The sequence below is a fragment of the Enhydra lutris genome, unplaced genomic scaffold, assembly GCF_002288905.1.
Source record: "Enhydra lutris kenyoni isolate GAN:26980312 unplaced genomic scaffold, ASM228890v2 scaffoldscaffold68, whole genome shotgun sequence".
In the NCBI taxonomy this organism is placed as follows: domain Eukaryota; kingdom Metazoa; phylum Chordata; class Mammalia; order Carnivora; family Mustelidae; genus Enhydra; species Enhydra lutris.
This window is the reverse complement of record NW_019154152.1, coordinates 7,379,984-7,452,072: the sequence shown is the minus strand read 5'-3', so window position 1 is coordinate 7,452,072 and position 72,089 is coordinate 7,379,984. Positions and strand designations below refer to the sequence as shown.

General features: G+C 40.3%; 1 protein-coding gene across 1 annotated transcript; it reads right to left on the bottom strand.

Annotated features, from left to right (window-relative positions):
• Window positions 1-32,874: 32,874 nt before the first annotated feature.
• LOC111159393 (interferon-induced very large GTPase 1-like) lies at window positions 32,875-70,269 on the bottom strand. Its single transcript, XM_022521815.1, is given in 5 exon segments — window positions 32,875-33,829; window positions 33,832-40,544; window positions 40,546-40,633; window positions 46,481-46,564; window positions 69,645-70,269. Coding segments are annotated over 3 exon segments (7,272 nt in total). The 5' UTR covers window positions 40,632-40,633; window positions 46,481-46,564; window positions 69,645-70,269; the 3' UTR covers window positions 32,875-33,356.
• Window positions 70,270-72,089: the final 1,820 nt, after the last annotated feature.

Here is a 72,089-nt window from a genome sequence, read left to right as displayed (position 1 = left end):
TAAAAAGTTAGTTGAAAAAGAAAAAAAAAGGAAAGAATGTGATCAGGCTGGAGACTAGAACAAAGCCATGTGCTAGATTTAGGGTATATTTAGTCTATTGGAAGAAATTGTATCCCAGAATTTTAAAGAAAAAAAAAACTATTATGTGTACAAAAAATAAGGTTAAATACAATGATGGGATAAAATATGCCTATAACAATGAACATTTAAAAAAATTTTTAAAAAGATATTGATGTGATAAAATAGTTAAAAATGTTAAAACTGGAAAGAGGAAAAATTAAAAACATAGAATAAGAAAAAAAATTAAAAAATTTTAACTTTGAAAGACTAAAGTGTCATGGGAAAAAAGCCATGAATTTTATGCATTGCTTTCCCCTGGCTCTAGAGTTCTGCAGTTCTCATTGATCAGTGAACATGGTCTTGGCTGGATGTTTTTGGTGATCTTCTGGGGGAGGGGCCCGTTGCAGTGATTCTCAAATGTCTTTGTCTGAGGTGGAAATTGCCGCCCTTGCCAGGGGCCTGGCTAAGTATTCTGCTTGGTTTGCTCTCGGAGCCTTTGGTCCCTGAACACTTTGCTTAGAGCTTTGGAGGAGGAGAATGAAGATGGTGGCCTCCCAATCTCCAGCCCCTAGGAGCAGAGAGCTTGGGGCCCCACTCCTCAGTGCGCCTTCAGAGAAAAGCCATCAATCCCTCTCATCTCCCTGGTCTCCTGCTGCACACCATGTCCACCCGGCCTGTGACCGAGCGTTTCTATCTCTGGCACATAGCCCTGTTTGGAGTCTCCAAACCCAGAAGATTCCTGCAGCGTGTTCCCATGCCACTCCTTCCAAAGGTAGGAGGGGGTCTCTCAGGATCTGCCACTTGGGCTCGAAGAGCAGTGACCTGACTGTGCCTCGGATCACTGTTTAAGGTAACCCTGAGCTGAGCGTCAACCTCAGCTCTGTCTCTGTAGCTGGCTTCCCCATTCCGATACCTGGAAGCTCTGCCACACTCAGACACCCCTGGTGTTTTTGTGTCCCTGCAGGTCATGAGACCACACTGTCCCCACGAGGGCTGCACCCCCACTTAGGCACTGGAGTGATGTCTCTCAGTGGAGCAGACTTCTAAAAGTTCTGATTTGTGCTCCACTGCTCTATCACTTGCTGGGAGCCCCCCCCCCCCCCCCACCCGCCGCCAACGCCGCCGTGGTCTGTCTGCGCATTGCTTCAGATTCACTTCTCTGCACATCCTGCCTTTAGCTGAACTCCTGGTACCTGATGATATTTCAGCCTTCTACTCTGCCCTGTTCTAACATCTAATTGCTGTCATTTTTCAACTAATTCCCTGATCATACCTTCTTACACCCTGCACTTACGAGGGGCCCATACCTAATAACTTCTTTGTCTTCATCTTTCTTTCTTTCTTTCTTTCTTTCTTTCTTTCTTCTTCTTCTTCTATTTTTTTTTCTCCGTTAATCTCCACCAAACCCAATCTCACTTTAGTACTGGGTATTATTTGTCTAAGGATACATGAACTAATTAAAAAAACCCTGCCCATTCATTTCTTTGGGTGATGTATTTTCAGTAACAATTTACTCTTTATGTTTAGGACTTACTTATCACAGATTTGTGAAATATTTTGTTGTGCACTAAGAAATAAGGAAATGATACTCAATCCATAAGAAATCAATTAATATTTAAATTTCAATTTTATATACATATACTTGTGGCAGAGAAGTGAAGGGAAAGAACAATTCTTCTCTATCCTTTCAAAGCCTTCCAGGTTGACTAAAAATTAAACTTACATGCAATAGGGGTGCCTGGGTGGCTCAGTCAGTTAAGTGTCTGTCTTTGCCTCAGGTCATAATCATAGAGTCCTGGGATTGAGTCCCACATCTGGCTGCCTGCTCAGTGGGGAGTCTGCTTCTCCCTCTCCCTCTGCCCCCTCCCTGCTCCTTCTCTCTCTGTCTCAAATACATAAAGTCTTTTTAAAAAAATTGACATGCAATAGATCAACATGACAAAAAAAATCCAAAATTTTGTTACATGTGCATAGAGGCCTGAGAATGCAGTTGATACATAAAGAAGTTGACCAAGGCAGGCAGTTTGTATAATTTTTAAGACAAGGAGACAATAATCTGTGATACCCACTGATTAAAATATATGTATATATGTAAGCTTTTATTATTTGCCAAGAGCTGTGCTAGGCATAAATATATAATGCTGACCAAGTTAAAAACAACAACAATGACAAAAAAAAAAAAAAAAAAAACAACCCAAAGAGACAATAAATCTTTGAGAATTGACAGGATAAAGAAAACTTAACTTTAAGAACTTTAGTTAAAGGCATTCTAAATAATTTGGGCTGGGATAGTAAATTCATAAAAAGTAATGAGGGTTGTTTATATAGCCTTCTCAGCTCCAAAATCTCTAGTGATAAGGTTATCTCTTTATCTCCTGGTACAGGGAGGCACCTTTCATATGGGAGATGTATTTTCTGCTTTGAAGAGAACAGAGGAGAGTCTGAGTGTTTTTCTTGCACAGGCTGTCAAGTAACTTTTTAAAATAGTCAATATACTAAAGTGCCCATCTTGGGGCAGCCTGCCCTTGGCCCTATAGAAGCCATGTAGGCAACATATATAACTGACAATGGGCTTGTGTATAGAATATGTAAAACAAACAAAAAAACTCCTATAAAATTCTCACAAAATAAAAATGGACAAAAGACTTGAGTAAGCACTTTATAAAAGTGCATATCCAAATAGTCAATAAAGTATGAGAAGATGCACAACCTCATAGTAATCAGGGAAATGCATATCAAAATTAGATTGAGATGGTATTACATACCCAGAATGGCTAAAATTAAAAAGACTGATAAACGTTCATCATCACTAGCCATCAGGGAGATTCAAATTAAAACCACATTGAGGTATCACCTTACACCAGTTAGAATGGCCAAAATTAGCAAGACAGGAAACAACATGTGTTGGAGGGGATGTGGAGAAAGGGGAACCCTCTTACAATGTTGGTGGGAATGCAAGTTGGTGCAGCCTCTTTGGAGAACAGTGTGGAGATTCCTCAAGAAATTAAAAATAGAACTTCCCTATGACCCTGCAATTGCACTACTGGGCATTTACCCCAAAGATACAGATGTAGTGAAAAGAAGGGCCATCTGTACCCCAATGTTTATAGCAGCAATGGCCACGGTTGCCAAACTGTGGAAAGAACCAAGATGCCCTTCAACGGACGAATGGATAAGGAAGATGTGGTCCATATACACTATGGAGTATTATGCCTCCATCAGAAAGGATGAATACCCAACTTTTGTAGCAACATGGACAGGACTGGAAGAGATTATGCTGAGTGAAATAAGTCAAGCAGAGAGAGTCAATTATCATATGGTTTCACTTATTTGTGGAGCATAACAAATAGCATGGAGGACATGGGGAGTTAGGAGAAGGGAGTTGAGGGAAATTGGAAGGGGAGGTGAACAATGAGAGACTATGGACTCTGAAAAACAATCTGAAGCGTTTGAAGAAGTTGGGGGGGCGGGAGGTTGGGGGAACCAGGTGGTGGGTATTAGAGAGGGCACGGATTGCATGGAGCACTGGGTGTGGTACAAAAACAATGAATACTGTTATGCTGAAAATAAATTAAAAAAATGATTAAAAAAAAAGACTGATAAAATTTCATTTTCCCTGAGCACTCCCCTGTAAGTGTTGTAAATATAAAAAGCATCTGGAACTCTCTTATACATGGCTAGTAGGGATATAATAATTGGCACAGTGACTTAGAAAATTGGTTGGTGTCCTCTACTGAAGTTGAAGCTATATATAGGCTATAGATAGGTAGATTTCTGCTATACCCTAGCAATTCTGCTCCTAGTATATATCTAATGTAAAGGTGTATAGATAGACAACAAAAGACATATACAAGAATGCTTACAGCAGTACTTTGAAAAATATATCCAGGCTGGAAACAACCCAAATGTTCACCAATAGTATAATGAATAAATAAATTGCTTTATTGTCATGTAATGAGATATTATACAATGATGAAAACGAACTAACTACAGTTCCATTTAGCAACATAGCTAAATCTCACAATGTTGAGTGAAGGAAGTTAGGCACAAAACATAAACAAAACCAGAACTATTCAAAACCAGAACTAATCTATGGTTCAACCTCTGGAGTAGAAAGGGTATAATGCTTGGAAGAGGGCATTATTGAGGGTGATTGGGTGGGTGGGGATGGATTCTGGGATGTTGGTAATGTTACATAACTTGACCTGGATGGACCTAGATGGCAGTTACCTGAGTGGTTTTTGATAATTCATTGAGTTGTACACATGTAACCTGTGTGGGTTTTTTTTTTTTTAGTATAACTTATGTTTCAGATTAAAAAAAAAAAAGCAAAAAAGCTATGTTCTTTTTTTAAATCATTTTTTAAATTATTTTCAGCATAACAGTATTCATTGTTTTTGTACCACACCCAGTGCTCCATGCAATCCGTGCCCTCTCTAATACCCACCACCTGGTTCCCCCAACCTCCCACCCCCCACCTCTTCAAACCCTTCAGATTGTTTTTCAGAGTCCATAGTCTCTCATTGTTCACCTCCCCTTCCAATTTCCCCCAGCTCCCTTCTTCTAACTCCCCATGTCCTCCATGCTATTTGTTATGCTCCACAAATAAGTTCTTTTATAGCTTTCTGAATCACTAAAGTTATTTCTCCCTGATAGATATGTATTGATGAATACATAACATTCCATACCTTAATCCCCAGAACCTGCAAACATGTTAACTTACACGACAGAAAGAATTTTATATATATGATTAAAAATTTTGAGGTGGGAGAGTAGCTTGGATTATCCAGGTGGGTCCAGTGTAATCACAGGGTCCTTACAAGTGGGAGGCAGGAGGGTCAAAGATAGAGTGATGCACCATGAGAAAAACTTGCCTGGCCTTTGCTGGCTTTGATGATGGAAGTAGGTAATAAGCCTAGGAATGTGGGCAGCCTCTAGAAGCTGGACAATGAAAGAAAATGGACTTTCCCCTGGAATGTTCAAAAGAATGTGACCCTGCCACTAACTCATCCCCAGTAAATTAACCCCATAAGACTCTCTTTGTACCTTATACCTCCAGAAATATAAGAGAATTGATCTGTTGTTTTAAGCCACCAAGTCTGTGGTAATATGTCACAGCAGCAAAAGGAAAGTTACAGTGGGTTATACATTGTCAGAGTATGTTGCACATAGTAGGTGTTCTGTGAATGTGTATTGAATGAATGGTCAAGCTTCTAAAATGTCTGATTCTTAATTATAATAAGGGATCTTAACAATTAATATGAATGTTTCTGTGAGAATTCAAGACCAGTATGATGATGTGATGTGACCAGGCAGTTTTCTTCCAGTCTGTCTCCTCCTAATTTTCAAACCTCCTTAAACTTTCGAATCTAAGGGTCTGGAGGTGAAGTTAAAAGAGCACAGGCTTTGTAGTTATCAGACGCAACAAAATTGGGGATGAGGATGTGGATGAAGGTGGCGTGATTAGGGCTTTTCTTTAGTCCATCAGGGTCATTCATTTGTCAGGAGGGAGATTAGAATTTTTTACAAAAGAAATACAGAAAGAACTAAGCCTGAAGTAATATTAATCTTTGATGTCCAAAATGGATTTTGCCATTTATTAACTTCAGGACTCAGTCACAGAAATGTAGTATGCAGTCACATGGTCAGGTAGAGGGAGGCCCTAGGGTTTAACTTTATAAAGATGCCCTGAGTTTTTTTTTTTTTAAAGATATTATTTATTTATTTGACAGGGAGAGACAGTGAAAGAGGGAACACAGGTGGGGCGGTGAAACGGAGAGGAGAAAGCAGGCTTCCCACTGAGCAGGAAGCCCAACATGCTAGACATGCTAACCCTAACCCTAACCCTAACCCTAACCCTAACCCAGGACGCTGGGATCATGACCCGAATGGAAGGTAGATTCCCAGCAACTGAGCCGCCCAGGTACCCCTAGATGCCCTGAGTTTTTAATGTGTTGTGGATGTTTAGTTGAAGTCCAGTGGGCTGTCATATGCCTACCATAATAGAGTGAATTGACTCAACCCTGAACTGGGCTGCTGGGCCAACTTTTGAGGTGGAAGATGTGACAGTAAACTCCATGTTCTGCAGCCAGAAGAATCCTTGGTTCAGCATCAGTAGCTTAGGAAACTTGTCCTTGCCAAAAGGCTAGACTCTGCGTTAACTAGCCAATTCAGCAGCAGCAACCTACAAAATGTTCTGCAGTTAGGTGCACAAAGGACAGTGCTCCAGATACCGGCAGGTGGCAGCCACCAAAAGAGAAACCAGCATGAGGCTAGTGTCTTCTCAATGCCAGGAGATTATAGAAGCATACATTTTTTTGCACCAAATTTTTTTGGGGAGAGATGCAGGGAAAGGAGAGGCTCTCTAAGTGATCAAGCATTATTTTATCCAATAAACATAAAATATTTCCAAAGAATATATTTATATACTTTTTTTTTTAAAAAAAGATCTTATTTATTTATTTGACAGAGAGAAAGAGTGAGCGACCACAAATTGGGGGGGGGGGGGGGAGCAGAGGGAGAGGGACAAGCTTAGCAGGGAGCCCAGTGTGGAGCTCAATCCTAAGACCCTGAGATCATGACCTGAGCTGAATGCAGATGCTTAACGGACTGATCTACCCAGGCGTCCTGGGAAATAGACATTTAAACAAATAATTGTTCTAAATAAGCACTTGAAGAAAAACAAGCTGAGACTATTTTTTTTATTAAGTCTTAAATTTTAATTCCAGTATAGTTAACATACAATGTTATTTTGGTTTCAGGTGTACAACATAGTGATTTGGCTTTTCACGATTAGTATATTCTTTCATCCTCATCACCTTCACTCTGGTAACACCCCCCTTCCCTCTGGTAACCATCAATTTGTTCTCTATGGTTAAGAGTCTTTCTTGGTTTCTCTCTCTCTTTCCCCCTTCACTTATTTGTTTTGTTTCTTTCTTTTTTTTTTTTTAAAGATTTATTTATTTGACAGGGATCACAAGTAGGCAGAGAGGCAGGCAGAGAGAGAGGGGGGAAGCAGGCTCCCTGCTGAGCAGAGAGCCCAATGCGGGCTTTGATCCCAGGACCCCGAGATCATGACCTGAGCCTAAGGCAGAGGCCTAACCCACTGAGCCACGCAGGCGCCCCTCATTTGTTTTGTTTCTTAATGCTACATATGAGTGAAATCATATGGTATTTGTCTTTTTGACTGGCTTATTTCTCTTAACATTATTCTCTCTAGCTCCGTCCATGTTGTTGTGAATGGCAAGATTTCATTCTTCTTTATGGCTGAGTAATATTCCAGTGTGTGTGTGTGTGTGTACATATATACACACACACAACCCCCATATCTTTATCCATCCATCTGCTGATGGACAGTTGAACTGCTTCTGTAATGCAGCTATTGTAAATAAAGCTGCTATAAACATCAGGATGCTTGTATCCTTTTAAATTAGTGTTTAAAAAGTTAAAAAGTGTTTTTGTATTTTTTGGGTAAATGCTTAGTAGTGTGGTTGCTCAATAATAGGGTAGTTCTATTTTAACTTTTGAGGAACCTGCATACTGTTTTCCATAGTGGCTGCAACAGACTGCATTCCCACCAGCACAAGTTTCCTTTTTCTCCACATCCTCGCCAATACTTGTTTCTCGTATTGTTGATTTTAGCCATTCTCACAGGTGTGAGGTGCTATCTCCTTGTAGTTTTGATTTGCATGTCCCTGATGATGAGTGATGTTGAGCATCTTTTCATGTGTCTGTTGGCATCTGTATATTTTCTTTGGAGAAATGTCTACTCATGTCTTCTGCCCATTTTTAATTAGATTATTTATTTTGGGGGTATTAAGTTTAATAAGTTCTTTATATATTTGGAACTAACCCTTTATTGGACAGGTCACTTGCAGATATCTTCTCCCATTTGTAGGTTTTTTTTTTTTTAATTTTGTTCATTATTTCCTTTGCTGTGCAGAAACTATTTATTTTGATGTAGTTTATTTCTGTGTATTGTGAAGAAAGTGGTCCAGTTTCATTCTTTTGCATGTTGCTGTCCAATTTTCCCAACACCATGTGTCACTCTTGTGTGTGTCTGTCTTTTTCCCATTGTATGTTCATTCTACTTTTGTTGAAAATTAATTGACCATATACTTGTGTGTTTATTTCTGGGTTTTCTATTCTGTCCCATTGATCTATGTGTCTGTTTCTGTGCCAGCACCATACTGTCTTGTTGACTACAGATTTGTAATATAGCTTAAAGTTCAGAATTATGATGGCTCTGGCTTCATTTCGCAAGGCTGCTTTGGCTATTTAGAGTCTTTCATGGTTCCGTACAAATTTTAGGATTGTTTGTTTTAGATCTGTGAAAAATGCCATTGGTATTTTGATAGGGATTGCATTAAATATGTAGATTGTTTTGGGTAGTGTAGACATTTTAACAATAACTGTTTTTTCCAGACTATGAGCATGGAATGTCTTTCCATTTCTTTGTGTCATCTTGAATTTCTTTCATCAGCATTTTATAGTTTTCAGAGTTTAGGTCTTTCATCTCTTTGGTTCAGTTTATTCCTAAATATTTTACTGTTTTTGGTACAATTATAAATGGGATTGCTCTCTCGATTTCACTTTCTGTTGCTTCATTATTCATGAATAGGAATGCAACAGATTTCTGTACATTGGTTTTGTATCCCGTGACTTTACTGAATTCATTTATTAGCTGACTTCATTTTTTGCCAAAAATTTTTGGTGGAGTATTTAGGGTTTTCTATATATAGTATTGAGAGACTAACTTTTATACTGACTCTCTAGGCTCCTATCTGTGAATCCATCCTAGATGCACAATTAGTTATAGTATCTTCATTGTTGTCAACATTTCCACCTTGCATTTCCATCCCATTTACCACATTTTTCTTGTCCTGTGTTCATTTTTCCCAGCCAGTCTGTGTACATCCTTGGAATAAGATCTATGTGTAATTCACTTTGTAAAGCTCTGGTTCCTGGCAAAATTCTAGATACACAGAAATGTTGAGTGTGAAAACTGTCAATCTCAGGCTGTGCATAGATGTACATATTAATTACAATGGTGTTTATAATAATGAATATTTAGGAACATTGTTGCCTACCAGTAGAGACATGGTTAATTACATACAAAGGGTTATTAATTATACAGGCATTAAAATATGCCATATTGTTGATCTTGAAATATATCCACTGTAGAATTTGAGTGGCAAAGGAGATTATAGGGGAGTATGTGTACTATACATTATCATGCATGACAAATTGTATGTATTTAAATATATGTCCATATGCTTTGAAGGGTGGTCTTGTAAATGTTCACAGAAGTTAATCTGAGTGGTGGGATTTTGTGTGTTTTAAATTTCCTTTTTAAATACTTTCCACATTTTTGTAATTTTTTCTTTTTCTTTTTTTAAAAAAAGATTTTATTTATTTATTTTTTAAAGATTTTTGTTTATTTATTTGACAGAGAAAGAGATCACAAGTAGGCAGAGAGGCAGGCAGAGAGAGAGGAGGAAGCAGGCTCCCCGCTGAGCAGAGAGCCCGATGTGGGGCTCGATCCCAGAACCCTGGGATCATGACCTGAGCTGAAGGCAGAGGCCTTAACCCACTGAGCCACCCAGGCGCCCCTATTTATTTATTTGACAGAGATCACAAGTAGGCAGAGAGGCAGGCAGAGAGAGGTGGGGGGAAGCAGGCTTCCGCTGAGCAGAGAGCCCCATGTGGGGCTTGATGCCAGGACCCTGAGATCATGACCTGAGCAGAAGGCAGAGGCTTAACTCACTGAGCCACCCTGGTGCCCCTCATTTTTGTAATTATTTTCAATGAATAAATATTATTTTAAAAAAATCAACAAGGATAACTGATAATAATAATAATAAAGTAACAAAAAATTCATCAAAATCTGATTCTCTTTCTCTCTTTTATTCTTTTATTCAAAACCCTTCAGGGTCCTATTGTATAGTGGTTCTCAACCAAACCATGAGAGACTATGGACTCTGAAGAACAATCTGAGGGTTTTGAAGGGGCGGAGGGTGGGAGGTTGGGGGATCCAGGTGGTGGGTATTGGAGAGGGCACGGATTGCATGGAGCACTGGGTGTGGTGCAAAAAATAATGAATACTGTTATGCTGAAAAAATAAAAAATTAAAAAAAAAATCTAAATATTCCAGGGATATTTGGCAATGGCTGAACAAATATTTGGTTGTCATGATTGCAGGGAGTGCTACTAGCATCTAATGGGTAAAGGCCAGGGATGCTGCTAAACATCCTATAGCGCATAGGACAGACCCCACTCCGCAACAAAGAATTAACTGGTCCCGAATGTCAACAGTGTAGAAGTTGAAAAATCCATCGGAATTTTCCTGATAAGGCTCTTTACCACCATCTGGTGGTAAGCAGGGCCTACAACTTCTATATAGCTCCAGCAGGAATTCACGTGATTGAACTCTAGGGCCTCAAATAAGCTGGGAGGCTGTAAGAAGAATATTTATAGTTAGAATGAGAAGCAAGGGAAGAGCAAGGAAAATTCATGGTTTAGAGTGTCTGTGATGTTTTTACTAAGATCAGTAATTGCTTGTGAGGTGGGTATTGTGTATTTGTGAACCCCACATTAAGATTCCCAGTTTCATTGTGACTCCAGAGATCCCAGATTAGGTGCTGAGGCAAGAAAGGCATTGGGTAATGTTTATAGATTTATTTAACTTGGCAGATAGAAGGGAGCTGGGGAGATGGTGGCAATGTGAAGTTGGAGCAGTAGGTGCCTCTCCAGTACACAGGATGATAACTCTGTTCTTCCAGGAATATCTGCCCCCTGCCCCCCCGCCCCGAGCGCATGAAGCCAAGGTAGGGCTCCTTGTTTTGCCTTGATTTAGCTATCACCTCTATCTGCTTCCTCCTATTTGACCCTACCCTTCTCACCCTCACCTCTGACACCATCTAGGAAAAATATCTATACTTGCCCTGCTCAATTTTAACGCCCCTACCCCATCCTCTAATTTTTTGTTTTCTAATTCATTTACTAATGAACTGTTCATCTAGCAGCTCTGTCTCATGCCTGCTCTCAACAGTGCAGAGGACCACTGTTTATTTTCCTGCCTGCTGGTCACACCTGGAAAGCCTGCATTCTCTCACCCTGTGAAATGACACTGCTCTCTTCTGACCAGTATAGGAATATTATGCAGCCCTTATTTCTTTTCTGCACTATTGCTTATTTTCTACAACCTCATTATTCAGATCTGTTTAGAGGTAGCAATCTTGACCATGGCCTTAAAGGATGTTGTGGGGGGTGCCTATGTGGCTCAGTTGGTTAAGCCTCCGGCTCTTGATTTTGGCTCAGGTCATGACCTCAGGGTCATAAGATTGAGTCCCTCTGCTAGTACGCACGCTTGCTCTCTCTCTCTCTCTCTCTCTCTCTCAAAAAAAGGATGTTACAGATTGGTTTCTCCAGAAGCAGATGCTGAAGCAGTGTGTTTATTAGGGATGATCACCCAGAAAGGGAGCAGCAGAAGAAGTTAAACTGTGATACAAGTCCCACAAACCTTCATCAGCCAGGTGGGGAGTTCTGGAGCTAGTGTAGCCCATGAGAGCAACTACTGTCAGGCTACACTGGACAGATCTTTTATATATTCTGTCTCACTTAGTCACTGGATGTAGGCTGCCCCAGGAAGGTTATATCCTCAGGTGAAGGGTCTCTGTGGCTAAGGCTAATTTGGAGGATCGGGCAGCTGAATAATAGCTGCTTAGTCCCCTCCATTCCCTTTAGCTACAAGTGTTTTCTTGAAGGAAGATCTGGGGGGCACATTTCTGTGTTTACCACAGTGGAATTGATGGGACTCACAATGTAAACTACAAGATAAACACTATTGTTCTCCTGGGTCAAAGGAAAAGCACTAAAGATAATTAAACTACTAGGAAGGTTGTTCCCAGGAGAACGTGCCGTGGTTCACAAACTTTCCTACCTTGAATAAATGCAAATCCCTCAGATTGCATTAGAAATAATAATGGCTTTGGATGCTGTTGCCAAGGAACCTGACAATGTTCGGATTCTGACCTGGCTTAGCCACCTTCACCCCACACCTCCAACACTCATCCCCCTTTTATATCTTTAATCTTTATACGTTTATATCTTTAATTCTATTTTATTTTAAAAACCTTATTTAGAGGAACTAAAATACAAAACACAGGAGCCAATAGGCAAACACATTTGTGACCACTACTAGGTCAAACTGTAGAACTAACTAGCTACTTCTCTATGCTTCTCTTAAGTGCCCCTTCCCAATTTTAATCCTTAATCTTCTTTCCCTCAATAGTAATTGCTTTCTTGACTTTTCTATTAATTGCTTTAATTAATTTTATATTAATTGCTTGCTTGTTTTTCTTTATTGTTTTATCTCCCAAGTGTTCGTCTCTAGTCCCTGTAGTTTAATCCTGCTTATTAAAAGGGGAGGTGAACCATGAGAGACTATGGACTCTGAAAAACAATCTGAGGTTTTTGAAGGGGCCGGGGGTGGGAGGTTGGGGGATCCAGGTGGTGGGTATTGGAGAGGGCACGGATTGCATGGAGCACTGGGTGTGGTACAAAAAATAATGAATACTGTTATGCTGAAAAAAAAAAAAACACCAAAAAAAAACAATGTGAGGGGCACCTGGGTGGCTGAGTGGGTTAAAGCCTCTGCTTTCGGCTCAGGTCATGATCTCAGGGTCCTGGCATCAAGCCCCGCATTGGGCTCACTGCTCAGCAGGGAGCCTGCTTTCTCCTAGCTCTGTCTGCCTGCCTCTCTGCCTACTTGTGATCTCTGTCTTTCAAATAAATAAAATCTTAACCCCCCCCAAAAACCCAATGTGATATGTCTTCTAATTTTTTATTACTCTGTAAGATTTCCCCTCTTCCTTTCTTTTCTTTAAAAAATTTTTTTTAAGATTTTATTTATATTTTTGAGAGAGAGAGAGAGAGAGAACACAAGTAGGCAGAGAGGCAGGCAGAGAGAGAGGAGGAAGCGGGCTCCCCACTGAGCAGAGAGCCTGATGTGGGGCTGGATCCCAGGACTCTGAGATCATGCCCTGAGCCAAAGGCAGAGGCTTAACCCACTGAGCCACCCAGGTGCCCTTTCCCTTTCTTTTCTTTACAGTTTTTCTTATGAACTTCCTTATGAATACTTGACCTATTCCTACAACCTGCATTGTGCTGCATGCATACTGTTGGTGCAGTTCAACATGTTCTTATCTTCTGTATTTTCTATAAATTGGCAGTTTGATTAAGAGACTGGATTAGATTTACGTATGCTCCTTTTGGTGTTTTATGTTCTTTCAGTTAAGAGGCACATAGTCCGATTGTCTCTCTTTTTGTTTTGTTTTGTTTTAAAGATTTTACTTATTTATTTGTCAGAGGGAGAGAGAGAGAGAGCGAGAGAAAGTGAGTACAAGCAGGAGGAACATCAGGCAGAGAGAAAAGCAGGCTGCTACCTCTGAGCAAGGAACCCGGTGTGAGACTAGATCACAGGACCCTGGGATCATGACCTGAGCCTAAGGCAGATGCTCAGCTGCCTGAGGCACCCAGGTGACCCGTCTCTCTTTTTGTGATAATGACTGTTGACACTCTATGCTTGGATACAGTAATTCAGTGGAGGATGCAAAATGCGAAAATTCTAATTTTCATTTATTTATGAATGAGAATCCTTTCATAGAAATGCTTTCCCTCATCTACTACTTTGTAGCCCAGTGGTAGAGATCAAATGGGAAAGGAAAGATAAATGGTTGATTCTTTTTCTTCATTTACATAATTAATTAATAATAATTTAATTATTAAATAGTTTATTGTGATGTTTTCAAGACAGTGAATTGATTCCCTGATATTTTCTGAAAGTGATCAATTTTTTACATATTTAGTGGATTTCAATAAAGTTCAGATTGTCCAATCTTTCATTAGTGAGAGCCCTTTCTAGCTGGCTCCTGAGTCCTTTTGAAATGACCCTAATCATCTTGGATAGCTTCTTTGCTCTCTGGTATGCAAATAATTTCTAGACCCTTTTGCATATTTTCTTGGAATCAGTTATTTCTTGAAAAAACCCTGGTATTTTTATTATTATTATTAACATATAATGTATTATTTGTTTCAGGGGTACAGGCTCATCAGTCTTACACAGTTCACAGTGCTCATCATAGCACATACCCTCCCCAATATCCATCACCGAGCCATCCCATCCATCCCACCCCCCTCCACTCCAGCAACCCTCAGTTTGTTTCCTGAGATTAAGAGTCTCTTATGGTTTGTCTCCCTCTCTGGTTTTGTCTTGTTTCATATTTCTTCTCTTCCCCTATGGTCCTCTACCTTGTTTCTTAAATTTCACATATCAGTGAGATCATATGATAATTGTCTTTCTGTGATTGACTTATTTCACTTAGCATAATACTCTTTAGTTCCTTCCATGTAATACTGTTTAGTTCCATCCATGTCATTGCAAATGAAAAAGCCCTAGTATCTTTTAGTGGAAGTTTATATTACAAGACCACAATCCAAGTATTATGCAATATGAAGCTGTCCTATGGTGCTGGCACTAGAAAATTGCATTAGTGAAAGAGAAACAAGATTTGAAATATATGGAGCCAGAAGATGATCTCTGGAGAATTCTTCCAGTGTATAAGATTTATAAGCAAATGATTTGGTTTTTATTGATACTTAAGTCAAAATGGAAGTTCTCTCCTGTCACAAATATACTTGATGACATAGCATATACCATTTTAAATATGTCAAACTTTTCCCCTCCCTTTTTTGGTAGGAATCATGTGGAAGAAAATTCTTTAGAATTTTTGTGTTTATAGGGCACACACATCTAAGCACTACCAATAGTATCCTTACTATAGAAAGCAGTACAAAGTCATTGACATATGAAAAGTATACTACCAAAAACAAAGGAAAAAAGTTTTGGAGGCATATCAATTACCTAATTAATACACATATGTTGTTTTTTGGATTTTGTGGTTTATAGTTGTCAAGTTTTAACATTTTTAATTTGTTACATTTCTTTTAAAAGTTTTCAGTTTTTTAAAATTCCTTTTGCATCTACTTTTGGATTTATAATCATGCTTTCTTTTAATTTTTAAAATTTTTAAAGTTTTATTTATTTATTTGAGAGAAAGAAAGGCAGAGCATGAGTAGGGGGAGGGGCAGAGGGCGAGGAAGACTGCCTGCTGAGCAGGGAGCCTGATGTGGGGCTCCATCCCCATTCAGGATCCTGGGACCAAGAGCTGAGCTGAAGGCAGAGGCTTACCCGACTGAGCCACCCAGGCACCCATGTCTCTTCTTTCTTGAGGAAAGCCTTCCAAGCTGTATAAACTTCGGGCACCTGCATCTGCTCCCACTCAGAACCCTAAATCTTGGCACCTCAACCTTTTCTTCCAGTTTCTTTGCCCATATCTGCAACCCTATTTCTTTTCCCGTTTTTCCTCCTGTTTGTCATGTTCCTGTGACACTGAATTCCTGCGAATGAATTCTGTCATTCCTGGCCTGTAACTATCTGGCTGCTTCATGACCTTCCTTAACTGCCCCTCTTAGCCTGGAAATCATTTCACACCTGTTATCTTTCTCGACTCCTTTATCTTTCAGATCCTATCGGTCACTTCTCCCTTGGGTCCCCAATGTCCCTTCTCGTTCTTCAGTCACAACACTTGTTAATACTACAGCAAACTTATGTATGGGTATAAAACCCTTGAATGTGATGGCAGCAGCTGCTGCTGCTTCTATTCTTCTTCCTCCTTCCAAATTATCTAATATTGACCTCTACTTCAGAGCCAGGAACTATTCTACTTAATTTTACAGGTTTTATCTAATTTAATTTTCCTAACAGCTTGCTATTATAATCCTCAATTGATAGTTGAGGAAATAAGAGAGTTAAAGATACAACTTTGCCCATATCATAAGACTGGTAAGCAGAAGATACAGAATTCAATCCCAGACAGTCTGACACCAGATTTTCTGCTTTTAACCACTACCATGCCACTTCCTCTTGTTAAAAAATGTTGACTGAATAAATGCCAGGCACTAGAATATGTGTTTCACCTTTATTTCATTTTCTTGAAATCCCTTTTAATGCACATTACCTATATCATACAATCTATGAGTACTAACATCATGAGGACAATTACCCATAATTTTATTTCAATTAGAAGGGACCCATAATGATCATTTTTAACCCATTTTTTAAAAGATTTCATTTACTTATTTGAGAAAGAGAATGAGAGAGAGAGAGAGGAAGAGCGAGCGAGTATGAGAAGAGGGAGGATCAGAGGGAGAAGCAGAGTGCCTGCCAACCAGGGAGCCTGATGTGGGACTCGGTCCTGGGACTCCAGGATCATGACTGAGCTGAAGGCAGTCGCTTAACCAAATGAGCCACCCAGGCACCCTAATGATCATTATTATTATTATTAAGATCTGCTTCTACCCACAAAACACTTCTGACCCCAAATGTATGGATTTTTCCATACCAAGCAATTCTGTAATTCTTTGCAGAAACCAACTAGGTGTCCTTTAATTTAACTTTATTCTAACACTAAGTACTTGAGTTACTGCAGACCCTACAGTTTAAGAGCTCAGTCCCCATCTGAAATACCTCCCATTTCCGATGCCAATCACAAGTGGTAGGTCCCTGATTACCCACATATCTGTCCAACTTGGCTTTAAATTGGCTATTCCTATGATCCCATCCTCAGGTTTGATAATTTGCTATAATGGCTCACAGAATTCAGGATTTTACTTACTTACTTACTTTACTTACTTACTCACAGGATTTTACTTACTTACCAGTTCATTATAAAGGATATTAGAAAGGATACAAATGAACAGCCAGATGAAGAGGCATATAGGGCAAGGTTTGGAAGAATTCTGTACTTCGGGATGTACTACCCTCCTAGCCTGTGACTATGTTCGCCAAGCCAGAGGCTCTCAGAACCCCTTCATTTAGAGTTTTTTATGGAGGTTCTGTGACATAGGCATGATTGGCTAAATCATTGACCACTGGTAATTAACTCTATGTCCAGCCCTTCTAATCTTCCTGGAGGTAGGGAGGGGCCAGTGGGGCTGAAAGTTCCAAACCTCTAATCATATGGATAATTTCTCTGGTCCCTATCCTGGAGGTATCTAGAGGTCCATCCAGAGTTACCTCATTAGCATACATTTAGCTGTGTTTGAAACGGATTTATTATGAACAACAAAGGATACTGCTCTTATCTCTGTAGCTAGTGAAATTGCAAGACTTTTAGGAGCACTCTTCCAGGAACCTGGTCAAAGACCAAATAAATATTTCTTATGTCACAGTATTTCACTAGTTAATAATCAGAAGTAATTGGAAACTTCTCCTGAGGGGAGCCTAGGAGGCACCTCAAATGCCCCCTCCTATTTCTGAAGGGGATTCATTTGTGCTGTCAGTCTTGTCCCTCTTCCTCCTTTTATTTCTTCATCTATGTAGAAGCTACTTTTAGGCAAATAGGGTTGAGCAATGGAATGTAGAAAGGGCCACAGAGACCACCTGGCTGAATACAGACAGGTCTATCAGGCAACCAACCTCAAAATATCCATAGACCCTAAGTGACCAATGTGCTACTTATAACTAGGCATAGTTACCAAAAAGAGAATTCACCATACCTCCTCACCTTCCCTCTTTAAAAACAGCCTCTACCCACTGCCTCCCGGCAGACAGCTTTTGCTCTCCTGTCTTGCCTGCCTGCCGCTCCCTACAGTGTACTAAATAAACTTCTATCGCCTTTGTTCTGCCTCAGGTGACTTCTGTCACCCCTTTTCACTGGCCTCCATCCTATCATCACCCAACATTTGGGGGCCTGCATCTGATCAGAGGGACCCCCCACTTAGACACCACAATCTGTGTATAATTTGTTCGTTGAATGAGCTGGACTCAGTGGTGTACAATCAGGCTATTCCTTTATTTTTCTCCAGCCTCTGCCTGCTACAATTTTATTCAGATCTCCCTTCTCCATTCCTGAAACTGTTCTTAGGAAGTGGCAATAACTTTTCTAGTCCTTTTGGGTATTAGAATATCTGATGTCTCAGGCATTGAAGAGTACAGTCCAATCTAAAATCAAAACCTTCCTCTCTCATCAGTCCCAAGTTGCTCCTCTTGGCTACCCCTCAATCATCAAATTCAGGCCTGATTCATAATTTCATAGGGCAGAGAGGGGAAAGACGTCATGGCCTGTTTTCTTTTCTTCATTGCTTTATTTCCTTTCCTCTTCCCAGTCTCCTTACTTGGTTAGAGGGGTGACAGGTAAAGGGTAGCTGGTGCTATTTATGACATTCTCTTAGCCGTCAAATACTCTGTGCCATGGATATTTAAAATCTGCTTCTTACGCTGTGCTTTCCTGGAGTCTTCAGAGAGTCCTCACTTAATGACCTGACAGTTCACTGTTGCATATGACTTTTCCTTAGCTCCCACTTCTGGCAGGACATTGCCATCCTCTTTCTGCTGGAGTGATTTCACCTTACACCAGGTAATGGTGAAAAGAGGCTGTCATAGATGACTTTATGGAAGCATCCTGTTTTTGGATAGTTTCTCAAATTTGGGGGGGGGAATGGTACATTAATTTTACTTATATAAAGTTTGTTGTTCTGTTCCAACATTAATTGTTTCCTTGGGGTTAGTTCTATGTTCAGTTTAGTTTCTCTCCTTATTTTTTTTTCAATTTTTTGGGTAATTTTTTGTTTGACTGACCTGTGTTGGTGATGCAGGAGTCGAAGAATGAATCTTGAGGACAAAGGACAGTGAGTAAAGTGATAGACACAGCTATACCTTGAAGTGGAAGAGCTATGATCTTGTCTCATGGAGTGGAAGAATTAATTTCACAGACAAAGGAGGGTGAATAAAGTGATAGACGTTTATTAAGCAAGTATACAGAAAAAGCTCTCAGAAGTGAGAGGGGTCCCAACAGTGTTGCCACTGAGGGCTTTTAGGGATGGTCTTTTATAGAAAACTAACCAGGGAACTTAAATCTGTTGAGTATCTCTATTGATAGCACCATTGAGTAAGGAGTAGTGATAACACCTTCATAGGCTTACTTCCTTTTTTTTTTTTTTAAAGATTTTATTTATTTATTTGAGAGAAAGTGAGAGAGCATGAGAGGGGAGAAGGTCAGAGGGAGAAGCAGACCCCACATGAAGCTGGGAGCCTGATGCGGGACTCAGTCCCAGGACTCTGGGATCATGACCTGAGCTGAAGACAGTTGCTTAACCAACTGAGCCACCCAGGCACCCTGCTTACTTCTGTTTTAGGGTGGGGTAATTCTTGGTTGGTCACAAGAAGCTGATATAACAAGAACTCACCTCTGGCACCTAGGACAGGATGGTCTGGTTTGTTCCCTTATCTCTGGTATCCTTTCATCTCCCACATTTTGAATTTTGTGAGCCAGATCTCATGGTGGCCTACCTATTCCTCCCTGCCTAGCTCTGCCTGTCCCTTACTCATCGCTAAATGGAATAGATTTCCCCAGGGTATATGAAAATTATCCTCCTGATAGCAAACACAGGGGCTAATTATGAGAAGGCAAGTATATTCAGGTTGGCAGGTTTATTGGCCACTCACTTAGATTCTCTGTGTGGGAACTCCTTGGCCATCATGAAGGCTGGAGGTCGAGAGCATTATCTGTTTCTGTTTCTGTCCATGATGCTGCCTCTAGAGGTTTTCATATAACTCTTCCTCTCCCTCTCCCTCCCTCTGTCTCTCTTTCTAATGAGAGAAATTTTCTTAGAATCAAATATCTAGAATCAAATATCACAGCTCTGATCCCTGGGACTGGTTCAGCTTTTCTGTGGCTCTTTAGTTAATTTCCACTCTGAGTCCACCATGAGCATTCCAACTGCTAGATCTAGCTGTCTCTGATATTAGGGATTTTGAACTTTTCCCACTTCCTTTAGCTGTTTGTGACTTCCATAAAGCCATAGATGTGAGGTGAGGGTGGGGTCCTTTTGCAACCATGGTGGTGACATGGAGTTCTGGGATACTTGATCATACTTATTCATACCTTCTGTCCTGCTTAAACTTGAACTTGGATATACTATTTCCACCTTACAATGGATTGCTGCTGGGCATTTCTGACTGTATGTTTTGGAGCCAACATAACCCAGCTCATAATGGGCAATTTCAGTCACATGATCACTTTGTGCCTTGAGGTCAGACATTCCATAACTACCAGAGACCAGTAGCAGACTAGGAGCTACTTCTCAGAAGGCATACAGTTCTCTGCTGCTGATGGCATGGCTTTACTACAGAACTCCTGCATTGTGATTGTCTCACTGGGGCTTACCATAAACCAATCATCAGCAACCTTTTTATATAATGGGCCAGTTAGTAAATATTTTAGGCTTTGTTGATCATATGTTCTTTGGTTCAGCTATGCGACTCTGCTTTTGTAGCATCTGTAGACAATATGCAAGTGAATGTACATGGCTGTATTTACATAAAACATTTTTTACAAAGAAGGTGGCATACCAATTTAGCCCATGGGCCATGATTTGTTGAGCTCTGCCACAAATTCCACAGTGACTCTTCTACCAACACTGACACCTCCAATACCATACAGTCTGCTGGATCACCTGGCACAGCAGCTGGTCAGCTTGTGCCACAATCTGAACTTGCTGCAGAGTCCTTTCCTCTTCTCGACTCTATGCCATGCTGGCAGATTTCCTTGTCACCTAGTGTATGAGCCGGAGAAGTATTCCTACGTATGGAATAAGTTGCTTGTAGAAATCAGAGGCCTACCAGGTTTTGTGCCTTGTTCTTTATGTTAGGGGATGCACAATGCAGTTATTTGTCTTTTAATTTGGATGGGATAGTTTGACCATTGGACCCCTAAAATGTTTTGTTGCCAGGCAGGTCCCTGATTCTTTGTAGGGTATTATCTCCTACCCTCTGGAACACTTGTTCTAACAAGGCCACCAATTCACTAGTCACCTCTTGCTTTTCTTGTTTCATCCACAAGATGTCACCCCTACAACAGATCAGTTTGATGTTCTGTGGGATACTCCCCTGTCTTTCTGGATTATGTTTTGAGAGAAAGTGGGAAAATTAATAGAGTTAGGCCAAAACTTTAAATGAATATTTTTGTCCATTCTACATGAATGTCAACTGTTTCTGGTAGTCTTCTATCACTGAGATAGAAAAGAGTTCATCTGCCAAATTAATGGCACATACTATGTACGTGAGACTTTATTAACCTGCCCTAGCAATGCGACCATGTCCGGTACATTAGGTTTTGGGCAATAGGGGCTACCACTTGGTTGAGCTTGCAGCAGGTTACAGTAATTTTTCAGGATCCATCTGTTACTGCAGGGGCCAGACTGGCAAATTAAATGGAGATATGATAGGGACCATCACCCCTTTGGGTCTTCAGTGAGGGTGTTAATCTTTGCCATCCCCTGGGTTACATGTTTTTAAAGATGTATTATCTTGGCCAGTCAAGGGCAGTTTTGAAGCCTTCCTCGTAGCCTTTCTCATGATAATAGCTCTTATTTCATAGGACAAGGACCCACTGTGGGGGTTTGTCCAACTGCAAGTTTGTCATTCCTGATTATACAGTTGGGGACTGGGACCCTATTTATTACCTGGCCTCCATTTATTAGTAATGATACTTTGTTTCTCTAGGGGTCAGTGTGAGCTCAGACCTTGTGTCCAGTAGTCCTCAAAATATCTGGGTACTCTATCGTCATGCACCGAAATAAAGGTCTCAGACCCCAATCTGAACACTTGTGCCAGGCTGCCTCTGCAAGGGAGAGTAGCAGCAGCTTAATTCTGCACATACCTTGTATTTGTATTTTTTTATTTTATTTTTTTATCAGAAAAGTGAGGACAGATGTATCAAAGCATGGGGAAGGAATACAAAGAGATGGCGATTATCTTGAAGCTGGAAAGCAGGCCTTGACCCTCCCCTCCGTGTGGGCTGTGGGTGGGCAGTCCTATGATCAGGGAGGAATGGGATGTGTGTGCTAGCAATCACCCCCAGGCAGGAAGGAAAGTGGAGGGTTCTTTTCTTTCCTAGCCCCTAATGTAGGCCCTGACCCAGGAGATGCTGGGATCCTGTTCTTATTGGGCCTTTGTGTTCAATAGCCCAAGAACAGGAACACTGCTGTCACTTTAGCTGCTTTTACAGTCACCCCTTGGAGCATACAATACACTTTCTAGGAATAACCTGGGAGTTCATGGTCCTGCTGGTACTGGGATATCGCATTCAATAGCCTGAGAACAGGAACTGTGCTGATGTTTCTGTTGCTTCCACAATCACTCCTTAGGGTTTGCAGTACATTTGCTAAGAATAACTTGACATACTCCCCTTTTCCCAGTGTATGTTTTTCTGACTAAATAGCTGTAGGTTATTTAGGAGCTATTAACAGTACTTATTTGTCACAGTTCTGCAGGGTCCTTAACTCCGGGGACTCAGTCGTCTTTTCAGTCATTAGGTTTTGAGCAAGGGTGTGACTATTTGGGTGACCACCCCTAGCCTTCCGCTCCTTTCTTCTTGCATTGTTCTGCCTGTGGATGTTAAGCAGCATCTTCACTGACTGTCTTTATTGCCCTTATTTTATTAATGTTTTTTACAATACCCTGTGGGTAATGGGCTCTTTGCTGCCCCTGTTAGGTGTTAGGGTAATTGCAGCCTTCTGGCTTCTGGTGGTGAAGTGCTTGAATATGACCTGGATGACTTTAGAGCTCCAGCATCCCTTATAGGTTAATGAGCCTAGCACTAGATCATGCCGCTACCATCACCACAGGCCTTTAGCACTGAGCTTAGTGATGTTGGTGCCCTTACTGGCAGATTCCTAATGTCTTGGTGAATGTTATATCCTTTGGGCTTTCCCAAGAAATGTAACCCTCTGGTGGATCTTTTGACCTTTCGAGCATGCCTGTCTCCCTGTCACCTTTTAATTTTTTCCTTCGTTATCTTCTAAGGAACTGAAGGATTCCTGCTTTGCTTTGTATGGGATTTGATTTCCCTAAACTTCTAAGAGCCTCCCTACCCATGATGCTGTTCTATCCTGAAGTCCTTGGCTAAGCATTTCATTCATATTCTGAGAAGATGTCACCAAGTGAATGGATTCTTTCATATCTGGTCTTATGTTCTAGCCCCCTTGACCAAGCAATCCCAAAATCGAATCCTAGGAGTACTCCCTTCACCCCTGCTGATACATACTAATTTTTGTGGGTGTTTTGGGGTGTAATCTCTCTCTACATTTATCAGGTGCCACAGGTCACCAACCCAGTTCTGGGATTTAACTCTACTTATAGGTCTGTAACCAGGAGACATAGAGCCTTTTGTAGAGGAGATGTTTCTGCCTTTAATTGTGTTATTACTCTTAGTTTTTCATTATTCCTCTGCAGGAGCCCAATGTTGTAGTCAATCCCAGGACCCTGAAATCATGACCCAGCTGAAGGCTGATGCTTATTCAAATGAGCCACCCAAGTGCCCCCAACCTCACTTTTTTAAAGAGTGAGTTCCCCCCATATTTTACGAATGTGTGAATCATCACTTTAGTAAGGATGTTATGAAATGGCCAATGATAAATTCTTTTGAATTTGGTTGCCATCTCGGGTAAGGAGCTGTGCCTTACATTCTAGTCAGGACGGCTTCTCCTTGATAAGTGGTGAGTGAGCCAGTTTGCAAACTCTGTTATATCTCCCATTTCTGGAACCACTTCAGTAACATTTCTATAACTTTGAGCTATTCAAGCAATATACACAATGATAAGATTAGATGTACAAGAGATTTAATGAGAGATATGCATGTGAAGAGTAAAGTGGTGGGAGCAAATATAGGCAGATGATAATGCTAGTCTAACATCAGTAAAGGAGAGGGGGAAGAAGGATTAAATAGGAAGAGTTTCAGATTACAGCACATTTCTGGAAATGGTCCTGGTAAGATCCTTGTGGGAGCAGCTCTGTAGCGGGTAGGGAAGGTCCAGCTCTAATAAACCCATCCCCCCCCCCATCATTGGCTGGGGTCAGCCCAAGTCCGCAAACCATGTGTGCCTCAGTATGAACACCCTGTAGAACCCAAGGGCGTGGCAGCTTGAAGCTGTCCTTCAGCAGGTTCTTTTGAAGGACAGTGAAGTGCTGCACCTCTATGACAACAGTAAAATGCAACACTGCATAGGAAGCAGGTGTGTAGGTGTTCTCTATTGTTTTTGTTTTCACTTTTGCAGTCAGGCATTGGGTGAGAGGAAATACAAGTGGAAGTCAGTGGGAGCAGAATTGAAAGAAAAATGAATTACTAGAGAGCTTATGAGAATAAAGAAGGAAGCTCAGAGAAGTGGTCAGGGAGGTTAACCAATAGGAGACCTATGAAAGTCTTTATTTATTTATTTTTTTTTAAGATTTTATTTATTTATTTGACAGAGAGATATCACAAGTAGACGGAGAGTCAGGCAGAGAGAGAGAGAGAGAGAGGGAAGCAGGCTCCCCGCTGAGCAGAGAGCCCGACGCGGGACTCGATCCCAGGACCCTGAGATCATGACCTGAGCCAAAGGCTGCGGCCCAACCCACTGAGCCACCCAGGCGCCCCTATGAAAGTCTTTAAATGGGAATATCAGAAGTGGCCAGGTGGCTCAGAGAGTTCAGCGCTGGACTCTTGATCTCAGTTCAGGTCTTCATCTCAGGGTCTTGAGTGCAAGCCCCACATTGGACTTCATGCTGGACATGGAGCTTAGAAAAAATTAAAAGGGAGGATCAAATTCAGCATGTTCTAAGTGGCATTCCTTACATTTTACCTTAAGTATTCTACAAATCTGTTCCATTTTAGAGGATTTCTACCTCTTTCCTTTTTCTTAAAATTTTTTAATTTAATTTTTTTTCAGCATAAGAGTATTCCTTGTTTTTGCACCACACCCAGTGCTCCATGCAATCCGTGCCCTCTCCAATACCCACCACCTGGTTCCCCCTACCTCCCACCTCCCGCCGCTTCAAACCCCTCAGATTGTTTTTCAGAGTCCATAGTCTCTCATGGTTCACCTCCCCTTCCAATTTCCCCCAACTGCCTTCTCCTCTCTAACTCCCCTTGTCCTCCATGTTATTTGTTATGCTCCACAAGTAAGTGAAACCATATGATGATTGACTCTTTCTGCTTGACTTATTTCACTCAGCATAATCTCTTCCAGTCCCGTCCATGTTGCTACAAAAGTTGGGTATTCATCCTTTCTGATGGAGGCATAATACTCCATAGTGTATATGGACCACATCTTCCTTATCCATTTGTCCGTTGAAGGGCATCTTGGTTCTTTCCATAGTTTGGCGACCGTGGCCATTGCTGCTGTGAACATTGGGGTACAGATGGCCCTTCTTTTCACTACATCTGTATCTTTGGGGTAAATACCCAGTAGTGCAATCACAGGGTCATAGGGAAGCTCTCTTTTTAATCTTGAGGAATCTCCACACTGTTCTCCAAAGTGGCTGCACCAACTTGCATTCCCACCAACAGTGTAAGAGGGTTCCCCTTTCTCCACATCCCCTCCAACACATGTTGTTTCCTGTCTTGCTAATTTTGACCATTCTAACTGGTGAAAGATGATATCTCAATGTGGTTTTAATTTGAATCTCCCTGATGGCTAGTGATGATGAACATTTTTTCATGTGTCTGATAGCCATTTGTATGTCTTCATTGGAGAAGTGTCTGTTCAGATCTTCTGTCCATTTTTTGATATGATTGTCTGTTTTGTGTGTGTTGAGTTTGAGGAGTTCTTTATAGATCCTGGATATCAACCTTTTTCTTAAATTTTTATTTAAATTCTAGTTAACATAAATAATATTGGTTTCAGGAGGAGGATTTAGTGATTCTTTACTTATATATAAAGGCCAGTGCTCATCACAAGTACCCTCCTTCATTTCCATCAGCCATTTAGCCCATCCCTTCCCCACCTCCTTCCATCAACAACCTTCAGTTTATTCTCTATTGTTAAGTGTACCTTATGGGTCATTTCTCTTTGTTTTCTCCCCTCTTCCCATATGCTCATCTGTTTTGTTTCCTAAATCCCACATATCCATGACATCATACAATATTTGTCTTTCTCTGACTCATGTTGCTTAGCATAAAACACTGCAGCTCCATCCACATCATTGCAAATGGCAAGATTTCATTCTTTTTGGTGACTGAGTAATATTCCACTGTATATTTATACACCACATTTTTCTTTTCTAAGTCATTCCACGGCCAATGTGAAGCCTAGTGCAGGGCTTGAACTCACTCATGACTCTGAAATCAAGACCTGAGCTAAGATCAAGAGTCAGACACTTAACTAGCTACCCAGGGCGCCCTATACCACGTGTTTATTCAGTCATTAGTCTGTGAACACTTGAGCGTTTTCCATAGTTTGGCTATTTTTGATAATGCTGCTATAAACATCAGGGTGCATGTATACCTTGAAGGTGTATTTTTGTATCATTTGAGTAAAAGATGTTCAAAAAGGCAGGAAAGTATGACTCATACATCAGGAAAAAAGCAGGCAATAGAAATTGCCTGTGAGAGTGATGAGATATTAGAGCAGAAAACTTCCAAGGGGCCATTACAAAATGTTCAAAGAACTAAAGAAAGTCAGGATTAAAGAAATAAAGTATGAGGACAGTGTCACATCAAATAAAGAATAACAGTAAAATGAAGTTATTAAAATACATGGAAATTCTAGAGTTAACAAGTATGATAGAGTAATCTTCCCCTTATCTGTGATTTGCTTTCTGTGGTTTCAGTTACGGTAATCAACCATGGTCTGCAAGTAGAGGATACTCTTTCTGACATATCAAAAGAAGGTCAGTAGTAGCGTAATGGTATGTCACAGTGCCTGCATCATTCACCTTGCTTCATCTCACCACCGGCATTTTGTCATCTCATATCATCATAAGAAGAAGGGGCTGCGTACAGTAAAATAAGATATTTTCAGAGAGAGAATGAGAGAGCACATTCACATAACTTTTACTATAGTATATTGTTTTAATTGTTCCATTTTATTATTAATTATTATTGGTAATTTCCTACTGTGCCTAATTTATAAATTGGACTTTATTGTAGGCATGTATGTATAGGAGAAAACACAGTCTATATGATATTTGGTACTATCTGTGGCATCAGGCATCCACTGTGGGGCTTGGAATGTATCCCCTGTGGATAAGGGATAACATAGCTGAAATGAAAAATTCACTAAAGGAGATCAAGAGTAGATTTGAATGGCAAAAGAAGGAATGAGCAAACTTGAAGGTAAACTGTTAGAGATAATCCAATTATGCATAATCTGAGAACAGATGAAGGATGAAGAAATGTGACCAGAACCTCAGGAAAATGTGGGACACGTTAAAGATGCCAACATTTAAATAACTGAATTACCAGGAGGAAAGAAGAGGAGCAGAAAAAATATTTGAAGAAATATGCTTATAAATAAATTTGAAAACTTTTCAAATTTATTTCTAAACATTTATCTATACAACCAAGAAGCTAAGTGAATTCTATGTAGAATAAATGGAAAGAGATCCACAAATAGATTTACAAATAGTAAAAATGCTGAAAACTAAAAGGGACAAGGAAATTTGGAAGGCCAACAAGAGAAAAATGACTTATACAAGGGAACCTGAATAAGATTCGCAGCCAACTTCTTAGCCAGAACCAGTGGAGGCCAGAAGGCAGTGGGATGGTATGTTCAAAGTGCTAGAAGAAAAAATGGTATTGATCAAGAATCTTACATCTGGAAAATCTGTCTTTAAATAAATGAAAGCAAAGTACATTTCCAGGTAAGCAAACACTGAGAGACTCTGTTGCTAGCAGACACACTTTATAATAAATGATAAAGGAAGTTCTTTAGGTTGAAAGCAGGGAGCCCCAAAGAGTAATCTAATTTCACACACACACACACACACACACACACACACCAAAACCTGCTCATTTATAAATAGATGTTCACTCATTTATTGATTCAGCAATATTTACTGTGTACCTATACTAATCTAGGTATATGGTGTGTGAGATGTCAGGGATAGCACAGTGAGCAAAAGAGATGTCTTGCTCTTATGGAATTTATATTCTAGACAACAAACAATAAAATAGTAAATGAGTATATGATAGAATCCAGAAAAGGGTAAGTTTAGAAGCAAACAAGAAGTCACCTCTGGACAGCAGAGGTGAGTAGGGGTGTAGACTGCGTTATAAAGTAGGTGGTCTGGGAAAGGTCTCATTCATAAAGTGAAGTATCAAGAAAGACTTAGAAGTATTTGGGAGTATAAGGGATATCTGGGGGAAGAATATTCCCCCAGGTAGTGGTAAGAGCTACAGCCAAGGTCCTGAGGTAGGGACAACAATGAATGTTTGAGGAACAGTAAATGGTACTGTTGAAATGAGTGACCAAGGGGGATAGAAGTAGGAGAGTAGATCAGAATGGTAACTAGGGGACACATCACATAGGCTTGTGACTTTGTGACTTTGATGACTCTTGATGACTTTGCAACTTTCACACTGAATGAGGAATGGAGCTATTTCAGGGTTTTGAGCAAAAGATTGAAACAATCTAGTGTAAATTTTTAAGAAAGCTTTCTGATTGCCTTTGCGAGAATAGGCTACATATGTGGCCGTCAGTTAGGAGGCTTTTGAGCCTCAGTGCCTTCCTGCGGTGTGGTGGTAACTGATTAGTCTGAGTATATTTTAAAAGTAGATTCCACAGGATTTACCAATGAATGAGAGAGGTGAGAGGAATTATGCATGATTTAGAGTATTTTCTGGCCTAGGGGATTGACACTATAGATTTGTCTTTAAATGAGATGAGAAAGGCTGTGGGCAGAGCAGGTTTTGAGTGAGGGGGTAGTGAGAACCCGGTTTTGAGCATGTTAAGCTTGAGATGTCTTTAAGACCTCCAAGGGCAACTGTTGAGTATGCAGCAGTTTGACATTTGGAGAGAGGTGTAGGTTAGACATAGATATTAGGAGTTTTCAATGTATATATGGTATTTAATGCCTTGGGGACAGGTGACACATTAAGAGGGAGAGAGAGTCTAGATATAGAAGGAAGACCAAAGATTGAGCCCTTGGGGTGTGCTGGCATTGCGCATTTTAATGGTAGTGAAGGAACCAGTAAAATCGAGTGAGCAGAGTAGGAAAAGCAAGAGTGCAGTATTCTCAAATCCAAGTGCACAGAGTGTTTCAGGTTGAGAGAGTGATACGATTTTGTTGGTAAGCTAAAGAAGAAGTTTGAGAGTAAAAAAAAAATGGATTTAGCCAAATTGAGGCCATTGGTGACCTTTATTTAGTTAATTTAACTGCATTATCACTGTTTGAAATAATGGAACCATCTTTCTTTCTTTTCCTTCCACCTGTCATCACCTTCACCTGCCATATCTGGTAAACTTCTCCATTGCATTTAAGAGGCATTATCATCACCTCTACTGGGGTAAATACCATTCTAGATACTGGATATATGGAAATGAGCAAGACATGGACTGTCTTCTTCAGGAACTTACAGTTGAGAACAGGGTGCAGGTGTAACTACATTTCAATGTAATAGCAATGATAATCATGTTCATAATTACTGCAATTCTATTAACATGACTTTTGTTGCTGCTGCTGCTGCTACCACTACCATCTTCCATTATTGGAGCATGTACTCTGTGCAAGGCATATGTGTTATCTGAGGTAATCCTCGTTGCTCTGTGAGCTGGCACCATGTTACAGATGAAGAAAATAAAGCAGGGACAGGTTGAGGAACTCATTCACAGTCATATAGCTAGGCAATGGTGTGAGACAAGAAATCTGACCTCTGAGATGGTGTTCTTAAGTACACGTACAAGCTGGCACTCCTTAACTCTCAAAACTTCACTTAAGCCTACTAATTTATTCCCTCACCTTAAGTTACCTTTCCCTTAGGGTGTCTGGGTGGCTCAGTCAGTGGAGCATCCAACTCCCGATTTCAGCTCAGGTCATGATCCCAGAGTCCAGAGATCGAGCCCCACATTGGGCTCCCTGCTCCGTGGGAAGCCTGCTTCTCCCTCTCCCACCCCCCATACTTGTGTTACCTCTCTGGCTATCTCTCTCTCTGTTAAAAAATAAATAAAATTCTTTAAAAAAATATAGCTCACATCTTATTCATGTGTTTCGATCTTGTCTTAGAATCCATCACTCTCAGGATGCCTAGGTGGCTCAGTTGATTAAGCGTCTGCCTTTGACTTGGGTCGTGGTCCCAGGGTCCTGGGATCTAGTCCTATGTCAGGCCCCTTGCTCAGCGGGAAACCTGCTTCTCTCTCTCCCTGCTGCTTCCCCTGCTTGTGCTCTCTCTCTGGCAAATAAAATCTTAAAAAAAAAAAAGAGAGAATCTGTCACTCTCCCAGGCCCATTACTATAGGCCTTGTGACTCCTTTTTTCCCATTACACTTGGGCTGTCTTGCTTAACATACTCTGGAAGTCCCTTAAATCAAGTGATGTGATGACCTCGAATTCCTGTGTTTCCATGTTCCCACTTTCAGTGACTCTGAGAGACTTAATGCACTGACCATGTGAATTTTACCTCTACTGACCTTAGAACTCCGGCCACTTCTAATCCAGGGACCTACACCTGGGTCCAGGGTCTTCTACTCTTGATGATCCTGTGTTTGTCATCCCTACTGACTCTTCCTCCCTATTCCATAGTTTCTGATATCTCCCCCCTCTGTGACCCCAACTTGCTGACACTGTAATTTCTTTTTTTTGTCAATTGATTTACCATATTTAATTCTAGTGCAGTTAACATACAGTGTTACATTAATTTCAGGTGTACAATATAGTGATTCAACAACCCCAAATATTACTCAGTACTCATCAAAATAAGTGTACTTTCAATCCCCTTCACCTATGTCACCCATCCCCTCACAAACCTCCCTTCTGGTAATCATCTGTTATGTTCTCTATGGTTAAGAGTCTGGTTTTTTGGTTTATCTCTTTTTTTCCCCTTTGTTCTCTTTGTTTTCTTTTTTTTTTTAAATTTTTTATTTTTTCAGCGTAACAGTATTCATTGTTTTTGCACCACACCCAGTGCTCCATGCAATCCGTGCCCTCTCCAATACCCACCACCTGGATCCCCCAACCTTCCACCCCCTGCCCCTTCAAAACCCTCAGATTGTTTTTCAGAGTCCATAGTCTCTCATGGTAATCCCTTTAATCCTGACTCCACCTTTACTGTCTCTACTACTATCACAGAAAACCTCATTCCTACACGGTCATCTTTTCTCTACCCCGATTTACTTCTTGCCAGTTTATTTGGCGTCTCTTGAGCACAGTCTCTGAATCTCATTGAATAATCACACTGCTTTAGTGCCTGCGGAATTTGTCTTTTTTATTTATACACAACAATTTTGGCTTGAAAATCAAAGTTAATAGAGGAAATATATTATTTAGAAAAAGGCCATTTTGGATTCATTAAACAAATACAAAAGCATTCAATAAGTGTTAGTTGCACATTGCAGTTTTTGAGAGAGACAGGTACCATGCAGGGGTTCTGTTTCCATCACTATTTCAACTTTATATTAGCAGGTCCTTCCAACTCTTTTTTTTTTTTTTTTGAGATTAAGATTTTATTTATTTGAGAGATAGTGAGTAAAAGCATGAGCATGGGGAGGGGAGAGGGAGAGGGAGAAGAAGACACCCCGCTGAGCAGGGAGCACACAGGGCTCCTTGTCAGGACCCTGGGATCTGAACCAAAGCCAAAGGATGACGCCCAACCAAATGAGCCACTGAGGTACCCCGAGGTCTTTCCAACTCTTACAGAGAATAAAAGGAAAACTGTACTGTTCAAGAATATCTGTTTCCTTTAAATTTTCCTGTTCCTGGATTTCTTCTGGAGACTTAGGTCATTTTACCTGAAACTGAGAGTATTCTTGAAACCCTTTGGAGAAACAAAGACAATAGAGTCATTACTCCTCTCTCCTAACTCTGAAGATTCTAATCCTTACTGTAGTTCCGTGTACTGTTTGATTTCACTGGCTATGGAAGGATAGACTGTGTCTGTAAATGCAAGCCAACGGACACCCGTATGTCAGACATAAATTTTCTTCTTTATATCAGGATTCCTTCAGATCATCACCTTTGAGAACATCGTGTAAACCATTTTTTAGAAGGTGTAGGTTTGCAGAATGGCACTTTCTTTCCCCGCTCTGGTCCTTGGTTGGCTTCAGAGTGCTCTTCATTTTCATTTTTATTCTGTTCATGACTCTATGCCTTAAATAATGTGAGAAGTTACAAAGATGTCTGATCTGGAGATAAGTATTTCCTTACATTTGAATATATTAAGATTTTTCCTTATTAAAATATCAGAACCTAAAAGCTGTATACTTTTTTATATTTTATTCTTGAAGGAATAGTTTTTTGTTTTTTTTTTTAATCATCAAAGGGTTAATCAGATTTGACCTTGTCCACAGCTTTGATTAAAATGGCTCCTTTTACTGGTCATAAGTCATGTTCCAAAAGCCAGTCTTTCTCAGACTTGTATATAGCACTGAGCTGTGAATATCTAAGGTCTTGTGAACCTTTACTTTTCTGTTCTCCTCTTTTCTCTTTTCTTTCTTTTTAAACACATGCATTGGCAAGATGCCAGAGAAGAGGAGGCTAATGATTAAATGAGAAAAACAGTTATTTAATTTCTCTTTTCCCTATTTGCTTGATAACATTTCTTGAATTGATGCAGACTTTATTACGGTGAAGTCCCTATTTTATTCCTATCCAGAAGAGAATATGCCTAAGTATTGCTATGCTCAGGGATCATAAACTTTCCACTAACATTTTTCCATTTGAGGATTAGTAACTTTTTATTCACAATTCTTTTTTTAATTTTTTTGTGAGGATTTCAGAGGATTAAAAAAAAAAAAAGGTTATTGGTAGCTTACAGTCAAGAACTGTATATTGGTTGAAATACCCAGATATTTATTCTATAGTAATTTGTAGCAGTCTGCAATGGTTCTGATTTCCTTCTATGAAAATGACTTTATCTGAGACTTTACATAACAGTCTATATTTCAAAATATAAACATTCTGAATAATAGTTTAAAATTTGCTGTGGATACTTTAAATGGATTTTATTTGATTTTATCATGTGTTCATATATTTTAGTAAGTGGTTTTTAAACCAGAATGAATTGAGGCAAAGAAGAATGAAGTCTTTTCACAGGGAATCTTCAACTCTTGAAATGTTAGTTGACTTATTTTTAGATTTTTCATTCGTAAAAAGGAAATAATGAGGGTTCCTTTTGTGAGGAGAAGGTATTTTAGGATTGTCCAGGTTCCCAAATAGGGACTCTTTTGTTCAGATACTGGGGCTCTTTTGTGGTCATTGGATTTTACTGTTTTTTCAAGTAATCAAGTACATCCTGCTTTTTGATTTGGGCCCATGCATCAGGGATTTTACATTTGTTTTTAAATTTTCTCTGATATTTTGCTTCTAGGTTTGATCTGAAGTGAGAGACAAACCATTTCCAGTATGGCTGGGAGGATGAGTCTGGGGTGATGCTCCACGTGGCATAGTCTCCTCCTGCCTCTCGATAGTTCTTATATGGGATTTCTCGGTCATCGCTCAAAACTAAGAAAACATTGCTTGCTACCAAATTAGTACAGTGATCAATAACAAAGTCGTCTGTTTTATAAAAATGCCATCCACCGACAGCGAGAGGACGGTGGAAGGGAACACGGTGGTCTCCTTCATGTGTAGGGATTGTGTTTGTACAAATTGCTCTACAAAAGGGACACTGTTTCCAGCAGCCACAGAGATGTTCAGAGAGCATTTTCTCAATTCGCGGAACCATTTCTTGTACCAAAACAAACAGTTCTGTTCTACTCTCTTCATTGTGGGATCCAAAGCTTCACTCATAGCTTCTTTGAGAAACTCAATATCTTTTATCTCCTGGTGTTCAATGCTTATCAGATCTTTTCGTGGGAAGATCAGATTACTCCCCAGTTGATCACAGAACACATCCAACCACTCAGACACAGTGCTGCTTCTATCTTCAGCTCTTATTATGGGTTCATGAATAGCTGAGAGGATGGCATTCTTGATATCATCTAAACTTATTTTTAAGAAAGTCCTTATTTTTTCACTTCCCTGGTCTGAACAATATGTTTCAATATGCTTTTTAATGTAATTCCTAAAAAATGATTCTGAATCGTGAAGGTAACTCCAGTAGTTATCAAAAATTTCTTCTTCAGCCAGAGAGATGAGAATATGTTTCTCCAGGTTAGCCCTGTTTCCGTTGAAAGCGGGGCAAGTAGATCGTATGTCCCCAGCAATTCTGGGGGCCGTTTTTTCCCATATGGTGTTGGAGACAGCAGGAGTGAGTTTCTGCCACAGAAAATCAACAAATGTTTTGACTGAGGTTGCTCCTTGACACGAGATTTTAAAACTCATGAAGAAATCCTCTTTCTTGCTTTCCAGGTAGTTTACCGGATCATGTGCATTCTTGAATGCCCTGTGCATCTCCCTAAAATTTTCTGATGCTTTTTGGAATAAACACAAAGATAAGTCAATTTCATATTTACTTGTAAATGTATATTTTCCCTCAGTAGGTGCAGATTTCACTTCCCCATCTATTATTCTCAGGATTTCGTGGAAATAACTTGGATCGTAATCACGCCCTTGCTTCTGAATGTTTTCTATAATTTCAGTAAATCTTGAAACAATGCGGTTGGTAGTCCTTTCTATAGACGTTTGATCATAGTCCTCTAATTGCTTTTTAATTATGCGAAATTTCTTGTTCATTTGGACATGTTCATCATATTTGACTTGAAACTCTTCTCTGGGTTTTCTCTTTACTTTGTCCACAAAAATATTTGTCTGCTTTTTGAAATACTCCAAAAGGATGTTTTCAGAATCCACATCAATGTCAGGCTCTGTGACTGGAGGGAGAGTTGAGGACACCTCATAGACCCATGTTTCCCAAAGCTGATTGAACTTCTCATGTAGTTGTTCCTCACTCAGTTCTGTGCCTTTTATAGTTAAAGCCAAGTTTCGGCTTTTTTCTAATAATTCCTTTTCATAGCATGACTTTTTCTTATCTAATTTTTCTTGACTTTTCTTAAAACTAATAAGTTCATTAGCTTTCTTTTGGGTGTCTGAAATAAGTGCCTCTTTAAGCTGTAGTAGCTTATTCTCAAAATTTGCTTTCCACTGAATCAGTATTTCACTATCTGGATCTTCATTAAAATATTTTTCAAGTTCTTGCTTGATGCCTTCATATTTTTCTGTCACTGGAGCCTCAAGTGTGCTTTTTCTGAATGTCTGGATTAGTCCATTCTGAATCTGGTTGATCTGCTGGTTCTGCAAGCCCAGCACATGACTCCTCAGCTCCCAGGTCCAGGAGTTATACATGGTTTCCAGTTTGCTCATGGCCATGACTTCTTGTGTGTTCCTGAAACTGAAAATGAAGTTCTCACACACCAGGGCTCTCCACAAATCTTGAACTCGGAATTTTATATCTGATATCTTCATGATGCCTCCCCTACATTCTTGTTTGGCTGTCAGAAGAATTCTGCTTTTCAGTTCCTGAACATTGCGGCTATAGCGAGGATTGGGAGGGGCCGTTGGAGGATTGCCATCCCAGAGGTGAGCAAAGTAGTAGACGTGAGTATTGACATCAAACTTAATGACATCACTAAAGCAGGTTACCTCTGAGCACTGTTCCTGTTCAGCTGCTGTTGCTGCCATTTCATCTAGTCTCTGTTCCAGCTGCCTTCGTCCTTCCATATTTTGTTCTTTAGCCATAACTTCTTCCACATTCTGATGGATAAAAAGGCAACTTGGGAAGATTTTTACTTGTTTCATCCTCAGAAAGGCTTGGACAACTATTTGTAGAATATCTTGCATTTCTGATGGATTTTCCCCAAAAATATTGATCAGAGTCAAGTTTCCAAGGCCAATAACAAAGGTTGCCAACTCATTGTCATGCTTCTGGGATTTGTTGCTGAGTTCTGGGGCCCGAAGTCCTTCTGTGTCCACAACAAGCACAAAGTCAAAGCCGAGTTCCTCTGCGAATGTCTCCTCCACCTTCACGAGCTGCATGTAGGCTCCCCGGGTACACCTCCCAGCACTGACAGCGAACTGTAGCCCGAAAAGGGCATTCAGCAGGGTGGACTTCCCTGAGCTCTGCAGGCCAAGGACAGAGAGAACAAACAGCCGTTTGTCTCCAAGTTTCTCAGAGACCTTGTCGAAAATAGCTGCTACCCACTTTAGGGGCACATATGAAGCATCCCCATCCATCAGCTCAATAGGAACACCAGATATCATTAGATCTGCAACAATCTGGGGAAGGGAGAGAAAAAGTGTATCTTTGGTGGAAAAAATTTCTTCCAGAGCTTCATACATCTGGCCTATTTCTCTGAGAATCTGCTCAATTCCCAAGGTGCAGTCACTAATCTCTGCAGAAATAGCTTCTATATTATTTTGCCACTGTTTTAGGGAGGCATTCTCTGGTACCTTTTGTTTTCCTCTTTGTACCTGGGAGCACAAAGCCTTTTTCTTTTAATTCAGTTTTTCCAAGTGATCTGCAGTCAGGTTTTCCAAAAACACACTCAGCCACTGTAAGAAGTAGAGGTTGTTATGAATTCCTGAACGTTTTTGGATAATTTCAAGGACAGAATGCATGAACTCATTGGGAGGAAAGGCTTTGTTCAATTGTTGACTTCGTATTCTTTGTTTCTCTGCCTCGATTTCACTCTTGTGTTGTTCAATACTCTGATTTCCCTTTTCCCTCAGATGATAGAGTTCTTTGTCCTTCTTACACCAATGATGCCACAGTCGTCCCTGAAGGGGTAGTAATTTTTTCTTCATCTGAGATATTGGCATGTCTCCTAGTAGGGCCATGAGAATCTCTGCCTCCTCTTTGGCTTCCTTGCAGTCACTCTGGTCTTCATCAATAAGAAATCCTTGCCTGCGTGCAATCTGGGCACAATCCTCTAAGCTAAAAGCAGTGCGAGAGAGCTCTAACAAATCTCTGATTGTAGTTTTGAGCTCCTCTGTTAATTCTGCCTCATTTCGATTCCTGATGCCAATTCTCACTCTTTGGCCAGAAGTACTGGCCATGGTTTTTTCTTTGTTATCAAGCAAAAAGATCAAAGGTTTTGGTAGCTGACACAGGCCACGGACAAGTTTTCGGTTTTCTGTATTGTCATCAGAAGTTGCCATGAGCACCACAATGACGGAAGAGATCTCCTGCAGGAAGGCAAGCTGCTTCTCATGGTCCTTGGCATCTCCATGAAGATTGGTGAAGGTCAAACATTTGTCAAAGCTGTCCTCATCTTCCCCCCCAGGACAATACCAGCAGATTTCTACTACACCCTCCATCAAGAGACAGTCTTTGCTGCTCCCCCTGCAATGCCGATGAAAAAATATATCATATTTACGTTTACTGAGTAGACAGTTCATGATCTGAGATTTGGAGGCAGAGAAGCCCTTTCCAACTCTAATAAAGGACACAATGGGAGTAGGGACACGACACATCTGCTGATTGTTGTAATTGTTCTTCTCTTTTGATGATTTCCTTGCTTGCCGCCAGCTTCTCCTAATTTGGCTGAGAGACCAGAGAGAGAATTCAATCTGAGAATTGCAGGGATTAGGTACAAGCAGTGGGAGGGCAAACTGACAAATGGCAAGTTTGGACAGAATATACTGTCTGGCATAATCATCTGTACAGTGAAGAACTGCCATCTGAATATCCATAGGGTGAACGTGGGACCTGGGATGAGTGGCTGAAGGGTTAGCGGGACTATCACTCTCTTCAAATATGTCCTCATATGGATCAAAAGCCTCATTTTTTTGATTTGAGGCACTTGGATGGACTTGCTTCTCTGTGTTTCCATCGTCTTTGAAGACCAGGTATCTCAGCCCATAATCCAGCATTAATAGCTTCTGCAGGAAGTAGAAGGGAAGCTCCTGCTCAGACCTGGGCTGGGTGTTATACACAGAAGTCTTGTGGATCAGGTGGAAGGTAGCTCTGCTCATCCTTTTTGGGTAGTAGTGTTCCAAACCTAGACTCTGGAGTAATTCTAAGAAGGCTTCATTTTCTATGGCCTCCAATTTGTTGCTTTCACTATCATGTGGTTCATGAGGTGGTTCCTTTTCAGGGAAGATACTTTGCAAATATTTTCTCACATCATCTATTTGCAATGAAGACAGGGTGACTTCATAATTCCCATCAATGAGCAATCTCAAGTCTTTCTCTAGGTTTTCCCAATCATGATGTGCTCCAGGTTTGGTGAGGACATGTTCAACTTCTTTAGACAAGAATTGTCCCATGTGCTGTCTTAGAAGTGTCAAGCGTTGCGTTTTCTCCTTTGGAGAAAGAGCTGTAACTCCAACAGTGGCTGTCAGACCTGTGAGCAGCAGGAATGCCTGAGCCCTGTAGCTGCAAATATTTTTGAGATTCTGGTATTTATCATAGGCAGTTTGCATTTCCTGCAGCAGGAAGTTCAGCTCCTCACATCCCAGAAGATACTGAAAAGTATTTTTTACCATGTGATAACCTGCACCCACTGCAACAGAAAGTAGCAAGAGCTGTACGTCTGCCCGCTCTGTTTCTCGCAGGTAATTCAAGAAGCATCGTAGAGACTGGCTGACCTCATAAGTGGCCTTTCTTTGTGCTTCTTCCACTGTTTCTGGGGTCTCAGATTTGGCCTTTGCTTCCATGAAGTCATTTTTGGCTTCTGTCAAGATTTTAATTAATTCAGAAAATTCAGAGATGTAGACGTGCTTCTTCTTCAGCTCTGATGAGAAGATCCACTGCATGACGGATTGAGCCTGAGGAAAGCTTGTCACACTATAAATGTGAGGATCCAAAAGGCTGTGCAATTGAGATTTAATAAATTCTGTTTTATAACTGGAAGATCTTTTGCAAAAGTTGACAGTGTTTACCAGAAAATTCTGTAGGTCCCCATCTGTGAGGCATATGTTAATCCAAGTGTCATAACCTTTTGTTTTTTGACTCAACATTTGCATGAAATTTATCAGTTTTTTAAGCTGCTCTTCAGGATTAGATACCTCCCAGGATTTCACATCCTCTAGGAAAACCCTAGCCTCCTTCACAATACTGAGTAATTCCTCTCCACTCTGGATCTGGGTAGTCAGGCCAGTCAGAGCAGTATAGCATTCTTTCAGGAAGTCAGCTACCTGAAATGGATTCTTAAAATCACTTCTGTGGCTGGAGCTGATGATGTCCCAAATGGGCACCAGTTGAATTCCCCGGTCAATGACACACCAGGTTTGATTACTGGCAACTAGGCCAGCTTTCCACTGGAAAAGGCCATTTGCTTCTGGTGGGCCACCTGTCTGGGCCACAGATAACTGGATTTGTGTTTGGAGATTTTGGAAGCTTGTGCTCTGAGAGTTCATTTTTGAATGAGAGTCTGTCATGTCCACACCTGCAGCAACTTGCATTCCAAAGCCACTGTAGCTGCCCCTGATATAAATATCCAGGGCTTCTGCTGACTGCTGTTTCACTTCTGCCAGTTGCTCACTTTGGAAACCCTCTGAAATGGCTTTCCACCAGTAGATTCCTCCCAGGTGCAGAGGGCCCTGATTAGCATGAGAACCAAACCTATTGAAGAAGGCCTCTGTCCTGGACTTCAGTAAGAGGAATCTGTCTGGGCCTGTACACTGACCCAGAAGGTCTTCAATGCATTTCAATTCTTGCAGAGCAGCCTTGGATAACTGGAGCTGATCAATGGGAAAGCGGCAGGAAGCCAGTGGCATATAGCTGAACTTGGCTGAGCAAAAATAAGAGTGCTCAGAATGTGATTGTTGGGTTTTCTTAGATTCTGAATGTTTGCTGTGATCTACACTAGCTTCCAGGCTAAATCCCCAGCCTTCACCCTTGGCTGCAGTAGTTGCACTGAAGCCTAGCTTCTCTATAGTCTGGGTGAACATGGCTTCTGCTTGAGAAGATGTAAACTCCTTTGTTTCAATCCGTGAGCCCTGCTCAGGGCCATAGAGTGAGAACTCATTTGGGACACTGAGTAGTTCCTCTCTCGTCTCTATCAGACCCCTTTGGTCTCTGGTTTTGTAAATTCCCTGCAGGGCCAACCCTCCAGATGCCCATCTCACCAGATCTCTATCTGGGAGATTTTGCCTGTGAGACAGTATCCCCTCCACGAGGTTGAGTTGTTTCTCATTGTTTTCCATGACCTCTTTTAGGGACTTTTGGGGAGATGGCCAGTATTCTTCAGGGCTCTCCATTGCCTTCCTCAGCTCTGCCTCTCTTTTCCTCACTGCTTCATCCTGTTGCTGCCTCCCTTCTGACAGCAAGTCTCTTTGCTCCTGCAGTGCCTGCTTTGCCTGCTTCTGCATTTTCTTTCTCTTTTCCAACTGAGACTCCTGTGACTCTGAAAGACTATTTGAGTGTGACAGTTTAAGAAGTTTCTCTAGGGCTCTTTCCTCCCAGGAATGTTGTGCTTGGGATTTGAGGTTCTGGAGGTCTTTTTCTTCAAGGTGTTGTAAGGCCTGAGCACAGGTCACATCTAGTTGTTCCTGCAGCTTGGGTAACCAGTCCTACTTCAGTCAGCAACTCTTGGAGATCATGCCTTCTTTTGCCTCTCATCAGGGGCTCATCAGGGGTGGACTTTGCTGTGGCCATGGCTGTGGAAGAAAATTTACTCAGTTAGCCTGTGTCATGACCTTAGGAAGTATCAGCCATATGGCCAGAAGTGTGAGTGTACTAAAGAAGCAACTCTTGGAAGCTTTTTCATGTCTTCTTTGCATTGTTCCAACAAATATATTCTGTTAACAATCCTTCTTAATATATTTTTTTTGAAAGACTACTTTGTATTTTCAAACCAAGAAAGACAATACATAAATTGTATTTTAGTTACCATAGTGAGTTACCACTTAATACTCTGGCTTTTGGCATTTCCTGTTACACAGAATTTGTTGCATGGAGAGCACTAAAGTGAGGGTTGGAGTTTGTAAATATGTATGAGTTTGATAGCTTAATGTTTGTTTTAACAACAAGAGCAACCATAAAAATGAATGAAATCTTGCCATTTGCAAGGATATAGATGGAGCTAGAGAGTATGAAGCTAAGCAAAATAAGTCAGTTGAGAAAGACAAATACCATATATGAGTTCACTGATAGGTGGAATTTAAGAAACGAAGAACATAGAGGGGAAAAAGAGAGGCAGAAAACAGACTGTTAATTATACAGAATGAAGTAAAGTTTACTGGAGGGGAGGTAGATGGGTTAAATTGGTGATGGAGATTAAGGAGGGAGCTTGTGGTAAGCACTGAGCATTGAATGGAAGGGATGAATCGCTAAACTCTATACCTGAAACTAATTTTACACCATATATTAACTAATTGGAATTTAAATAAAAATTGGAAACAAAAAATATTTGCTGGGAAATAGAAACGAAAAGACAAAAAACAAGCGTGGTACCACCCATTATATTTCCTGTGTTAGTTTCTGTCAAGGCTGTGTTGAGTGCTTTCTTTCTGTCTTTCTGTCGCTTATTCTTAAGCTGTTGTTGATATTCATTTACTCTACTGTGCCTTGAAATGTATTTCTGTGGTGTTAGATGTAACTTTCTTTTATTTCTGATTTTATTTATTCAAGTTCTCTCTCTTTTTTTCTTGATTAGTCAGGCTAAAGGTTATGCATTTTGTTTCTCTTTTCAAAGAATCATCTCTTAGTCTCATTGATAGTTTCTAATTTTTTTAACCTCTCATTTATGTCCCTTATATCCTCTCTAATCTTTGTTATTTCCTTCCTTTTACTAAATTTGGACTTTGTTTGTTACTCCTTTTTAGTTCCTGTATGTGTAAGTTTAGATTGAGTTTATCCTCATTTCTTGAAGTGGGCCTTTATTGCTATAAACTTTTCTCCTAGAACTGCTTTTGCTACATCCCAAAGATTTTAAATGATAGTGTTTTATTTTTTTTAATTTGTCTCCAGCTGATTTTAAAATTTCCTCTTTGATTTCTTCATTGACCCATTGATTGTTTAGTAGCATGTTATGTCGCCTCCACTTGTTTATGTTTCTTTCAGGTTTTTTTCCTTGTAATTGATTTTTAGTTTCATACTGTCATGGTCAGAATAAACATTTGATATGATTTTAATTTTTAATTTATTGAGACTTCTTTATTGAGGTCTGTGTTGTGATCTCTTTTGGAGAACATTCCATGTGCACTTGAAAAGAATGAGCATTCTGCTGTTTTTGGATGAAATGTTCTGTGTATATCTGTTAAATCCATCTGGCCTAAGGTGATGTTCAAGGCCACTTTTTTATTGATTTTCTATCTGGATGATCCCCTTTAATGTAAGTGGGGTGTTAAAGCCCCTACTATTATTTTTATAATTTCTCCCTTTATGTTCATTAATATTTGATTTATATATTCATATGCTCCCATGTTGGGTATATAGATATCTATAGTTGTTGTATCTGTTTGTTGGATTGATCTTTTCATATGTAATTACCTTTATCTCTCTTGTTACAGTTGTTTTAAAGTGTATTTTTTTCTGAGATAGCATTGCTATCCCAGTTTTTAAAATTTTTATTATTTTATTTTATTTGAGAGACAGAAAGGGGGGGAGGACAAGCAGGGGGAGCAACAGAGAAGAGGGAGAAGCAGGCTCCCCGCCGAGGAGGGAACCAGACGTGGGGCTTGATCCCAGGACCCTGATATGACCTGAGCCAAAGGCAGATGCTTAACTCACTGAGCCACCCTGGTTCCCCTACTTTTAACTCCTTTTCAGACATATCACTTATCTCTGTTTCATTTAGCTCTCTTACTATGGTTTTGTATTATTCCTTTATTTAGGAATAGTCCTCTGTCTCTTTGTTTCATCTAACTCCCTAACAGAAACAGTTTGTTTCTGTCTATTAAGTAGGCCAGTTACATCTCCTGGTCTTAAAAATATTAGTGTGGGGCACCTGAGTGGCTCAGTGGGTTAAGCCTCTGCCTTCAGGTCAGGTCATGATCTCAGGGTCCTGGGATTGAGTCCTTCATTGGGCTCTCTGCTCAGCAGGGAACCTGCTTTCCCCCTCTCTCTGCCTGCCTGCCTGTGCGTGATCTCTCTCTCTCTCTCTCTGTCAAATAAATAAATAAAATCTTAAAAAAAACCCTCATTCCCTCTTAAAAAAAATTAGCCTTATGTAGAAGGCATTCTGTAGCATCCAGTAGTTGAACCCTCTTTGGTCACCAGTACCAAGTGCACCAGGGGTATCCCCTGTATGGACTGCATGTACCTTCTTGTGTGGCTGAGCTGCAACTGCTGGGAGTGCACTGGCAGGCAGGGATTGTTCCCTGTTGGAAAGCTGTGAAGGCTGGTTGAAGCCAGTGAATGTGCACTGGTTGGTAGGGTCTTGCCCTCTGGTGAGTATGGCTCACCCTCAGCCTGGCTTCTTGCAATGAGCTGCTGTGACTACTGCTGGGTAGCATCTGGAGGAGAGCTGGTCCCAGCTCGGGCTCTCCGCCAGGTGTGAGCTGTTTTGAAGGGGTGTCTGCTGGAGCAGGTGGGTTGGAGAGGGTGGATCTGCAGGGGAACTTTAGTGTCAGGTGCTAGCAAGGTAGATGGAAGGTATCAGAACTGGCTGCTGAAAGCTTCCAACTATCTAGGCTTGGCAAGAGCAAAAAATGTCATCTACCAGCACTTTTGTTTCCAGAGAAATCTCTTGCAGATCCTTGTTCTTTTAGCACAGACCCTAAAATTAGTCAAATCTCCTTTATGTATACCCCAGGTGTTTCCCACATTATTGCTTCTGTTCTTTGTCTCGGGTTGAATTATTCAGTTGCTGGGTCTTTAAAGGCAGAGACTTGGTTTCCCCTCTCGATCTCCTGGAGATAAGTCCTGATGATTTTTAAAGCTCTTGGAGCTGAGCCCCACTAACTTTCAAAATCAGTTATGGGGATGCACCTTCCCAGTGACAGTCCCCAGGGCTAGGGTTGCCCAGTGTGATATTTGATCACCTTCTCCTCCATTCTTATGACATTCTTCCTGTTTTCAGGTAGTCCCTCTTGGAGTTTGGTTCCTGATTGCATCTCTATCCCTCTCTTTGTTTTTGATGTGGTCTTCTCTCTGTGCCTAGCTGTGTAATATCTGTTCTGCCAGTCTTTGGGTCATTTTCAGAGTGAGTTGCAATACTATAGTTGTTGCCTTGGTGTGTCTGTAGGAGGAGATGAACTCAGAATTCCATTTGTCCAGCTTTTCTATCTTCTTTCCCTAGTTATCATCTTAAGGTGTGTGTCATCTTTAACCATAGGCATTCTTAAGTCTTTTGTCCTTTATAGATATTTATTGTTTAATTCTAATGCTTTGCAGAATTGCTCCTGTAAAAGTGCTTCATCTTCAAAGAGACTAATGGAAAGGACTCTAACAACTACAGGTCTTTGAAACCTTTCAGATCATACCACTGAACTCGGTGAGAATTTGTAGAACTCTAGTAGAGAAACTAAGGGCTTATGAAACTACTAACAAAAAAGATGAAGATCAGTAAGAATTAATTACTTGGAACTGAATGAACTGATGAAGATTGTTATAATTTTCATGGTTTTTTAAAAATTAGAAATTTTGGTTCTTTGTGTTTTGTTTTTCCAGATTTAAGGAAACCTTTTCTCTTTTCTAAGCTATCAGCAATTTAGTAAAATGCACCTTTGTGAACAAAAGTAAAACACTTATCTTTTTCTCCTTTCCTGATACCTTCAGAATTCAGAATTTCTCACATAGTCTTAAGTATACTCTTAAATATTCTCATTTCATGGCAATACAGTTATGCATAAGTTCAGTACGAATCTGTTCTCAAACTGCTGGTTATCAGAGGGGAGGTGATGGGGGATGGTGAAGTTAGAGATGGGGATTAAAGAATACCCTTACCATGATGAGCACTGAGTAATGTATACAACTGTTGAATCACTATATTGCACACTTGAAACTAATATACCACTGTGTATAAACTACACTGGACTTAAAATTTAAAACTTAATTTAAAAAAAGAATCTATTCTCCTTGTAACGGGAAACAATTGGAAACATTGGTTATATTACCAAGGCTTTGCTTGGAGTGTCATTTGTGAGAGTGATGTAATCCTCAGATATGTAATAGACTCCATTATGTCCACACAGATCTAAGGAACTAAGGCTGACTTTATGGAACCCATAAAAATTGGCCTAGTACCTTGTTTACAGGCTTCCTAGCAGTATAATGAGGTGAAATGGAGCAATCTACCAACTCAACTTCTGGACTGTGAAACTTCTTGGAGAAGTTTCAAAGGCAGGACTGAAGCGGAACAGAATATACCACCCCAAAATGTGCCACTTTGGCTTGGGGACTGTCTTGAGTTGAAGGCAATTAAGACCCAGTAGGCTTAAGGAAAAGCTTTTTACCTGTTTCTAAACTGCTTTAAAAAATTAAATCAGGGACTTTTATCAGGAAGAGAGCTATTATCAGAAATAACTTTTTTTTTAAAAAAAATGCTTTATTTATTTGACAGAGAAAGGGATCACAAGTAGGAAGAGAGGCATGCAGAGAGAGAACGGGGGAAGCAGGTTTGCCATCTAGCAGAGAGGCCGATGTGGGGCCCAATCTCAGGACCCTGACACCATGACCTAGCCGAAGGCAGAGGCTTAACCCACTGAGCCACCCAGGTGCCCCTATCAGAAATAACTTTTTATAACAGAAAGACTTATCTGCGTAGCATGACAAATATTTATCAACCATTTTTTCTTCTCATCTTCCTGTGAATTGTCTTACCCCCCTTTGAAGCCCCAGACCCCTACTGCCTTCTCATTAGCTCAGTAGCTTGAAGGAAGGAAATAAGAGAAAAATTTCCTTCCCCTACATCATTATATTACATGAACCCTTCACCATCTTCTCTGCCCAGGGCTCTATATTCCTAACCCAGTTCAAGTTCCTCCACATTTGTGAAGCTTTCCATTAATCTTTTAGGTCTAGTTTGTACCTCTTCTCTGTATTTACAATAGCATCTGTTCCTTACATGAATCATAATAACAATATTAAAGTTTTCTGAGACCTTGACTTGTGGAAATGTGGTCTGGGAAAGGCTTACTGCAAAGAACAACCCTTCCCCCTATGACCTAGTTAAGACTCACAGATGTGAGTTTGCTTCTAATGATGGGGCCCAGAGGTGGGACAGCGGCTCTTGATTCTTAACTCTCTCCTGTACATTGTTCTACACTCATGGGCCCAAGGTGCCTGCCTGTGAGCAGACCCTGTGTTGGCAAGTGCCTCCGTTAGGCCTGGATCCTCAAGTTTCCATGTTGGAGTGGAACGGGGTGTAAATGTTTACAATTTTTAAATGTAAAACTAGGGGGCAACAAACACGGTTTTTTATGAAGGTGACACAAGTGTGTGTTCTGGTAACCAAAATTACAGGGTCACTATCGTGATGGGGAGCACGGTCCATTCCACTGCCTACCCTAATAGCTTGTAATGCAGAGACAACCAAAGTAAAGCAATTTTACACGTCCTACCTTTTCTGTAGGCTCTTTCTTCCTGTTTGCACTGTAAAGGGCAGTTGGGCAGTCTGCTGGACTTTGAATAAATGTCTCTTCACTCTGTTAAAAAAAAAGTTCCTTTTAACTTATTTGTTAATATATTTTTAAAAAAGATTTTATTCATTTATTTGACAGAAAGAGACACAGCGAAAGAGGGAACACAAGCAGGGGGAGTGAGAGGGAGAAGCAGGCTTCCCACTGAGTATGGAGCCTGATGCTGGGCTCCACCCCGGACTCTATGCCAGGACCCTGGGAGTATGACCTGAGCCACTCAAATGCCCCATTTTTTTTTAATTAGAATCAGCTAATTTTTACTCAAGCTGCATTGTCTGTACCATTGTTAAGGGATACTTTCTTTACATGCAATAAGATTCTGAATAAGAATTCCATAAAACAAACAAACAACAACAACTATAGCAACAACAACAACAAAAACTCCAAGCATTTTCAATTTGCCAAACTTCTGGTACAGGTTACCTTGTCACTTCTGCTTAATTCAGACTAAACACAACAATCAGACATAATTACCGGATATCTTAAAGGAGAAAAATTCAGAAATCTGATACAATTGTAAACAGAACAATGAAATAAAGAAAATATAAATGCGAGTCAGGACAAATTATCTCCATGGAATCAACAGATACATTCCTGAGAATCCTGAAAGTAAAAGGAGGCTAACAAAGTGTATTTTCTCATCTCCTTGCAAAATAGTCTTTATTCCTCTTTTGAATAGTGTATTTCCTAAAGAATTGAAGATATATTCAAAGATACCTTCTTTTTAAATTTTATTTTTTCAGTGTTCCAAGATTCATTGCTTATGCACCACACCCAGTGCTCCACGCAGTACATGTTCTCCTTAATACCCATCACCAGACTCACCTATCCCCCCATCCCTCTCCTCTCCAAAACCAGAGTTTGTTTCTGAGTCTGCAGTCTTTCATGCTTCATCTCCCCCTCCAATTTCCCCTAATTCACTTCTCCTTTCCTTCTCCTAATGTCCTCCATGTTATTCCTTATGCTCCACCAGTAAGTGAAACTATATTATAATTGACTCTCTCTGCTTGACTTATTTCACTCAGCATAAACTCCTCCAGTCCCATCCATGTTGATGCAAAAGTTGGGTATTCATCCTTTCTGATGGAAGTGCAATATTCCATTGTATATATGGACCATATCTTTTTTATCCATTCATCTGTTGAAGGGCATCTTGGCTCTTTGCACAGTTTGGTGAATGTGGCCATTACTGCTGTGAACATTGGAGTACATATGGCCCTTCTTTTCACTACATCTGTATCTTTGGGGTAAATACCCAGTAGTGTAATGGCAGGGTCATAGGGTATCTCCATTTTTAATTTCTTAAGGAATATCTACGCTGTTTTCCAAAGTGGCTGCACCAACTTGCATTCCCACCAACAGTGTAAGAGAGTTCCTCATTCTCCATTTCCTATCCAACACTTGTTATTTACTGTCTTGTTAATTTTGGCCATTCTAACTAATGCAAGGTGGTATCTCAATGTGGTTTTTTTAAAATTTTTTAATTTATTTTCAGTGTAACAGTATTCATTATTTTTGCACCACAACCAGTGCTCCATGCAGTCCATGCCTTCTCCAATATCCACCACCTGGTTCCCCCAACTTCCACCCCCCACCCCTTCAAAACCCTCAGTATGTTTTTCAGAGTCCATAGTCTCTCATGGTTCACCTCCCCTTCCAAATTCCCTCAACTCCCTTCTCCCCCCTAACTCCCCTTGTCCTCCATGCTATTTGTTATGATCCACAAATAAGTGAAACCATATGATAATTGACTCTCTCTGCTTGACTTATTTCACTCAGCATAATCTCTTCCAATCCCGTCCACGTTGCTACAAAAGTTGGGTATTCATCCTTTCTGATGGAGGCATAGAAGCATCTTTCATGCCAATGGGCCTCAAAAGAAGGCTGGGGTAGTGATTCTCATATCAGATAAATTAGACATTAAACTAAAGACTGTACTCAGAGATAAGAAGGACACTATATCATTCTTAAAGGGACTATCCACCAAGATGATCTAACAATTGTAAATATCTATGCCCCAATATGGGAGCAGCCAATTACATAAGAAAACTGTTAATCAAGATAAAGAGTCATATTGATAGGAATACATTAATAGTAGGAGATCTTTACACGCCTCTCTCAGAAATAGACAGATCATCGAAGCAGAAAATCAATAAAGAAACAAGAGCATTGAATGACACATTGGACCAGATGGACTTCATAGATATATACAGAACATTCCACCCTAAAACAACAGAATACTCATTCTTCTCAAGTGCACACGGAACCTTCTCAAGAATAGACCACATACTGGGTCACAAATCAGGACTCAACCGATACCAAAAGACTGAGATTATTCCCTGCATATTCTCAGATCACAATGCTTTGAAACTGGAGCTCAATCACAAGGAGAAGTTCAGAAGGAACTCAAACACCTGGAAGCTAAAGACCACCTTGCTTAAGAATGCTTGGATCAACCAGGAGATCAAAGAAGAACTGAAACAATTCATGGAAACCAATGAGAATGAAGACACTTCAGTCCAAAACCTATGGGATACAGCAAAGGCGGTCCTAAGGGGGAAATACATAGCCATCAAGCCTCCATCAAAAAAATTGAAAAATCCAGAACACAGCAGCTATCTCTACACCTTAAAGAACTAGAGAATCAACAACAAATCAAACCAACTCCACAATAAGAAGGGAAATAATCAAGATTAAAGCTGAGATCAATGAGGTAGAAACCAGAGATACAGTAGAACGTATCAATGAAACTAGAAGCTGGTTTTTTGAAAGAATCAATAAGATCGATAAACCATTGGCCACACTAATCCAAAAGAAAAGAGAGAAAGCCCAAATTCATAAAATTATGAATGAAAAGGGAGAGATCACAACTAACACCAAGGAAGTAGAAACAATCATCAGAAGTTATTATCAACAGTTATATTCCAATAAGCTAAGCAACCTAGATGAAATGGATGCATTCCTGGAAAACTGTAAACTCCCAAAATTGAACCAGGAAGAAATCGACAACCTAAATAGACCAATATCTAATAACGAGATTGAAGCAGTGATCAAACAACTCCCAAAAAACAAGAGCCCAGGACCTGACGGATTCCCTGGGGAATTCTACCAAACTTTCAAAGAAGAAATAACACCTATTCTCCTGAAGCTGTTTCAAAAAATTGAAGCAGAAGGAAAACTTCCAGACTCTTTCTATGAAGCCAGCATTACCCTGATCCCCAAACCAGGCAAAGACCCTACCAAAAAGGAGAACTCCATAGTGTATATGGACCACATCTTCCTTATCCATTCGTCCGTTGAAGGGCATCTTGGTTCTTTCCACAGTTTGGCGACCGTGGCCACTGCTGCTGTAAACATTGGGGTACAGATGGCCCTTCTTTTCACTATATCTGTATCTTTGGGGTAAATACCCAGTAGTGCAATGGCAGGGTCATAGGGAAGCTCTCTTTTTAATTTCTTGAGGAATCTCCACACTGTTCTCCAAAGTGGCTGCACCAACTTGCATTCCCACCAACAGCGTAAGAGGGTTCCCCTTTCTCCACATCCCCTCCAACACGTGTTGTTTCCTGTCTTGCTAATTTTGGCCATTCTAACTGGTGTAAGGTGGTATCTCAATGTGGTTTTAATTTGAATCTCCCTGATGGCTAGTGATGATGAACATTTTTTCATGTGTCTGATAGCCGTTTGTATGTCTTCACTGGAGAAGTGTCTGTTCAGATCTTCTGTCCATTTTTTTGATATGATTGTCTGTTTTGTGTGTGTTGAGTTTGAGGAGTTCTTTATAGATCCTGGATATCAACCTTTTGTCTGTCCTGTCATTTGCAAATATCTTCTCCCATTCCGTGAGTTGCCTCTTTGGTTGACTGTTTCCTTTACTATGCAGAAGGTTTTGATTTTGATGAAGTCCCAAAAGTCCATTTTTGCTTTTGTTTCCTTTGCCTTTGGAGACATATCTTGAAAGAAGTTGCTGTGGCTGATATCAAAGAGATTGCTGCCTATGTTCTCCTCTAGGATTCTGATGGATTCCTGTCTCACGTTGAGGTCTTTTATCCATTTTGAGTTTATCTTTGTGTATGGTGTAAGAGAATGGTCGAGTTTCATTCTTCTACATATAGCTGCCCAGTTTTCCCAGCACCATTTATTGAAGAGACTGTCTTTTTTCCACTGTATATTTTTTCTTGTTTTGTCGAGGTTATTTGCCCATAGAGTTGAGGGTCCATATCTGCGCTCTCTCCTCTGTTCCACTGGTCTATGTGTCTGTTTTTATGCCAGTACCACGCTGTCTTGGTGATCACAATTTGTAGTAAAGCTTGAAATCAGCTATCGTGATGGCCCCAGTTTTATTTTTGTTTTTCAACATTTCCTTAGCGATTCGGGGTCTCTTCTGATTCCATACAAATCTTTGGATTATTTGCTCCAGCTCTTTGAAGAATACTGGTGGAATTTTGATCAGAATGGCATTGAAAGTATAGATTGCTCTAGGCAGTATAGACATTTTAACAATGTTTATTCTTCCGATCCAAGAGCATGGAATGGTCTTCCATCTTTTTGTGTCTTCTTCAATTTCTTTCATGAGTGTTCTGTAGTTCCTCGAGTACAGTTCCTTTACCTCTTTCGTTAGGTTTATTCCCAGTTATCTTTTGGTTCTTGGTACTATAGTAAATGAAATCGATTCTCTAATTTCCGTTTTTGTATTTTCATTGTTAGTGTATAAGAAAGCCACTGATTTCTGTATGTTGACTTTGTATCCTGCCATGTTGCTGAATTATTGTATGAGTTCTAGTAGTTTTGGGGTGGAGTCTTTTGGGTTTTCCATATAAAGAATCATGTCATCTGCGAAGAGAGAGAGTTTGACTTCTTCCATGCCAATTTGGATACATTTTATTTCTCTTTGTTGTCTGATTGCTGTTGCTAGGACTTCTAATACTATGTTGAACAAGAGTGGTGATAGTGGGCATCCTTGTCGTGTTCCTGATCTCAACGGGAAGGCTGCAAGCTTTTTGCCATTGAGGATGATATTTGCTGTGGGTCTTTCATAGATAGATTTTATGAAGTTCAGGAATGTTCCCTCTATCCCTATACTTTGAAGCGTTTTAATGAGGAACGGATGCTGGATTTTGTCAAATACTTTTTCTGCATCAATTGAGAGGACCATGTGGTTCTTCTCTCTTCTCATATTAATTTGTTCTATCACATTGATTGATTTGCGAATGTTGAACCATCCTTATAGGCCAGGAATGAATCCCACCTGGCCATGATGGATACACTTTTTAATGTGCTGTTGGATCCTGTTTGCTAGGATCTTGTTGAGATTCTTAGCATCCATATTCATCAGTGATATTGGTCTGAAATTCTCCTTTTTGGAAGGATCTTTGCCTGGTTTGGGGATCAGGGTAATGCTGGCTTCATAGAAAGAGTCTGGAAGTTTTCCCAATTTTTTGAAACAGCTTCAGGAGAATAGGTGTTATTTCTTCTTTGAAAGTTTGGTAGAATTCCCCAGGGAGTCCATCAGGTCCTGGTCTCCTGTTTTTGGGAGGTTTTTGATCACTGCTTCAATCTCGTTACTAGATGTCAGTCTCTTCAGGTTGTCAATCTCTTCTTGGTTCAATTTTAGGAGTTTATAGTTTTCCGGGAAAGCATCCATTTCATCTAGGTTGCTTAGCTTATTGTCATATAACTGTTGATAATAACTTCTGGTGATTGTTTCTACTTCCTTGGTGTTCGTTGATATCTCTCCCTTTTCATTCATAATTTTATTAATTTGGGCTTTCTCTCTTTTCTTTTGGATTAGTGTGGCCAATGGTTTATCGATCTTATTGATTCTTTCAAAAAACCAGCTTCTAGCTTTTAGCTCTGCCCTAACATTGTGAACATCTTGTCTGGTCACTTTCAGCTCAGCCCTAATCAATTCCATTTGGTCATCCATGGCTTTCTCCGACCTCGCTATTGCCTGGATAATTGTTAGCCTGAATTCTCTTTCCGACATATTGTCTATGTTGATAGCCATTAGCTCTGTTGCAGAAGGTCCATCCTCTGTATTTTTCCTCTGTTGGGCATTCCTCCTCCTAGTCATTTTGGTGAGAGATGACTGAACGGATGTAGCTGGATGTATCGACCATGGTGTAGTCAAGGTGCACCCTGGAACGCTTCTGAGCAATTAGGATTCCCCCCCAAATGAGAGAAAAAAGAAAAGAAAAAGGAAAAAAAAGAGAGAGACAGGAAAGAAAGGGAAGATAAAAGAGAAGGTTCAGCCCAAATGGGTCCCAAGGTAAGATTGATGAAGTATACAAACAAAAACAGAAAAACAAAAAGACTGATAAAAGTATATGACAAGAGAAAAAATATATATATATGAGCAAATAAAGGAAGAACGTCGTCAAAAAGAACCCCAAGTGTAAGATTTATATACTATCAGGACAAACACAAAAACACAGAAACACTGGTGGAAGAAAAAGATGGGAGAGTGGTTATAAATTCTCAGTGTGGGCGAAGAAGGTTGTTTGATTCTTCCTGGATGTATCTTGATATCTTTGTTAAAGGACTCAACTTTCCTAAGATAAAGGGGGATTAAAAATTGGTTTACCTATAGGAGTAGTATTGATTGGGGAAAGGGGATTACCTTGAAGTTTAACTCTATATGAATATTAGAAAATAAAAATAAAAAAGGAATAAACTAGACTAAACTAAACAAAAATTTAAAAAAGAAATTTAAAAAATAGAAATGCAAAAGAAAAACACAGGTGTATGTATCAAAAAGTTCAGGTTAGAAGGTTATTATGGAATTTGATGTACTGGACATCTCACTGTGATGGTAAATAGGTTAAAAAACTGTCTATATATAAAAAAATGAGCAAGAATAGTGGGAACGAATTAAAAATAAAAGTTGGGGCGCCTGAGTGGCTCTGTGGTTTGAAGCTTCTGCCTTTGACTCAGGTCGTGATCTCAGGATCCTGGGCTCTCTGCTCAGCGGGGAGTCTGCTTCCTCCTCTCTCTGCATACCTCTCTGCCTACTTGTGATCTCTCTCTTTCTGTCAAATAAATAAATAAAATCTTAAAAAAATAAAATAAGAATAAAAATAAAAGTAGTTCTATGAAGTAGTGGTGGTTGTTCTCTTGTAGTCTTTTTTTTTTTCTTTTTTCTTTTTTTTTTCTTTCCTGGTTGGTTTTCTGGGGGAGGGGCCTGCCACGTGGGTTTTCAGTCAATGATGTTCCCTGAGTTAAGTCCTCCTGCCCCCCTCAAGGGGGTGGGCTCTGAGGAAACCGGTTTTTTCAGGCTTTTGTTCTCTGGAGGTTTTTATGTGTGTTCACTTTTTTTTTTCTCTCACCTTGACCGCTTTTGATGGTTTTTGTAGGGTTAGAGGAAAGCAAACTGCACCCTGACCTCCCCCTCAGAGAGAAGCCTCAGTCTGCTCTCTTGTGGGTGCTGCAGAGCTCATATAAATTTCCCCTTCCAAATGCCCCACTTTTAAACTTGTTAATAATGAAGTCAGATACAGACCCTTTATATTCCCATTCCTTGTTGAAATAGAGACCAGAAAGATTTGTTGAATTGTTTGACCCTGTTGTGGAAAAAAAATCAGACCTGTGAGAGACCAAGTGACACTCAGAGAAGTAGGAGAATTCAGATTTATTTTACACCAGTGGCCCCAGAGCTTGTGCTCCAAGTACAGGGCCCTGGAGCAAAGGTATAGGGCTTTTATAGGGGACTGCAGGCAGTCAGCTTCCAAGGGCTGTGGTGGCTGCTGGTAGGTGGGTTTAAACTGGGGGAGTGGGGCCTGCTTTATGTGGGAACAGTAGTATGGGAAGCGTGTGGTGGGAAGCTGGTTTACAGAAGAAGCATCTGGTTATCTCTTCCTCCCAGTAGGGCTTCAGGTTATCTCTAGTTTTTGGTTTTAACTTTTCATCTTCTGGGACCTCCTGGCCTGGGCCTGCTCTGGATAATTTTCTTCTTCATCCCCACTGATCAATCTAAACACAGTGGAAAACTAATAAACATTATTTAAGCTTCTCTCCATTCTCCACTGCCCTGAAATTTGATCCACTGTTATCTTGACCCAATATATAACTCCTCCTTGACAATCCCTCCTAAGAATCATAAGACCTCAGGGAAAAATATTACCTGATTATCCCACTCCCTCTATTCCCTGTTTTTTCTCACTTTGCTGACATTTCCCCACAGAAGAAAATTCCTTTTTGCCTGGCCTTTGTGATGATTGCACTTGTATCTCTATGGTTAGACTGTTTCCCTATTACAAGTCTCCTTTCTCCTACTGCAATAGTACTTTCAAACAAAGTATTTTTAAACCTGTCTGGATTTATTTTTATTCAATAATACAGATTACCAAGTTACTTATTTGTTTAGATAATATACTGCCTTTCTCCCAGATGTGAGGCTGTTTATCAGAACAGTGACACTGCCAGATTCTTATTTGTGTTCTTAGCATGTCTTACCTGTCTGTGTCTCTATGGAGGCTGTTCCTATGGATGAGGGGGCAGAAGGCAAACTGGGGGCAAAGCACAAGGTGACAAGCAATCCCCGCTCCCTCTAGGGTGAGGATCTGTGTGACATTCCTCAGGCACTCCTAGCTGCCCTAAAGCTCAGGGAATAAAAACAGATGGTTAATGTACAGAGATCACAGTCCTGTGGGAGGTGAGTCTCCCTCAGTTTATAAACATTTAAGTGATTTACAGGAAGAAAGCATTTTTATGAATAACCCAACTTCCGGAAGGAAACTCCCAACTGTATTAATGTTAATGACTTGTAGAGGGAAAAACAAACTTAACTAGACAATGGCAAGGGCTCCAATGTCTTATTAGGTTCTTGTTAGCATATGACAGTCCTTTTGCACACCTCCATTTTTCCTTACCTCTCCCAACACCCAAGTATATAATCAGTCACCCCTTATAGCCTTGGTGCAGCAGCTTTTTCTGCCCACGGGTCCTGTCTCCCTGCTGTAATAAAATCACCTTTCTGCACCAAAGATATCTCAAGAATTCTTTCTTAGCCGTCTGCTCTGGTTCCTATCTGCATTCAAAAACTACATCACTATGACTATATCCATCAGCTTCTGTTTCTATTTTAGCTTCTGTGTTTGTTGTATCTCTTTGTTTATCCCACTTTTCTCCTTTTTCTTCATCTGTCTCTTTGAAATGAAGCTTTCATCTTCCAGTTGCCCCAGAGAGACTAGAGCAAAGGTACATTAGGTTCCTTGATGATGATGAAGGATAGTTGGAAGAAAGGCAGGCAGTGACAATTACCCCTAACCCCACCCCCAATGCACTAAGAGGAAACCACCCTTAAAAGGATTTTACACCACCCTGGAGGGAACCCTGCACCCTTTCCTATGTGATAGGTAGATGAGAAAAATCTGATTGGGTGAGAGGCACTTGGAGGGTTAATCCGTTTAAAACAAAGAGCCTGCCAATGAGCCCAGAAAATCCCCTAGATCTAAATGCCAAACCACCAGGCCAAACTGGCAATCCTCTCAGGTCCCTTTCTTCAGGAGCTTTGTATTATCACTCAGTAAACTTTGCTCTACTGCCTAGCAATCTTAGTCTGGTCTTCCTCTTCATTCCTCAAAGCAGCATGACCAAGAACCATGGGCAGTCAAGGAAAAGAAATCTTACAACGACTTAACTCCAGCCCAGACTTTGACTCTCTCGGAAGCAGAGGTGCCTGAATTTATGAAAAAATGTTCTCACTTCCATTTTTCTTAGTTGTTTTCCTTAAAAAAATGAGTGGGATATAACAAAAGCAGTTCTGAGAGGCAACTTTACAGCAATTAAAGCATATATATATATATATATATACACATATGTATATATATACATGTATATATATACATATGTATATATATATGGTTTGGGGGAGAAATGGATAGTGGGTGCTGCAAGAGGGAGGGAGCCCTGCTAGCAGAGAGAGGTGAGAGAGAGGGCTGCAAATGGATATGCACAAGGAGAGCACTTCCCCAAAGCCATTGGTTGGGAAAATGAGAAGGGCTGATTTTTGTGTTTTTGCAATCAGTGGGGTTCAAAGACTGGAGTTCTATAGGTTGGTAAGCTTGGCTGGGATAGAGACCTGATGATCCTGCCCTACTCCTGGAGAGAAGTCAGGCAAGCAACCCCAGGGCAGATGACATGATCTGAGGATTGCCTAAGGTGCATGGGGACAGGCTGTTGGCTCTTCTTCCAGTGCATCTGTGAGAGGTGGCATTTGCAGAGATGCCTCTCCAGGAGAAAAAGAGCCAGGAGCAGTGGTGGTGGGCACCATTTCCTTTCTCTGCCCTTTAGCATAGGTACAGAGCTACCTGCTGAGGGCTCTTAACCTGGACACTGGCTCTTTAGCCTGCTTTGCTTCCAGTTCCACACCCCTGAGCTCATATGCAACTTCCCTTCTAGGTTAAACCCTCCCTCAGAAGACCAGTGCAGGCCCCTGCCACAGCACATTCTTAACGTTTGGAGTTTTAAAAGTCAGCAGCCTTGGCTGAGACAGAGCCCAAAGTGCACTGTGCTGCTCCCAGCAGTCAGGCACACAGAGACAGACAGAATGAAAACAGTAATCTGAAAAATGCCTAGGACACATGAAAGGAAATGATTCACTCTTCTGGGAATGGTTCCCTGAGAGCAGATGCTATGGAGACCCACCTCTGGGGACAAAGGAGCTGGCTGGCACCATTTCCCTCCCCTGCCCCTCAGCATAAACAAGCTTTAGTAAACAGCACAGCACCAACTCTGGCTGCCTAACCTGTTTACACAAAGTATGGCCACCCTTCACTCTGCTGGTATCTCTAGTGCCTAAGGACCAGCGCAGTGGGCCCTTTACCCAGAAGGCCAACAGAAACCCCCTGCACACACCACCTCTAAGAACTATAGAGTTCTACAAGGGTTCAGTTCTAGTTGAAGTAGCATCAGTCTCATTTAACAAGCCGACCAGAACATGGCTAGTTAAATCTCACCACATTCTGGCTAAGGTTCAAATACTGCCCACTGCAGGCAAGGTGAACCTCTGGATATGACTGAGTTGAGGGATAGAGCAGCCAAAACACAGCAGCAGGGTACCTGCAGCACACACCAAAGACATTCCCTAAAGTGCCAGGCCCTGGACATTGTACGACCTCTCCTTCATAAAGCCGTTATTTCCAGGAGCAAGAAACCTTACAGGGTTTTCTAACACAGAGAGGAAGACCAAGATCTAGACAAAATGCCAAGACAGAGGAATTCACCCAAAAGAAGCAATACGAGGTCACAACTAGAGTTCTAACTGAAAAAGATGTAAGTAATATGCCTGACGGAGCATGTAGAGCAACAATCTTAAGTATACTTGCTGGGTTTTAGAAAAGCATGGAAGACATTGGAGAGAACCATACCACAGAGGTAAAAGAGTTTTAAAAACAGTCAAAAATGGAAAATGCAATAACAAATCTGAAACTGTTTGGCTGTCATGACCACACGGATGGAAAAAGTGGGAACGAATAAGTGATATAGAAGATAGAACAATGGAAAATGATGAAGTTGAACAAAAGAGAGAAGGAACTATGGATCACAAGTATAGACCTAGGAAACTCAGTGATTCCATAATATGTAATAACATGCATATTATTGGAGTCCCAGGAGAAAAAGAGAAAAGGGGAAGAAGGTTTATTTGAGGAAAAATAGTTGAAAAATTTCCTTATCTAGGGAAGGAAACAGACATTCATGTTCAGGAGATACAAAGGACATCCACTGAAATCAACAAAAGCAGGCCAACACCAATTACATATTGTAGTTAAATTTGCAAACTATAGTATAAAGAAAAAATTCTAAAAAATTCTAAAAGCAGCATGATAAAGAAGTCCTTCACTTATAAGGGAAAACTGTAAGGCTAATTGTAGATCTCTTCAGAGAAACTTGGCAAGCAAAAAGAGAGTGACATGATATATTCAACATGCCAACATTTCCCATGCCAACATGGGAAAAACCTGCAATCAAGAATGCTCTATCCATCAAGTCTAACATTCAAAATAGAAAGAGAGATAAAGAGTTTTCCAGACCAACAAAAGCTAAAAGAGTTTGTGACCACAAAACCAGCCCTGCAAGAACTATTAATGGGACTTTTATTGGAAAATAAAGACCAAAAGTGACAAAGGCAACAGAAACGCAGAGAACATCTCCAGAAACAAAGACAAACCAAGTAATAAAATGGTAATAAATACATATTTATCGATAATTACTCTGAATATAAAAGGACTAAACTCTCTAATCAAAAGAAGTAAGATGTCAGAATGGATAAAAAACAAAGAAGCAAACAAACAAAACAGAACAAAAAATAAGACCCATCTGTATGCTACCTACAAGAGACTCATTTTAGACCTAAAGACACCTGGAGATTGAATGTAAGGCAATGGAGAAACATTCATCGTGCAAATGGAAATCAAAAGAAAGCTGAAGTAGCTATATTTATATCAGACAAATTAGATTTTAAGCTGAAGACTGTAACAAGAGATGAAGAAGAGTATTATATCATAATAAAGGGGACTATCCAACAAGAAGCTCTAACAATTTTAAATATTTATGCCTCCAACCTGGGCACACCCAAATATATAAAACAATTAATAACAAACATACATGAATTCATTGATAATAATACAATAATATTAGGGAACATTAACACCCTACTTACAACAATGGACAGATCATCTTCAACAAGAAAACAAAGGCTTTGAATGCCACCCTGGACCAGATGTACTTAACAGATATATTCAGAACACTTCATCCTAAAGCAGCAGAATATACATTCTTTTCAAGTGCAATAGGAAAATCCTCCAGAACAGATCACATACCAGGTCACAAAACAGGCCTCATCAGCTGCAAAAAGACCATACCATGCATACTTTCTGACCACAAAGCTATGAAACTTGAAGTCAAACACACAAGAAAATTTAGAAAGACCACAAATACATGGATGTTAAACAACATGCTACTAGAAAATGAATGGGTCAACCAGGAAATCAAAGAAGAATTTAAAAAAAATACATGGAGGGGTGCCTGGGTGGCTCAGTGGGTTAAAGCCTCTGCCTTTGGCTCAGGTCATGATCCCAGGGTCCTGGGATCGAGCCCCATATCAGGCTCTCTGCTCAGCAGGGAGCCTGCTTCCCTCTCTCTCTGCCTGCCTCTTTGCCTACTTGTGATCTCTGTATGTCAAATAAATAAATAAAATCTTTAAAAAAAATGGAAACAAATGAAAATGAAAACAGAACTGTCTAAAACCTTTGGGGTGTAGCAAAGTGGTCCTAAGAGGAGAGTATATAGCAATACAAACCTACCTCAAGAAACAACAAAAAACTCAAATATACAACCTAACCTTACATGCAAAGAAGCTAGAAAAAGAACAACAAATGAAACCTAAAGCCAGCAGATGAACGGAAATAATAAAGATTAGAGCAGAAATAAATGACATAGAAACTAAAAAATATAGTAGAACAGATCAATGAAACCAGGAGTTGGTTCTTTGAAAAAAATTAATAAAATTGACAAACCTCTAGCCAGACTTACAAAAAGAAAAGAAAAAGGACCCAAATAAATAAAATCACAAACAAGAGAGGAGAAATAACAACCCACACCACAGAAATACAAACAGTTGTAAGAGAATATTATGAAAAATTGTAGGGCAACAAATTTGGCAATCTGGAAGAAATGGGTGAATTCCCAAACACGTATACACTACAAAAACTGAAACAGGAAGAAATAGAAAACTTGAGCAGACTGTTAACCACAAAGAATTTGAATAAATAATAAAAAATCTCCCAAAAAACAGAAGTCCTGAGCCAGGTGACCTCTCAGGGGAATTCTACCAGACGTTTATGAAAGAGTTAATATCTATTCTTTTCAAACCGTTCCAAAAAATAGAAATGGAAGGAAAACTTCCAAACTCATTCTATAAGGACAGCATTACCTCAATTCCAAAACCAGATGAGGACCCCACTAAAAGAGAGTTCTATTGGCAAATATCCATGAAGAAAAATTCTCAACAAAAAACTAGCAAATTGAATCCAACAGTACATTGAAAGAATCATTCTCACTGATCAAGTGGGATTTACTCCTGGGTTGCAAGTGTGATTCAATATTTGCAAATCAACAAACATGATACACCACATTAATAAAAGAAAGAACCATATGATCCTTTCAATAGATGCAGAAAAAGCATTTGACTAAGTGTACATCCATTTATGGTAAACCCGTAAGAAAATAGGGGTGGAGGGAGCCCACGTCAACATAATAAAGACCTTGTATGAAAAACCTACAGCTAATATCATCCTCAGTGGGAAAAAACAGAGGTTTTCCTCTATGATCAGGAACAAGACAAGGATGTCCACTCTCACCTCTGTTTTAAATATAGTACCAGAAGTCTTAGCCTCCGCAATAGGACAATGAGAAGAAATAAAAGGCATCCAGATCGACAAGGAAGAAATGAAACTTTCAGTATTTGCAGACATAGAAAACCCAAAAGACTCCACCAAAAAATTCCTACAGCTGATACACAAATCCAGTAAAGTTGCAGGTACAAAATCAATGTACAGAAGTCTCTGGCATTTCTTATATCAATAATGAATCTGCAGAAAGAGAAATACAAAGGAATTGATCCCATTCACAATTGCACCCAAAATCATAAGATACCTAGCAGTAAACCTAACCAAAGCTGTAAAAGATTTGTACTGTGAAAACTATAGAACACTGGTGGAAGAAATTGAAGATGACACAAAGAAATGGAAAAACATTCTATACGCATGTACTGGAAGAACACATATTGCTAAAATGTCTATGCTACCAAAACCAATCTACACATTCAATGCAATCCTTGTCAAAATGCCAATAGCATTTTCCACAAAGCTAGAACAAACAATCCTAAAATTTGTATGAAACTGCAAAAGATCATGAATAGCACAGCAGTCTTGAAAAAGAAAAGCATAGCTGGAGGTATCACAAGTTATATTACCAAGCTGTAATGAAGAAGACAGTATGGTATTGGCACAAAGACGGATACATGGATCAGTGTAACAGAATAGGAACCCCAGAAATAGACCCACAGCTATATGGTCAACTAATCTTCAACAAAGCCGGAAAGAATACTCAGTGGGAAAAAGACAGTCTCTTCAACAAATGATGTTGAGAAAACTGGACAGAAACATGCAAAAGAAAGAAACTGTGCCACTTTCTTATACCACTCACAAAAATCAATTCAAAATGAATGAAAGACTTTAATATTTTATAGCAGCATTGTTCACAATAGCCAAAATATGGAAAGAGCCCAGATGTCCAGCGACAAATGAATGGATAAAGAAGATGTGGTTAATATGTACAATGAAATATTACTCAGCCATCAAAAAGAATGAAATCTTGCCATTTGCAACAACATGGATGGAACTAGGAGGTATTATGCTAAGTGAAATAAGTCAGAGAAAGACAAATACCATGTGATTTCAGTGTTTTAATATCATATGATTTCATATGATTTATGTGGAATGTAAGAAAGAAGTCAGAGGAACATAGGGGAAGGGAAGGAAAAATAAAATAAGATGAAATCACAGAAGGAGACAAGCCATAAGAGACTCTTAACCCATAGGAAACAAACAGGGTTACTGAAGAGGGGGATATGGGGGGAGGGAGTAATTGGAGGATAGGCACTTGATGTAAGGCACTTGATGTAATGAGCACTGGGTGTTATATGTAACTGAGGAATCACTAAATTCTACCTCTGAAACTAATAATACACTATATGTTAACTAAATTGAATTTAAACAAAATTTTTAAAAAAGTATGAAATAGCTTAGTGTGAGACAGGAAACCATCAACATCCTAGAGGAGAACATAGGCAGAAAACTTTTTGACCTTGGCCATAGCAACTTCTTTCTGGATATGTCTACTAAGGCAAGGGTACCTAAAGCAAAACTAAACTACTAGGACTTCACGAAAATAAAAAGCTTCTGCACAGTAAAGGAAACAATCAACAAAACTGAAAGGCAACCTACGGAATGTGAGATGTTTGCAAATAACATATCTGATAAAGGGTTAGTATTCAAAATCTATAAGGAACTTATCAAACTCAATACCCAGAAAACAAATAATCTAGTTAAAAAATGAACAGAAGACATGAATAGACATTTTTCCAAAGAACACATAGAGATGGCCAACAGACATGTGAAAAGATGCTCAACATCACTCATTATCAGGGACATACAAAGCAAAACTATGATGATATATCACCTTATACCTATCAGAATGGCTAAAATTAGCAACATGGGAAATACATGTATTGACTTGGATGTGGAGAAAGGGGAACCCTCTTATATTGTTGGTGGGAATGCAAACTGGTGCAGCCCTTCTGGAAAACAGTGTGGAGGTTCCTCAGAAAGTTAAAAATAGAGCTATCCCATGGACTAGCAATTGCACTACAAGATATTTATCCAAAGGATACAAACATAGTGATTCGAAGGGGCACATACAGTTGAATGCTTATGGCAGCAATATCCACAATAGCCAATCTATGGAGAGATCCCAAATGTCCAACAACTGATGAATGGATAAAGAAGATGTGGTGTACACACACACACACACACACACACACACACACATGCACACACATACACACACACACACACACACACACAGGAATATTATTCAGCCATAAAAAGAATGAAATGTTTCCATTTGGAATGACCTGGATGGAGCTAAATGAAATAAGTCAGAGAGAGACAAATATCATATGATTTCACTCACATGTTGAACTTAAGAAAAAAAACATGCATAAAAAAAGAGAGGGAGACCAAGAAACAGACTCTTTAACTATAGAGAAGAAACTGAGGGTTGCTGAAGGGGAGGTCAGTAGGAAATAGGATAAATGAATGGTGGGTATTAAAGAGGGCAGTTGTGATGAGCACTGGAAAATTTATTTAGAAAATTTAGAAAACGATAAAAAAGGAGAAATAACTTACTCAATATGTAAGTGATGAATTATTAAATTTTGAAACTAATATTAGGCTGTATGCTAGCTAACTGGAATTTAAGTAAAAATTCGAAACAAACAAAAATAAACATGATTATTTGTTAAGTGGCTAATGTGCGTTCCTTGGCAACTTTTCTCTAGGCTTCCGTGTGTGTGTGTATTTTTTTTCCTTATGTTTCCAACTTTTCCATTTGAAAATTTCTAGCCTTATTCTGAATACAGTGAGAGAAAAGAAATTCACCCAGGCATCCCCAGGAATATAGTCAGTCACCCAGGACCCCACTCAGGACTGGGACTAGGACAAGGTGACAAAGGAGCTCAAGTTGCAAGGGAACTTGAGAGTGAAGGCATGCTTAAAGATTGCACTCTAGGCCTCTCACTTGCCTCACTCATGTTCTCACCCTACTCCCAGCTTTGGCATGAAGTCTTGTGGAGTGGAGTCCTTTGACTATAAATCCTTTGACCAGAAGTCAAGTCAATTAATTCACCAATTAGAGAGAGAAGGGCAGCTGCAATCATAGGATCTCTCCTGCCTTGGTATTTCCCCCTGATCCTTTCCTTCCAGTTGGCTCATCTTTGGCTGAGAGAATATATCTTTTAAGGGACTCTGTCAGCCTATTCCAAAATCTGGTGGGAGATAACTCACAACAAAGGAAAAGCAGGAGAATAGGAAAAAAAGACAGATAAACCAGAGGTGTTAGGAAAAACTGTCTTTGTTTCAACACCATATATGTGGTAGTTTTACCCACAACAAGCAATTCTCTGACAGCAGCTGAGTATCCTACAATTTAACTAAATTTTGACACTACCTACCTGGATATACTTTCGGCTAGATCCCAAGGTTAAGGGCTCAGTCCTAGGAAACTGTCCCCACTTAGTGCCAGCTGCAAGCAGTAGGTCCTCAACGTTACTCATAACTTCTGTCCGACTTGGCTACAGTCAGAGAGTCTCATGACCCCTGCCTTATGTTTGATTAATTTGTTGGAGTTGCTCACAGAACTCAGAGAAACAGGTACTAACCAGTTTATTAAACATTTGATAAAAAATGCAGATGAACAGCCAGATGAAGATATACATAGGCAAGGGTTCATCTGGGAGGATCCTGAGTATAGGAGTGTCTGTTCCCATGGAGTTGGAGTGTATTACTCTCATGGTGTGTAGATGTATATTCACCAACTTGGAAGCTCTCTGAATGCCCATGGGATTTTATGGAGGCCTCATTACATAAGCATGATCTATTATTTACTCCATTTCTAGCCCTTTCCCATTCTCTGGTGAATGGGACGGTTGGAATTAAAAACTTCAAACTTCTAATCATGGCTTTATTTTTCTGGTAACTAGTCCCCAGCCAGAAACCCTCCAGGAGCCCACCCAGAATTGCCTGATGAGAACAAAAGATGCTTCTGGTGCTCTTATCACTTAGGGATTTATAAGGGTTTCAGGAGCTCTGTGTCAGGAACCAGGATGAAAATTGACTTGTAGACAGTCCCATGATAAGAAAGGGTGGGTCAAGGTGGTGACAAGGATTTCCCCTCATATGTTGCCTGTTTTCCAGAAGGTTTAATGAGGTAGGAACCTAAGCATTTCACTAGGAATCGTTACTGTTCCCCTTTGGAAGGTTGGTAGTGAGAGAAAATGATAAAATGATTTCCTCTATCATTGCTCCTCAGTAGGGATTTGTGCTCCCTAGGTTTAGCTAAGTGTCCACAATTTGCTCAATATTGCACCTTTTTTCTTTAAATTGCACCTTACTGATTTATTGATTAGTTTTTGACATTTATAAAATATCTGTAGAAAGTTTGGATCCAGGTTGCCAGTACTATTAAAATTGCTCCCACCTCTCAATGTCCCTTTATTTTAATTTTATTTTTTAATTTAATTTTATTTCTTCAGTGTTCCAAGATTCTTTGTTTATGCACCACACCCAGTGCTCCATGTAATACGTGCCCTCCTTAATACATGCCACCACCAGGCAACTTCCTTGCACCTGGTCAATAAATTTGAATATAGGGGTGAAAAAGTCTTTTTTCCCTAGTCCACATGCCACGCTAATGCTCAGTGAGAAGATTTTCTGTTCTCTTCCAGTGAAACTACCTTGAACCACACAGTTGAACAAATGACAAAGCTTATAAATAGCACAGATATATGGCTAATAAAGGTGTTCAGCTTCACAGTGATTAGGGAGATGCAGATCAAGACCACACTGAGATTTCGTCATATACACATTTGGCAAAATTCAGAAGAAAATATCAAGTGTTAAAGAGGATATGTATCAACTGGATATTTTATATACTTTTGTGGTAGGAGTGTAAATTCGCACAGCTTCTTTAGAAAAACAGTTTGGCTTTATCTTGTAACGTTGAACATTTATATGTCCTACACTTCTACTCCTGGGCATATGTCCAAGAGAAACTCTGGCATATTTGCATCAAGGGATATGACTAAAGATGTTTGTAGCAACATTATTCATCAAAGAAAAATCTGGGGCTCCTGAGTAGCTCGGTTAATTGTCTGCCTTTGGCTCAGCTCATGACCTCAAGGCCTGGGATCAAGCCCCACATCAGGCTCCCTGCTCAGTGGGGATTCTGCCTCTCCCTCTCCCACTTCCCCTCCTCTTGCTTGTGCACATGCTCTCTCTCTATCTCAGATATATGTAAAAAAATCAATAATTAAAAAATCAATAAAAAATAAAAAAAAAACAAATGTCTGGGACAATAGATATATTCTTGCATATTTACATAATGCTAGGTAATATTACACTACAGTCCAAAAATGAACCACAGCTACACATTGAAGAAGGAGAACTAGGTTGTCCCAGGGAGTCAAAAAATGAATCTCGTGGACAAAGGAGAGTGAGCAAAGTGATAGAGTTTTGTTAAGCAAGGATACAGAAAAAGCTCTCAGAAGTGAAAGGAGTCCTGACAGGGCCTCCCCTGACAGTGTTTTATTTAGAACTGACTAGGGAGCTTGCAGCCTTAACATTCTTGTGACTTCTTGGTTTGAGTGAGGACCGATTTTATTTCTTTTTAGGGTCTGGTTATCTTTGTTGGTCACAGGTGACTGTCATTAAAAAAAGACACCACCCCCCCACCCCGCACCCTCTCGCCCTGCCCCACACACCTAGGGCAGAGTGATCTGCTGTGTTCCTCTATCTCTGGTTTCTTTACACCTCAGCATTTGGGGGATTTCTGTGGGCCTGATCACATAGCCGTCCCCCCCCTGCCCCGTCTAACTATCCCCGCCTGTTCCTTACTCAATATGACAATGTGGGTGAATCTTAGCAATAATGTCCTAAGTGAAAAATATAAATCCAAGGTTATAGAGCATTTAAGATCCTTTCTAGAATGTTAAAACTAAACAATATGTGTTTTAGAAATAAATGTATGTGCTCCAACTGTATTTTTAAAAAGTAAGGTAGAAAAACACAAGATTCAGGGTAGTGGTTACCTCAGGTGTTGGGAGGCAGGGGAAATGATAAGGAAGAAGGATAAAAGTAAATGAAGTCATTGTCAATGGTCTAGTTTTCAGGTTGGGTGGTGAGTTAATGCGTGTGTATTATATTAAGCCAACCATCCATCCAACAAACCTATGAGTTTCTGAGGTTGTCCCTCTACCTCAAAGACCATTTTATCTTTACATTGTTTCATACTTGTTCCTTATTTCTTCTTCTTTATTGTTTCTAAATTTTCTAAATAATATTGCTTATAAATACATGAGTTTTCAATTTGACATGTAATTTAATTTAATTTAGAAAACTCAGAATTTTGAATAACTTCCATAAGTGTCCCTAATTCTGTTATTTAGTGATGAATATGAATTCCACACTAATTCAACCTTCTTAGGGATGTGCATCTATGTTTGGGCTTTGTGTATGTATATGAGGGATGAGAAAGGATATACAGTTTTATTTGCATTTGTTGGCTTCTCTTGTCATAAGTTCTTGGCTTTTGTCACACAAAAGTCATTCTGACTTTCTTCTGTCTTCATTTACTGCTTTCTCCATCCTTTTGCCCCCTTTTCACTCCTCATCTTCCCAAAGTTTCTGCCTCACTACAGTGAATCTTCTGGATGATGTTCATTTCATGTATGTATCTCTAAGCTTCCTTCTCTGCTACTTTTACTCATTAACTCAGCAAATATTTATGGAACATCATGGAACCTCTCTCATGTGCTGGGCATAATAGGACTGGTGCTACACCCATGAGGCAGTTGGTAACCATCTCAGCCTTCACAGAGGTCACAGATAAGTTGGGGAGAAAGACATTAAACCAGCAATTAAAACACAAAACTGTGGGTGCTGTGAAAGGAACAATATAGCATCTCTTTTTTTTGTGGAAACCTGGGAGGCGGGCCTAACTCTGATATGAGATTTCAGGGAAGATTTCCTGGAAGATGGATTGAGACCTGGAAGATAAAAGGAAATCTTCTAATGAAGGGAAGGAAGGGATTTATCTGTGTTCAAATACACAGATCTAATTTGTTCGTCTTTGCTGTATGAAAATGCAGTGTATGGATTTCATTGTATGAATGTACCATAACGTATTTTTTCAGTTTCCCATTGAGAATTGATTGGTAGTTTCTAATTCTCTTTTGCTATTACCATGACTGGGCAATTATTGTGCATGTTTTTATTTGAAGATGTTTGAAATTTTTCTAAAAGAGGTACATGTAGGAGTAAAATTGCCTTGTCCTAAGAAGTCATTAATTTCATTGATATGAGGGATGCCTGAGTGGCTCAGTTGGTTAAGCATCTGCCTTTGGCTCAGGTTATGATCCCAGGGTCCTGGGATCCAGTCCTACATTGCGCTCCTTGCTCAGTGGGGAGCCTGCTTCTCCCTCTGCCTGCCACTCCCCTTGCTTGTGTGCTCTCTCTTTCTCCCTCTCACAAATAAATATTTAAAAAATTCATCAGTTTGAGTAGGGACCTAAGTTAAATATTTTCCATATAGATAACTGATTTTCCTAGCCTCTTTAATCTAGTAAGCATGTTCCTCTTCTGATTTGTAATAATTTCTCTGTAATACACAAAGCTCGTATACATGCAAGTTTTTATTTTCTAAGCTCTTATTCTCTGCCTTTGCTATATTTGCTTATCCTCTGTTGTTATTAGAGATTACTATAAATAATGTGGATTTTTAAAAGACTTTGATATCTGGTCAGGCAAGTACTATTACAGGATTTTTATTCCTATAGTGCCTGGTTCTTTGTTACACAGCTTTGAAGAATGAAGAGGTTGACCAGATGAAGAGTGGTGTATACACCCAAGGTGGTGTAGAAAGAGGAGGAGGAAGGGGAGATAAAAGAGGCAAAGTGCTGCCAGAAGGCAGAGAAAGAAGTTTCTGAGTTCTAAACCTTGTCAGCTTGGACAGATGAACAGACACCATGGTTTTTTGTTCATTTGTTTTCCACCAAAGTGGAATTAGGCAATCCATGTTGGGCCAGAGAAGATGGAATTTCTCTGAAACAAAGGGAGTTTTGGCAGCTGCTTGGGAATATTCTGTAAAGTCCCTCTCCTGAGGTAGACTAACCAGAGATAGTTAGCTTGGTTTATAGCCATTAACCCAGGATATCAATGAGTGAGAAGCTCCCAAGCACCAGTAAGGTTTCAGGGTAGGACAGATAGGTAGTGTAAACCGGTCTAAGACCCAGACAAGGAGGCTGAGGCCCTGGGGAAGGAGAAAATGGGGGTGAAGAATTTTCTACAGACTCCGTTTGCCTATCTGCTTTTGGTGTGGTATTCCTTTGCCCCCAGTGGTGGGTAGGTCATGAGAGAGAGCAGCCTGAAGGCTGGGATTGATCTTACACTGTTGGCACAGGCCTTTGTTTTCCATAAGGCCCAGAAATACTGTACATAAGGTACTTCACCCCCATTTACCCTCACGTTTGAAAACAAGTCTAATTGTAAAATAGTATTATAATTGATAGTTTCCCCAGGCGCTCATTTCTTATCCTCCAACTTGTACTGTAGCCATGCCTCAGAACAAAAGAAAATGAACTGCCTTTTCCCCAGTATAAACCAGGAAGGCATATTTGGAGTCAGTTAATGTGGAGTACGGGTTTTGGTTGGAAATTGCCCATCTATAAAAAGAGAAGAAAAGTATCCCTTACCTTGATTTCTTATAGTTGATCAGGAAGACTTTTGGGAAGAGAGGACAAGCATCCCCACTTCAGTTCCTCTTTATCCTTTCCTGATGTGTGGTCATATCTACTCACACAACTGACAGCCAGAGCTCCTGTCATCACTGCGAGGTGCTGGGACTAGTTATGTGTACCCAGGCTTGGTCCTACCTCCAGAGAGTGACCCTGGTTTCCCTGACCTCATTTCCTACCTATGAGACTCAAGGGGTACTGACTGTGACCTAGTAAGACTGCCTTAGTAGTTAATAGATGTGTTAGACTTTTTTTTGGCCCACTGAAAGTTGGCATTGATGTGGGAAACAAGGGCAGAGGGAAATGTAGATAAAATTAAATGTTTTTATAACCTTCAACCCATTGACAAATATTTGAGGCAGACAGAGTATATTCCTCCAGGAAGCTCCTGTCTTAATGTTAATGTCTTCCTAGGGGGAAAAACAACCTTAGTTTGACAAGAGCAAGGCCTCCTGTATCCTGTGAGTCTTCTTTAGCATGTAAAATTCCTTTTGGAACCTCCCTCCCTTTTCCTTCTACTAACCCCAAAATGTATAATCAGTTGCTCCTCACAACCCTGGGGCAGCACCTATTTCTGCCCATGGGTCCTGTCCCCAAGCTTTAGTAAAACCACCATTTTGCCTCGGAAAGATCTCAAGAATTCTTTCTTGGCCATTGGCTCTGGACCTCACCAGCATTCAAAAACTACATCAGCATGATAGGGATGGTAGAATTGTTCCTTCTGACATAGCCACAATAAAAGGGTAACAGAAGCTAGTTTCTGGAGGGATAAAGTAGGCCACATGGGAGGTGGGAAGTCACCAAGGTAGACATTTGTTCCCTTGCCTTGTTCTGCTAGTCCCCCATATAGATGGCCTAACCACTGGGGTGTCCATTTTAAAACATGCAGGGGGAGTACAGTTTGCAAGATGGAGTAAGAGGCTCCTGCTGCACATAGAAGCTCTCCTTTTATGGTACAGACACAGAAGCCTGAAGGGGGAGGAACATATCTATCATTTACACAAAAACAACATTTATGCTGGGCTTCTGCATTTGCACAGAGGAGACAATGCCAGGGTTTCCCTAGTAGGGGAATTAAAAGGGGGGCCTCGTCAAACGCAGCATGAGCCAGGTCTCTTAGGAGGTCTCAGTGGCCAGCCTTCTGGTCAATATGAAGGTTCCTTTCATGGGTCTGAGAGACGGGAAGGGGGGGTGGAATCTTAGGAATCATACCCGAGGTAGGAAGGGCCAGAAACAGGAGGCTCTTCCTCATCATAACAGGGAACTGTGAGCATGATCCCTTGAAGTCTGCCCAAACCATTTGCAGGAGGATGTCTAGGGGACCATCCCAGGCTTTTTCCACTTGTCTTCCCAGGGAGGAGTCAGTCAAGAAGAGGGTAATAGGAGGGTGTCTTCCCAGATGTCTGGATGGGCAAGTAAGGAACTCGGTCCTTTTGAGAGCCTTTGTGTATCCACCAAAGAGTAGCCTCGGCTAGGACCCCTCAGTTACTGTTTGGTTTTCCCTGGGTTCCCCATATCTGGTGATCTCCTCCCAAAGGAATACTGAGTCCTCACCAAACCAACATTCCCAGCTTATGTTGGGGGATCAGTCTGAAAGGAGTCCAGAGAATTTGTCACCCGAGTCTTGAGAATGGCAGTCATACTAATTGCTCTTAGACTGACAGGTGCCCATTGTACTGACAAACAAAAAGAGAGAGATAGAGAGAGACTTGCTGCCCACTACTCACGGTTAGATGTCCTTGGTGATGGTGGAGATTGCAGGAGAGACCCCAGCAAATATTACATGACTTTTATTCCCTTAATGCCCGGAGTTCTTGGTCACGCTGCTTCGAGGAACTAAGAGTGGTGGGTAGCAGAGCAAAGTTTATTGAGTGAACATAAAAAACTCCTGGAGAAAGAGGGGGTTTGAGAGATTTGCCATTTGGGCTTTAAAATCTAGGGGTTTTTATAAGCTCTTTTGCGTGACTATCTTGAGCATCCTGAGTGTGAGCCCGCTCTGGATTGGCTGCTAAGGTGTGCCAGTCAGGTCTTGAACTTGGACTCATCTGCCTATCCGATTATTTTCATGTGTTGATGGTCTTTTGGGCTGAGATCTGGGAGCTACTTTTCAGCAGTTGTGATACTGACAAATGCTCTGTGGTTACTTGCCCTGTGTTGGGATGTTTTGTAGAAGTCACTTCTGCAAAAGTTGCAAAACAGGATGTCAGTGCCCTCCTGTCTAAGCTGCCAAACAGGATGTCAGTGCGGTTTTATCTTAGCTGTCCTAACTCTGTATTTTCTTGTTGGGGACCCTGGCTCTGACTACCTGATTGTTCAACTAACTACTAACAGTACCTCATCTTCATTTTGTTTCTTCCAGCAGCATTGGCTACTTTTGCCTTTTTAGATAGATTCTCGTATTAT